This window comes from Castanea sativa, chromosome 5 (genome assembly GCF_040712315.1).
Source record: "Castanea sativa cultivar Marrone di Chiusa Pesio chromosome 5, ASM4071231v1".
NCBI lineage: Eukaryota > Viridiplantae > Streptophyta > Magnoliopsida > Fagales > Fagaceae > Castanea > Castanea sativa.
In genome coordinates this window covers 19,323,874-19,395,962 of record NC_134017.1, presented here as the reverse complement: position 1 = coordinate 19,395,962, position 72,089 = coordinate 19,323,874, and the positions used below count along the sequence as shown (strand labels likewise).

At 32.9% G+C, this 72,089-nt stretch overlaps 1 protein-coding gene, 1 long non-coding RNA gene and 1 pseudogene across 2 annotated transcripts; 2 read left to right on the top strand and 1 right to left on the bottom strand.

The window, feature by feature from the left end:
• Positions 1-7,869: 7,869 nt before the first annotated feature.
• On the top strand, positions 7,870-8,839 carry LOC142634865 (proline-rich receptor-like protein kinase PERK15). The gene is made up of 2 exons (XM_075809115.1): positions 7,870-7,941; positions 8,573-8,839. The coding sequence occupies exons 1-2, from the start codon at positions 7,870-7,872 to the stop codon at positions 8,837-8,839; spliced, it is 339 nt and encodes a 112-aa protein (XP_075665230.1).
• Positions 8,840-21,326: 12,487 nt separating this feature from the next.
• On the top strand, positions 21,327-25,708 carry LOC142633413 (beta-amyrin 16-alpha-hydroxylase CYP87D16-like; annotated as a pseudogene).
• Positions 25,709-28,108: 2,400 nt separating this feature from the next.
• On the bottom strand, positions 28,109-31,881 carry LOC142637334 (uncharacterized). Its single transcript, XR_012844607.1, has 3 exons — positions 31,696-31,881; positions 31,256-31,321; positions 28,109-28,455 (listed from the first exon to the last, which is right to left on the bottom strand). It is a non-coding gene; the product is annotated as an uncharacterized LOC142637334 (long non-coding RNA).
• Between the last annotated feature and the right edge of the window lie 40,208 nt (positions 31,882-72,089).

Sequence of the window (72,089 nt, the reverse complement as noted above, 5' to 3'; positions counted from 1 at the left end):
TGGAGTAATCTAAGCATCTCAGGATATGCATACCCTTTTTCTTTTTTTTGGATGTTGAAATACTATAGAAGAAAAATAATTTTGTTTGGACTTAGAATCTTTGATGGTGTATGTGCATACTAGGACTTATTATTTTGTGTAACTTAACAGTGTATATGGTTCTTGAAAACTCACTTAGTGTATAAAACACTTGTGAATGTTTAAACCCCCAAAAACAATATTTTCAAAACAAGCTTATATTTAAACAATGTATGTGCTGAATATGAAATATAAGCAATACCCAAATTATCAAATTACTTTAAGCCATTAATTAATCATAACCAGCAGAAATTAAAAGTTAAGAGTAAGGAAAAGAGAGATGCAAACATAAGATAACACTGACACGTGTTATTGAAGAGGAAACCTGGTAGGCCAAGAATGTATTGACCCTTTTGGTAAATTATTCAATTAATTATCTGAGTGAGTTAATTAGATTCAATTACATGAAATAAGCGTGGTAGCACAAACAAATCACCAACTAAGTTAAATGCAACGGAAAATAAATTTGACACAAGTGATTTGTTTCCGAATAGGGAAAACCATTGAGGCAAAACCCCACTGGGTGAATTTAAGGTCACCACTCCCAAGAATACACTATTAGGTTACAAGTAAAAGGAATCCTAGTACCTAATACCAACCTACAGTTGAACCCTTATCCTAATATCCAATTGGACTTGTGATGTAGTGACAATCTCTCCTTTCAATGCACAGCTTCTAGTACGTGACTAACACACCAACTTGAGGAATGTAAGGTTTAATTTATTCAATCATGTGTTGGTTTTATTCCATGCCAAATTTGCTTGTAATTCAGCATGTAAGAACCTTATATTTAGGTGGGAATAATGTAAGGGTTATATGTGAGAAAGTGTGAAGAAACTCAAGTTGTGTGTGCATTCAAGAGGAGTTTCGTGACTGGATCTCGCAACTGACTCATGACTGACAACTCGCCAAAGTGCCACATGTGTGAAGCATGTAGGAAGCTGAAGGGTCACGATTGCTGGAGCACTATAGGATAAAAAGTACAGTTTGGCTTGGCAGTTATCCGCGACTCAAAGTTGCAACTCATCCCACTTGCGAGACTGAGTCGCGAGAATGCACTGTTTATAGAAAACTGACTTTTCACATTCCTCATTTACACTATTATAAATACCCTTATACTCACAAAATGTAGAGAGCTTCTAGAGAAAATTTTGAGAGAGAAAACCTAGATTGACTCATCCATAATCTTAGACATTTGATTCTCCAAATTCCTCTACTCTCACCCTCTCCATTGACATATCCTTGAGAGGTACATTTGCCAAATCCTTATCTCACCATACCCATATCAGTGAGGAGGTATTTTGGTGCTTAGGAAGCAGTTCGGAGATGACCAATTCACTTGGTTGATGCAATGGGTCCATTGCGGGATCCTGAAAGCTAAAGAAGACACGGTTAGGCTTAACCTTGTTGGAGCAAGAAGCTTAGAGGGCTTAGGTGAATTGGGTATATTAGGCTTGGAGGGTCTATTACTATTCGTGTATCCCAAATTTATTCTTTAGTGGATAATTTGACCGCTTGGAGGGCGGTGGAGAGATTTTTCACCGAGTTTTTAGATTCCTCTTCGATAACACGTGCCGGTGTTATCTTTGTGTTTGCATCTCTCTAACTTTTACTCTCTACCTTTAATTGCTATTGTGTTATGATTAATTATGGTGTGGAGTTGTTTGATTGTTTGGGTTTTTGCTTGTATCTATTATTCTATACATCTATTGTTTGGGTATAAGCTTGTGTTGGTTTAAATTGAAATTGAGGGTCTAAACATTCATTAGTGTTTCACACACTAATTGAACTTTTAAGGAAGATGTTGGCCACAAAGTTTTTCAGTTCATCCAATGATGAAGATCAAGAAGCTCATTGGTTACAAAACCCTTGGCAAGAGACGCAGTAATTCTACAAGGAATATGATGAACTAGAGCAAATTCTGTCTCCGGTCATAATTTCCATGCACAGTCAATTTGCATTAAGTTGCATCACTTTGCATCATGTTGACGGCCCTTAAAATAATCCTTATATATGTCTATGGTTGTGAGAAAAGAAACCTTACACAAATACACATGGATTTGCGTGAAATCAGATTTGAAAATCTGAATTTCATAATTCTCAATAGATATAGCTACTGTCGAGCTACCATCGAGCATCAGCATTAAACCTCGATGGATATGAATCTATCGAGCTTTAATGAACATCACTTCTTCACTTGTTTCTTGGACAGATTTGCATGGCTTCAATACTAAACTTTAACTCTTATTCCTTGAAGTACTAAGCCCATCTTAGATTTACCCAAATACAAGTAAAGTGCATTTTGTCAAAAGATTAGCCAATTTACATAACATATGTCTCTAACAATATCCACATATTTCCTAACAATCTCCCCCTTTGGTAATTCGTGACAAAACCACAACAAACAAATGAAGTATGAGAGAAGTCTTAAATCACTAAACTCATAATCACTTGTTAGATATAATAAAATCTAATCCTAACACAAACTCTTGAAAAACTTTGCCAAAGAGAATTCATGGCATGATAGATTTTGACAACCTGTCTTTCTAAAACACTTTAAACAAAACTTATCAAGGCATCTTAGTGTGAAACAAAAATAAAGGATTGCATACATAAAGAAACATGTGTATAAAGATAGAAAAGAAACAACACATGTGAGATAAAGAGTGAAACACATACATCATCATCAAATATAGAAACAACACATGATGTATGTAAATGGTTACAAAACCAAAATATACACAACACAAAATATATATATCAATATCAAAGTGTATCAGACTAACTCTCCCCCTAAGTTAGTTACATCAAAAACTTTCTTCCCTTTAACTTGAAGTTCTCCCCCTAAATCTATTACTCCCCCTGAGGAATGACTTTTAATTGTTAAAATTCTCCCCCTTTTTGACACGATTGTCAAAGGGCATAAAGACCAAAAACTTGAAAGGAATGGAGATTAGAATGAGAGGAAAGTGTTTGGAGGGAGAGAAAAGACTTTCGATCGAGAGAGAGAAGTGAAAATGAAATCTGATTTTGCGCTAAACATATATATAAAAATTGTAGCTTGATGGATCGAGGAGTTGTTGAGAATTTGTCAACCGCAAAAGTTCCTCAATAGATCGAGATTCTGTCGAGAATTTATCAGCCAAAGAGAAAGTTTCTCAATGGATCGAGAAGCTATCGAGACAAAGTCCAGAAAGCTCAATGGATCGAATATCCGATAAGACCTGTCGAGAAAAGAAGTCCAAGGGGCTTGATAGATAGGAATCTGTCGAAGATCTCTCAAGAAGATGTCGAGCTTGATGAAAAAGAGTTTTTCAAAGAGAGAAAAACACAAAGAGATGAATGCAAACAAACAAGCTAATTAAACATAGATCCAATCAACATGTTAAGCTCTCAAAAACATCTCTCAACAAAAACAATGCACAGCGTTCATAGATCCAAAACATAGACACACACACACAACAAGTCTAACCAATTTTATATTTAAAAAACAAGTTAAGCTAGTTTAGTGAGTATACATTAATATATGTATCCCTTGTGATGGTCAAATTACATTGTACCTGCACATGTATCAAAAGTAGCAAAGACTTTGCATGATGTGTGTGAAAACATAGCAAGAGTACATAAGTGTCTCATATTATGACGATTTGAGATATGAGAAAATCAATTTAACTCACACACAAGCATAATTACTTGATCGGGACTATCACCTTCGAGGTACATCCTATAACTCCTACATCTCTTAGAAACACACTTGCAACCATATTTAAAAGTATTTTCATTCTTTTTGCTTTTATATTCTTTGCATATATTTTTTTTTTCTTTTTTAGCATATCATGCATGGGCATATAAGAGAGAGAGAGAAGAAATACCCAATTATGTTAAGCCACAAACATCACAATTTTGCTATGCCGAAGCACACAGATGTTATATATGATTGGTAGGCTTTAGTGGTGAGATGATTATTTATGCCTTTCTCTTAGGATCTTTTAGACATTCCAGTCAAAAAGAGTGATATGAGTGTAAAGTATAAGAGATTGCTTAATTGTACTCATCACAAACACAAGCCAAAAAATTCACTTGCTTAGTTGTGCATTGAGATACTTATCTAAGCTAGAAAAGATACAAAGTTTAGAAAACTTTGTTTCAATGGCCATCCAAAGTACACAAGTACCAACGAACACAAAACACACTGTTTTTGTATTTTTCTGATTTTTCAATTTTTTTTTAAAATTTTTTACGAAAAACAAAATAAAGCTAAAACTGAAAACAAACAAACAAAAACATGTTAAACAAAGTAAAGCATAAAACTAGATGTAAATGCATGAGGAAGGAGGAGAAGGAGGAGAGATCACTACATGGAGATTACACCAATGTTTTGGCGTAGGAATTCAAACCTTTTGCCATCAAGTGACTTAGTGAAAAAATCAACCTTCTAATCATCAGTGTGGATGAACTCAAGAGTGAGTGTGCCATCTTCGACAAGCTCCCGAATGAAGTGGTGTCGAATCTCTACATGTTTTTTTTTTTTGAGAATGTTGAACCTGATTTTTAGAGATATTAATGGTGCTGGTATTGTCACAATAGATGGTAAGATATTCTTAACGAATACCATAATTAAGGAGGAGTTTTTGCATCCACAGAAGTTGGGTGTAATAGTTACCAACAACGATGTATTCAGCCTCAGCAATGAATAATAAGATGGAATTTTGTTTCTTACTCATCCAGGAGACAAGATTATTACTCACAAAAAAACCCCCAAAGTACTTTTTCTATCATCAGCATTACCGGCCCAGTCTGCATTAGAATACCCAGCTAAGACATCATTGGTGTCCTGGCTATACTACACACCGAAATCGGCAATGGATTTGATATATTTTATGAGCCTTTTCAAAGTAATCATATGAGACTCTTTGGGATTAGCCTGATATCTAGCATACACCCCCACACTGTAATTAATGTCCGGTCTACTAGCAGTGAGGTAAATGAGACTACCTATCATGCTTCTATATAGAGAAGAATCAACACTTTTTCCTAACAAATCAACAGTGAGTTTAATATTTGGGCTAATTGGGGTTCTAACAGAACTAGCAAATTTCAAACCAAACTTTTTCACAAGACTTTTAGTATATTTAGATTAAGATATGAAAATATCTAACTCTTGCTGATGGATTTGCAATCCAAGGAAGTAATTCAACTCTCCAATCATGCTTATCTCAAACTCGGCTTGCATAAGCTTGGAAAAATTATGAGCAAATTCATCCTTTGTAGACCCGAAGATGATATCATCAACATAGACTTGAGTAATTATCAACTCACCATTTTCCCTTTTAATAAAGAGAGTTTGATCAGCTTGTCCTCTTGTGAAACCATGTGAGACCAAATATTGTGTAAGCCTGTCATACCAAGCTCTAGGTGCTTGCTTTAGTCCATAGAGTTCCTTCTTGAGGTACAACACATGATCTAGAAAGTGTGGATCAATGAATCCTTTAGGCTAAGCCACATAGACATCTTCTTTAAGGAACCCGTTCAAGAATGCAATCTCCACATCCATTTAGTAAAGCTTGAACTTCAAGTGACAAGCCAGGGCTAGGAGAACCCTTATGGATTCCATACAGGCTACATGAGCAAATGTCTCATCAAAATCTACTCTTTCCACTTGAGAGTATCCTTGAACCACAAGATGAGCCTTGTTGCGGATCGCATTTCCCTTCTCATCAGTTTTATTGCGGAATATCCATTTTGTGCCAATGATGTACTCTCCTTCCGGTCTAGGTATTAGGGTCTAGACATCATTTCTTTGAAACTGAAGCAGGTCACCACTCCCAAGAATCCACTACTATCAAAACAAGCAGTTACAAGTAAAAGGAAACCCAATAACTAATACCAACCTACAGTTGAACCTTACCCCAATACCCAATTGGACTTGTGATGTAGTGACAATCTTTCTTTTCAATGCACAGCTCCCAGTATGTGACTAAGCAATTGATGCACGAAATCCAAGTACGTGACTAACACATCAACTTGAGGAAGATGTTGGCTGCAAAGTTCTTCAATTCATCCAACGATAAAGATCAAGAAGCTCCTTGTTTACAAAACCCTTGGCACCAAGACGCAGCAACTTTTACAAGGAATATGATGAACTAAGGCAAATTCTATCTCTGGTCACAATTTTCTTGCACAATCAATTTGCACCGAGTTGCATTACTTTGCATCACATTGACAGCCCTTAAATTAATCCTTATATATATATATCTAGGGTTGTGAGAAAAGAAACCCTACACAAATACAAATGGATATGCATGAAATCAGATCTGAAAATCTGAATTTCGTAATTCTCAATAGATATAGCTTCTGTCGAGCTGTTGTCGAGCATATCAACATTAAACCTCGATGGATATAGATCTGCCGAGCTTTAATAAACAACACTTCTTTACTTGTTTTTTGGACAGATTTACATGACTTCAATATTAAACTTGAAATCTTGTTCCTTGAAGTACTAAACACATCCTAAATCTACCCAATTACAAGTAAAGTGCGTTTTTTCAAAGGATTAGCCAATTTACATAACATATATCTCTAACAATATCCACATATGTCCTAACAAAACCGAAGAACTCAGCGAAAAACCTCTATACCACCTTCCAAGCTGTAAATGATCCACTAGAAAATCAGTTGGGATACATGAATAGCAATAGACCCTCCAAGTCTAATCTACCCAATGCACTTAAGCCCTCCAAGCTTTTTACTCCAACAAGGTTACGCCGAACCATGTCTTCTCTAGCTTTTTGGATCCCACAATTAGCCCATTGTATCAACTAATATGAATTGATTCTCTCTTGAACTGCTTTCCAAACACCAAGAACCTTCTCACTACTCTAAATTTGTTGAGGTAAGGATTTGATTTATAATCCTCTCATGGGTATGACAATGGAGAGGGCGCGAGCAAAGGAATTTGGAGAATCAAATGTATAAGATTGTGGATGAATTAATCTTGTTTTTCTCTAGAGTTTCTCTCTCAAAATTCTCTCTGGAAGCTTTCTACATTTCATGGATATAAGGGTATTTATAGTAGGGTATGAGATGGAATGTGAAAAGTCATTTTTCAGCAAAACAAGGTGCACTGGTGAGTCACTTCGCGACTAGGATGAGTCGCGAGTTCTAGTTGCCAGTTACCAAACTAGGCCATATTGTACTTTTTGTCTTGTAGTGATCCAGCTACCCTGACTCTTCATCTTCCTGCATGCTTCACATGTGTGCTTCATTTTGGCAAGTCACCACTTATGAGTCAGTGGCGAGTTACCTTCTTATTGCACATTCTTGATCAAATCTTCACACTCTCACACACACAACATTTACATTATTCCCACCTAAATACAGGATTTCTAAATGTTAAATTACAAGCGAATTTGGTATAGAATAAAGTCAACATATAGTTAAATAAATTTAACTTTACAGTTCTTTAAAGAACCAATAGAGGAAAAGAAAATGGATACCTACTAAAAATAGTTGGATAATAATTGGTTGAGTTTGGTTGTCTCTTTATATAATAATTCTAAGTGTACGTAACATATCGCATGTAATTTTAAACTCTTATATAACTTCTATGTATTTCTCCTCTGGCAATATGAAGTATTATTAATATACAGCAAAGCTTGAGTAACATGGAAAGTTAACGTACATTTAATGTTTTGGAATTTTAGGGAAGGCCTTTACTCAGGCAAGCTTTGAAACATGGCAACTTTGACGAAATTGTTGATCCGAGGTTGCATAATAATTATCTCTCCTGAAATGGCTCGAATGGTTGCTTGTGCTGCTGCTTGCATCGGTCATTTGGCCCATTCTAGGCCAAGAATGAGCCAGGTAATTCTGTCAATTTTATTATTGAAATAATCGGTTCTCTTTGTCTAGTCTATCAAATCCAAAATTACAGATAAACCTCCTTTGCCCTTTCTGTGTTTGTGAATTGTAAAGCCTACTGTCATGTTTATTTCCTTTTTTTTAGTCTGCATGTGATTGTTTTGTAAAATATATGAAATCTAGGTTTGGTTTCAATGTAGTGCAAAGTTTTAGCAGGTTATTAGGCCTCTAAGTTTCAGAATCCCCAGTTTATTTATGAAATTTAAAATTTCCAATTTGACTATTCAAAAGCTAAAATCCAATGTCTTGCTCGTGGGCTGCATTGTAAACTGTTAGCTGTGTAAAACGGGGTGCAAACACAGTGGCCCACTTTCTATCTCAATATGCTAGGAATGTTCCTAATGAGATAATTTTGGATGGAGGATTCACCTCTACCAGCTTTGAAAGCTTTGTACTATGATTCTTTATCACTTCAATGAATGAAAGTTTATTCCGGTTTAAAAAAAAAAAAAAAAAAAAATAGCTAAAATGATTTTGAAGCTGTTAGAAATTAAGACTATTCTTTGTGATTGCATATACCCCGGCAATCATTTTTATGATAGTATATAACCCTACCACCATTCTTGGTATGCAGATAGTTCGAGCTTTGGAAGGTAATCTTTCTCTGGATGATCTAAATGAGGAGTTCTCACTTGATACAACTGAGCATTTGGTTCCACCGGGGAACATATATTACGGTAACCGCCAATATAAGGAGGATTTGAAGAAATTCAGAAAGATGTCACTAGAAAGCTACGAGCAAGGCTCTAGTAAATGTAGCGGATCTAGCAGCGAGTCAGCTGCTTTGCACCAATCTGTCTCAAGTAGTGAATGTTGTAGCATTTTCATATCAAATAATTAAAATGAATAAATATTAGTAACTTCTTTTTTTTTTTTTTTTTTGAGGGAATAAATATTATTAACTTAAAAGTAAAGATGTGAGAGTTAATATAATAAATAATGAGTTAGTCAAATGTGTAATTCTACATTAATAAGGAAATTAAGAGAGACTCATTTATTATTTATAAGTGTGGTGATTAATAGGTTGAAAAATATTGAAGTAAATATTAGGTCAGATATGTGTGTAGGAGAATGTGATTTATGATACATATACGAGTATGTCAATTTTTGGACTCACATAAAGTAATAAAAATCTATGATATGATACAAGAGCTGATTTATCGACATCATTTATGTCTTTTTTTTTTTTTTTTGCTAAGAAAACATTAGATTTTAAGAGAAGAAACGTTCAACTGAACCCAAACACTTACGAGGAGCCTCTTACCTTGTTATAACAGAGACTGAATTTTTTTTTTTTTTTTTTGAGATAAAAGATAGTATGGACTGAACTCAATCTTTCTTCTACTGATGTTTTACTAATTAGCCTTTCATTTAGGCTAATTTGTAAAACACACACACACACACACACACACACACACACATATATATATATATATATATATATATATATATCAATTAATCATTCTCTAGACAAAGTAGCATTCAAAGAGCTATTATCAGGAGCGGAAGTTATAAGTTGAAATTTTTTTTAAAAAAATCACAATTGTTCTCTAATGGTAACCCGCAAAACGGAGTTGAGATTTCTTTTTTCTTTGGGAACACTGAAGCATGAAAAGAACTTGTAACCTATCAAAAATATAAGAAATACACTAAACAATAGTAAGAGTGTAAGACCACCACAACAGAGAGCTCTCGCCGATGCTTGTATCTTAATGATAAAGTCCTACGACAAAAACATTCTTTATCATTTTTTCAAGTATTGGTTCTTAAATCATTCTTTATCTCATTCCCTCCAAAAGCACACAAAAACATGCCCATTCCAATAAGATATAGAGTCAGTAACAATAAGAATACCTTTTGACTTTTGTGTTCACGTATACTTTTTGGCCTACGTACGTGCAAGGGAGTGGGGCCACCTTTTAAAAATCAAGGAGGCAAATTACTCAAAATATTTCATACAATACAAAAAAGAAACAAATAAGACAACAAAAAAAAAATGAAAGACAATAAAACATGATGTTAAAAGCAAATAAAACTAAAAGGGATGAAATATAGTTTTTGCCTTGATTGGCGTACGCCAGAGTTTGTATGCATCCTTTCTTTCAATGTATGCATCTCGGCTTCAAACCAGATTCCCATAAAACAAATCAAAAGATAAGTCCTAGCTGTTCAAAAAGTGCGTACGCATGGTGTGGAAAATAATCCCCCCGTCGGGCCCATATAATTTTGTCCTCCCAATTTGGGAGGAAAACTAAAGAAAAAAGATGATGTGAGTAATAAATTACACAAATATTCTCACTTTTATTACATTCACCTACTCCTCCCACCTACTTTTTGTCTTTCTCTTTTTTTTTTTTTTTGCCTGGATAATTTTCTTCTAGTTTGCACAGTGTGTTCACGTGGGTTTTGTTTTGGTTTTTTATTATTATTATTTTTTTTGTGGATAAAATTTTGCACAATACAGGATGGTTCTTTTTGTTTGTTTTTATTTTTTTTTTTTTTTAATATCCTTTTAGCATTTACTTATTTTATAAATAAGTAAAAAAATTAAAGGGTCCATACAATTTTTTTTTAATAATAAATGTGTTACTTTTTGTTTATATATTTAGTAAGGACATAATGATAAATTTATATCAACTTTATTTTTCATCCTCTTATTTTTTATCTCAACCAAACAAATTAGTTTTCCATCCCTCCACTTTTTCACCCCTCCAACCAAACACAAATGAGGGAAACTAAATCTTTTCTATCCTCCCACTTTTCCATCTTCCCACAATTTCTATCCTCCCACTTTCCAATTTTCTCAACCAAACGGACCCTTAGTTTAGATATTCTGAGCAGATTTTGACAGATTTTCTGTAAGGAAAAATTTTCTGACCTTTTGGATGATAAAAGTGGGGGTATTTATAGAGGAAATGAAGGTCTAGGGTTAGGTTAGACGTTTGGCTAGTTAGTTGATTAGGCTAGTTGCCCTAGAATTTCACCAAAATAGAAATGGCTTGATTTGAGGCTTTCTGTCTAGAAGGTGCGTACGTCATAGATTGGGTGCATATGCATCATATTCTCAGCGTACACACCTTTTGTAAGCCTCGGCCATATTAGGTAAAAAAAAAAAAAAAAGAGCTTTTGGGCTTTGAACCTGGTTTCTGGTTTATAGTTAGGCTTGGGCATCAATTGTATTGGGTCACTTTTGGGGTTTATATCCTCGTTGGACTCCACACACAATGCTCATCATTTTGGTAGCGAAAGATTGTTCCATCATTAGGACCGAGGGGTTTGGGTATAGCTTGGAATGAAATGGGGTATCTACGCTATGATATTTGCTAAGAAAACTTTAGATTATACATTAAGAGAAGGCACGTTCAGCTGAACCCAATACTTACGAGGAGCCTCTTACCTTGGTACAACAAAGACTGAATTTTATTAATAATTCAATCTTTCTTCTCCTAATATTTTACTAATCATCCTTTCATTTAGGTAACTCTATCCTTATTATTAGCTTACAAGCACATGCAACTATGTAAAACAATGCACAGAATTGACTTTTCACTTGTATTTGAATAATATCTAGATGGACTACCTACAATGAAGCCAACCAGTCATAATGTTTATACTATAGAATAAGAAAAAAGACCCCCTAATGTGAGGGGGAGGATGCATGTTACGGAAACACTATGTATTTTCTATCTCCTAGTCAAGACGGCCTTACTACTATCTGTTAATAAAGTTGACTGATCTCTTTTGTGTAATATGGAATTGTCTCGGTTTTGGCAAAAATGGTGACAAGATGGCCTTACCACTATATGTTAATAAAGTTGACTGGTCTCTTTTGTGTAATATAGAATTATCCCGGTTTTGATACAAATTGTGACTTTTTTTGTGTTACTAATACTATTAGTTATGTTTAAGAGTTTTTCTATAGTTTTTTTTAGAGTCTGGTTAATGGGTATGTTTAGGGCATTTGTTAATAACTTTTTATACCAATTTTATAGAAATACAAAAAATTGTAAAAAAAAAAAAAATCATTTTCTTTTTTCATTTCCCATAAAAAGTTTCTAAAAGTATTTTCTAAATTTATCTCCCAAGGCATCCGTTACGAAAATCATTATTTTTATTATTGGATTCTTTTTTACTAGTAAAACAATTAGTTTTTAGTTTTTATTTTTTTTTTTTTTTTTTTTTTTTTTTTTTTTTTTTTTTGAGGGTTCTAATGGCACAAATTAATAATTAATAAATGTTCAATTATGAGATATAATTTTCAAAAAAGAACATATACTTGTTAACGATTAATTGGCCTATTGTTTATAAATTTATTGCGGTTATATGTACGTACTTTTTAAGATATATATGTACAATTTGAATTTATTTGAAAAATATATAGAAATATTATTTAATGTAGCATTGAATGAATGCAAATTCATTGTAGTTATGTCTATATTTTTTAGATAGATGAGTACGGTTTAACTTTATTCTAAAAAAAAAAAATATTATTTAACGCGACATTATATGAATTTTTTTTTTGAGAGAGTTTCAACCTATGGCATCCGCTCCTGATGATCGCTCTTTATCATCAAACCAAGACACCAATCAGTTTTTGGTGTAGGCGGGGATTGAACCTCAGATCTCTTATACAACCATCAGAGATTTTACTAGTTGAGCTAACTGGAACCCACTTATATGAACTTCAACTATTGTGTACTCTTTTGCAAAAGTCATTTTATATCCACTATTTGAGAGACACATGCAAGACATGTGTTGCCCTTGAGTGAGAAAATTAAGATAGTGCTTTTTTTTAGAAGAAATATAATGGTTAAGGAAGCCCAAAGTTTTCCTCAAGGTTCCCTTAATTAAGATAGAACTTCTATTTGAAGAAGTATGAAACCATGTACTTAAACTTGGAGTAACTATTTAATATATAGATATCTATTTGGCATGATAGCTTCTTAAAACCTATTTGCTAAAGGCAATATACACTCACCAAAAACTTATAACAATGATAATGAATATTATTGTTTTCCAACAATAAGCAATTGAGTTTTTCTAAAACATTGTGACAATATTTAAATTTTCAAAACGAATTATGACATATGCAGATATGCTAGAATTGAAGGTCTTCATAAAAAACCTACAATTATCCAAAATGAAGACTTTGTTGTTCAAGGGGGAATGAAACTACCCCAAACATAAAGGGGCCAAATTTTTATTCATTTATTTATTTGGTGCAAACCTATGTATTTTTTATTTCACTTTAAACCTTGCATAAAAGAAAAAAAAAAAAAAAACAAACAAAAGGCCAACCCAACAAAACTATGCACGAGACGAAATAGTGCATTTTGGGTCCCCGAATTTGAATAAACCAAAAAAGAAATCTAGTACATAACAAAATGTCACAACATTTTTACAATACCTTTATTTTCAACTATGGTGGATTGCATTTGATATTTTATTATTTTATTTTATTTTGACATATACGGAACTTACATCTTAGTAGTTGTGAAAATGTTAATTATTTAGAATCCTGGAATTCAAATTTTTTAACCTAATTTAAAGCCAAGTTATTACTTAGTTCAATTAAACAAATTTAGGTTAAACAAATATCAATCATATCACTTAAAGCGAAAAAGTAAAGAACACAAGCGATATGACCCAAGGAAACCAATGAAACTGCCTATTATAAGGTAAAAGGCTTGGGGAGAGTTTAACCTAAACAATCCACACGGAACAAATTCACTAAATAGAATGGAAGTGTTTACAACATATTTAACCCTTAATTTAATGCTACCTTTGTAGTACTCACTCACGTGATCATGCGTAGCTCCGAATCCACAGACCCTTCTATCCAGAATTTGTTACACACAAATGCTCTTGTTTATGACTTTGAGATCTCACTCAAAGGTTTAGATCATCAGCAGTAATTAATCTTGTTGCAGCAAATTATCTTCGCTGGTACTTTTGTTTGGATCTTCTTTTCCGGTAGATGCTTGTTAAGTTAGGAGGTTACAGAACCTCACAGATTTCACAGGAGTAACTCACAAGACTTGAAAAACATGTATTAGGGTTTTGCTTTTATACCTAGTAGTGTTGGACTCAAACCCTAAACGTTTCACGAGATTTTGGCCTTGATTTAAAATCTACAGAAATCGTAGTTTGATTGGTTGAACCTCTCTCTCGATCGGTCGAGCTTAGTAGTATCTAAATTCTTCTTTCTGCAGCTTGTATGTTCTTGAATCTTGACCTATATAAACTTGAGCAATGTCTAAAATTGTTCTAAGACATAAATATCTTATACTAAACATGTTATTGTACTCGGTTTGCCAACATACATAAAATTAGAACCTAAACATTTAATCTTAAATATTTAGAACCTAGCAGAAAATATTGTGATAACAACAAAACTTCACGACATCTTTCAGGATAAAATACATTAGTTTTTAGTTGTGGCTGATCCTAGTCTAATATTGTATTATTTTATTTTATTTTGATTTATAAGGAACCGTTTCTCAAAAAAAAAAAAAAAAAGATTTATAAGGAACTAACAACTATGTCAATACATTTTCACAATATCATTATTTTTAGTTGTGGTTAGTCCTGGCCTTATATTTTGTGATAGGCCAAGAATGTATTGACCCCTTGTGATGAATTAACCAATTAATTAGCCAAATTAGTTGTTTAATTCAATTAGCATGCAATACGTGTGGTAGCACAAAAAAATCACCAACTAAGTCAATATACAACAGAAAATAAAATTAACATGGTGATTTGTGTAAGAATGGAAGAAATCTCGACAAAAACCCCACCGGGTGATTTTAAGGTTACTACTCCCAAGAATCCACTATTATCACAATAAGCTGTTACAAGTAAATGAATTCCAATACCTTATACCAACCTATAGTTGAACCCTTACCCTAATACACAATTGGATTTGTTCTGTAATGGCAATCTCTTCTTTTTAATGCATGACTCCTGGTACGTGACTAACCAATCAATACATGGATCTAAGTACGTACTAACCACCAACTTGAGAAGGATGTTAGCTGCAAAGTTTTTCAGTTCATCAACATGATAAAGAATATAAAGCTTCTTGGTTACAAAACCCTACGACGTACAAACGCAGCAGCTTCTTCAAGAGAAAGATGAACTGAGCAAATTGTCTCCAATCACAATACGCTTGAACAAAACCTTTGCATCAAGTTTCATCCAGTGTAATAGCTCTTAAAATAATCCTTATATATGTTTAGGGCTGTGAGAAAAGAAAGCCTAAATAAGTATACACGAATATGTGTGAAATCAGATCTAAAAAACTGATTTTCGTAAATCTCGATAGATAGGTTATCTATCGAGCAGCTGTCGAGTATCGGGCTAAACATGCCTTTTAAACCTCGATAGATGATATCTATCGAGTTTTAAAATACAACACTTTTTCACTTGATTCTTGGATAGATTTACATGGTTTTAACACTTGGATTTGAACTCTTGTTCCTTGAAGTATTAAACACATTCTAGATCTACCCAATTACAAGTAAAGTGTGTTTTTTCAAAGGATTAGCCAATTCTAAATGACATATGTTCCTAACATGATTCACATATGTCCTAACATTTTTTTTTTTTGACATATGAAGAACTGACATCTCAAAAATTATGAAAATATAGTGATAATTTGTTGTGTTAATATAACGACTCTTAAACCATAATACGTATATAAATATTATATTAAAAAAAGAAACAAAAATAAAAACATGTAGCTCAAACCAAACTGGCGTACTAAAAAAAAAAAAATTCCTAGCTTACCAAATTGAAGAAGCAAGTGCTGCGTTTTTCAATTGACCAAAAAAAAGCCACCATAAAAAGTTTTAAAAACGATTCATTTTTAGTAGAAAGTGTCCAAAACATTACTAAACTAAAGCAAATTCCCTAGCCTCTTGGCTCTTTTTATAGATAGTTATATGGAAATAGAAATAGACATCACATGAACAGAAAAAAATTGACTTCTGAATTCTGATTTACATATGTTCTTTAATATCATAAAAAAATCGAATTTTTTATTCTCTTATGACCTTGTGGCAAGACTGTTGAAGGTTTATAATAATACGTTTCTTGGTCTAGAAGCCTGAGGGGATTACTTATCTTATCTCTAATTAATGTATCATAAAACATATACTATATCAATTAATCATTCTCAAGACAAAGGAGCATTGTATCAAAAAAAAAAAAAAAAAAAAGACAATGGAGCATTCAAAGAGTGTTACCTACCACTTCGGGGCTTTTCCAATCAACCACCAGGCACTAGTGTTCTCAAATGGCAACCCGCAAGACGGAGTCAAGATTTTTCTTTAATGATACATGAAAAATAAAATTAGTATTTATTCCTATTAACAAAATATAAACAAATATTTAATAAATTTTTACTCAATCATCTCCATTTGTAATATATCATAATGGAATTTGATTCTTTTTTAGTACTAAATATTGTAACAATTTCCTTTCAATGTACAAGATCAAAGAATTTGTTTTAAGTTCATCTTTGATTTTGTTGCAAAATGTTAGGACATATGTGATTGATGTTAGGAACATATGTTTATGTAATTGGTTAATCCTTTGACAAAACGCACTTTACTTATAATTGGGTAGATCTAGGATATGTTTAATATTTCAAGGAATAAGGTTTTAAGTTCAAGTGTTAAAACCATGCAAGTCTATCCAAGAATCAAGTAAGGAGGTGCTAGATTTTAAATCTCGATAGCTAGCTTGACAGCTAGTATCTATCGAGGTTTAAAAGCTGCTAAAGCCCGTGACTCAACAGCTATCTCGATAGATGGCTATCTATCAAGCTTTATGAAACTCAATTTTTCAGATCTGTTTTTCATCCAATCCGGGAGTATGCGTTTAGGCTTTCTTTTCTCACAACTCTAAACATATATAAGGATTATTTTAAGGGCCGTCACAGGTTGTACAATTGCAAAAGAGTACAATTCCACAACTGTGAAGAAAAATGTGACCGGAAACCTAGTTGTCCTAGTTCATCTTGAAGAAGCTGCTGTGTTTGTACACTGTAGGGTTTTGTAACCAAGCAACTTTGTGATCTTTATCTGTTCATGAACTGAAGAACTTTGTAGCCAACATCCTTCTCAAGTTGGTGATCAAGTCGCATACAAGGATTCGGGCATCTTTTGGTTAGTCACATACTGGGAGTCATGCAATACAAGAAGAGATTGTCACTACAAAACAAGTCCAATTGGGTATTGGTGTAAGGGTTCAACTGTAGGTTGATATAAGATACTGTGATTCTTTTACTTGTAACCGCTTGTTTTGATAATAGTGGATTCTTGAAAATGGTGACCTTAAAATCACCCGGTGGGGTTTTTGTTGTGTAGGTTTTCCCCATTCGTAAACAAATCACCGTCTCATTTAATTTCCACTGCATATTTAGTCATTTGGTGATTTGTTTGTGCTGTCACGTATTTTGTATGTTAATTTGATTAATAAATTAAACTTGACTAATTAATCAATTAATCTATTACAAGGGATCAATACGTTTTTGGCCTATCACAAAACCTAATTTCAACAATCTTCATAATTGAAAATTCTTTTTATGATTGCATTAAAAAGAAGAATAAATAGAAGCAATTAATATGGCATGAAACATGAGAGTAGAAAGTTATAATAATTATCATCATTGTATACCCAATATTCCTCTTACCAATAAACCAATTAGTGTTGTCATGTATTTAAAAAAAAAAAAACCCAAACACATAGGCAAAAAAGAAAAGAAAAAAGAAGCACTCATATACATTAAGTGATATATATATATTGAAAAGGCTAGTTTTTAATTATGACACACACATAAATAATATATATATAAATATAAATATATATATATATATATATATATATATATATGTTAAGATACAAATGAGAAATGTTATATTCAACACTTGCACAATAAATTTTAAATGACAAGTTATTATTGGCTATTACTGATGAGTAAAAAAGTAATTTCAATGTCAGGTTTAAATTAGAACCAATAATAACTTACTACTTATCATTTATTGTAAAAATATGTTCATCGTTAACATTTGAATTTATATAGAACAAACTCCCAAATAGATGAAGATAATTACAAACTTCCTATAATCTGTCAATAAAACTAATCCTAATCCAACATTTTCACAACTGATCATAGGTACGTTGTTAATTGTTGTTGGTTTTAATTTAAACCTATTACTGAAATTACTTTTTTGCTCCAATAATAACAACTAATAACAACCTGCCACTTAGGATTTGTTGTAAAAGTATTGTGAAAAATGTTATAGACATAGCATTTCTCTTAACATATTTATCCAATAATAACAAAATAAATTGGGCACATAATCTTCCTTTTCCACAAAGTGCTTCCCTTTGGTGGGTTAAATGTCATTAATTTGTTAAGAATTCATTCTTGAAACTTATTTTTTGGCAAAGACATACATACTAGTTGAATGATGTAGAGTTACAGAGGTTTGAGTTTTTTTTTTTTTTGTGGTAAAAATGCAAAATTGACCCTCTAACTTTCACATTTTTTTCATTTCAGTCCTCTAACTTTCAGTTTTGTCAATTCAGTCCTCTAACTTTCAATTTTTGTCAATGCAGGGCTCTGTTACATGGTTGTTAGTAGCTGCCGTTAGAACCACTGAAACAATGCTGTTTTGCACTTTTAAAAAAAAAAAATTTGGAATTAAAAGAAAATAAGAAAAATATGGAAAATAAAAGAAGAAGAAAACATTGAGAGGAACCAAGAAATGACTCCAGGGGAGCAAGGGTTGGCAGACGAAATTCTTCGAGCAATCGACGACGCAATCGAATCGACTACCAAGAAATGACGCTCTGACGACTTTGTGGAATCATCAAATCCCTAAAGAAGTAAAAGTTGGCGGTTGCCAAGATCCATAGTGGCTCTCTTCTTTTTTGCCCTTTTCTTAGAGGGCCAGTTTTACATTTTTGCCCTTTTCTTTTTTCATGTTCATACTCGTCGAACCTTCAAGACCTTTCTACTACTCTTTAGTTCCTCGGATTTCCTATACCTGCCAATATTTTGTGAGCCTACATTGTCATTGCAGCTATACTTTTCATGGTTAGCTTTGCATGTTCTCTTCTTCTCTATATGATGCATACATATTGAGCTTGTTAAATAACTCGATCATTTTCTCCATGATCTATTGCACCTGCTTCTAACGATAGAGGAGGGAATTAACTTTTTGTTCCAACTGCTTCATTGGCTGATCTATAACATGCTGTGATGCCAATTCTTAAGGATCCAATTTTGCTATTGGTTGCTTTGAGTGAACTACTTGCTGTTATACAAGACAAACTTCCAATTATATAAAGATATATACTAACTTCCTATATAATTTATTAATAAAACTAATCCTAATTCAAAGTCGTCTAACTAATTCTAACCCAATATCATTTATTTGAATAAATAAATTTGGACCGGAAATGATTCCTATATATTGATAGTGATAGCAGTGTATATATGGCATTTCCGTAACATGTATCCTCCCCTCACATGGGGGTCCAATTCAAAGTCGTCTAACTAATTCTAACCCAATATCATTTATTTGAATAAATAAATTTGGACCGAAAATGATTCCTATATATTGATAGTGATAGCAGTGTATATATGACGTTTCTGTAACATGCATCCTCCCCCTCACATGGGGGATGTGAGGGGGAGGATGCATGTTATGGAAACACAACGTATTTTCTGATCTATAACCTTCTGTGATGCCAATTCTTAAGGATCCAATCTTTGTTATTGGTTGCTTTGAGTGAACTTGCTGTTATACAAGACAAACTTCCAATTATATAAAGATAAATACTAACTTCCTATATAATTTATTAATAAAACTAATCCTAATTCAACGTCGTCTAACTATTCTAACCCAATATCATTTATTTGAATAAATAAATTTGGACCGGAAATGATTCCTATCTATTGATAGTGATAGCAGTGTATATATACCATAGTCATAGCGAGATAATATTAGTTAGTGTTAGGATTGGTCTTCAGCTTAAGTCCTAATTTCATAAAAGGAAAAAAAGAAAGGCTTAAGTCTTAATTGTATAAAATATTAGTATAATGGCATAAGAAAGTATTAGTATTTTTTACAATTAATTCTTGAAATCTTTTTTTTTTTATTTTGAGTAAAAATTCTTGAAATCTGACTATTAAGCTATTGATTTTTCTTAATAGTCCATACCAAATCCAAAGTTTTCAAAATGCAGCTGCCATTTTCTTTAATTATAGTACTTTAATTACATCATTTAAATTCAGAAACAAGGACTTGACTGTATTTTTTTTTTTATACAAGATATAATTTCTACTCTAGCCTAATCTAAGTGTATATGTGTGTGAAGCTCATTCCTAGAGACTTGAACCTCGGCTCTTGCCCCCCACACCCCACAAGCATTTATACTTGTGGAGTGACCATTGCACTAAGGGTGCGCGGTGGTGGACTTTGACTGTATTGAGAGTATAGTTTTTAATTGTTAGTTCAAACCATTTAACATTATTTTTATCCGATAGGAAAAAAAAAAAAGAGAAAAAAAAAAGAAGAAGAAACACTCTTGCCTATTTTTCAATCTATGATGTCATACACTTTGTTGCCAAAATAGGGTTTTGCCCCTTTCAGCCAAACTTTCCAGCAAAATACCCCCTATCTGAAACTATTTAGGGATATGCTTTTATTTTGAAACTTGAGTTTTAGAAAATCGAGTTTCAATAAAAAACTCGTTTTGGAGAAAATCGAGTTGTTTGAAAAAATCTGCATGGAACTCGAGGTTTTTATTTTTTATTTTTTTTAAGTTTGATTGCCTATAACTCGATTTCTACCAAATTGAGTTTTTCATTGAAACTTAATTTTTAGAAAATCGAGTTTAAAACAGAAGCATATCTCTAAATAGTTTCAAACAATGGACATTTTGTTGGAAAGTTTGGCTAAAAGGGGCATATCCCCATTTTGGCCTACACTTTGCCTGAATGGAACTTGAGTTCCATGCAGTTTTTTTTTTTTTTTTTTTTTAAGTTTCATTGCCTATAACTTGATTTTCACCAAATCGAGATTTTCATTGAAATTCGATTTTTAAAAAATCGAGTTTAAAACAGGAACATATCCCTAAATAGTTTTAGATAAGGGGTATTTTGCTAGAAAATTTAGCTAAAAGGGGTATATTCCCATTTTGGCCTACACTTTGCCTATATAAAGAGCCACTATTTCTCTCCATAAGAACCAATCCTAAGTTCCACCTATACTACTGGCATCTGCTACTCCTCCTTAGTACTATAGCAAAAGATGTGGTCAGTAGTTTGGCTTTCTGTCACTAGCTTACTTATTGTGATTGCCACACATTGGCTTTATAGGTGGAGGAACCCTAAATGTAGTGGAAAATTACCTCCTGGCTCTATGGGCTTTCCACTTATTGGGGAGACCCTTGGTCTTCTTGCGTCAAGCAAGTCGATAGACACACCACCTTTTATCAAGAATAGGATGAAGAAGTAAGCCCACAATAACCCATGCAGTGATTTTTTGCATCTCATCTAATTTGTTTTTCACATTTTTGTTGCAGACTTTCCATTTCCCCATCTCTTTTTAGATATGGGTCATTATATTACACAACCACATGCATTTTTGTTGGTTTTCATTTTGATAACTTATTTTCCTTATTTTTTTGGGTCATTTTAGATATGGTCCAATATTTCGAACAAGCTTAGTAGGACGACCAGTTGTGGTATCATCTGATCCTGAATTCAATTATTATGTTTTTCAACAAGAAGGAAAATTGGTTGAAAGATGGTATATGGACTCCTTTGCAAAAATTCTCCACCAAGAAGCAGCAATAATTAATGCTCATAAAAATGTTCATAAGTACCTTCGAAATGTAATCTTGGGTCATTTTGGTCCTGAGGCTCTCAAGGAAAAGATGCTGCCACGGTTAGAGGATGCAATAAATAAAAGGTTACATGGTTGGTCCAAACTACCCAATTTGGAAGTGAAAAGCAGCACATCAGCGGTAAGCTTATATAATTGATCCTAGTAATTATTTTAAATGGAACTTAAATTTTAAACTTCCAAGATATAACCTTTTCAAGAGGTACAAAATAAATGAGAAAAAGTAGATAAAATTGTATATAGGGACCTATGGTCTATATATAAATAATCTTAAAATTTTAGTTATTTTCATGAAACAATGGTAAATATTAAAACATTTGAGAATACATTATTATGATCATTATGGGTTCCGTACTCTCCAAAAACTTGATGCCACATACAAACACACACACATTATAATGGTGTCCCACCCATTTTTAGTTGCTAATGAAGCCTGAAAAAATTGTTTTAAGGATCATTATATGTTCCTTCTTAGAATTTTGAGTACTTGAAGTTGAAGTAATTACTACAAAATACATATTTTTCTTTCTTTAACAACTTATTTGTTGATCATTTGAAGATGATCTTTGATTTTACAGCAAAGCAATTATTCAGTTTTCAGGCAGACAAATCAAAGGAAGATATTTGTGGATCTTTTACTAACTTCTTGCAGGGACTTATGTCATTCCCTATTAATATCCCCGGTACTGCTTATCATAGGTGTCTACAGGCAATTTCCTCAAACTTGATCCTTATAAATTTCAAACTCTAAAACGTCCTTCTCATATTATATCTGAATATAATCTAATATATTTATTCAACTGTCATACAGAACCAGAAGAAAGCAATAAGCATAATAACTAGCGAACTAGAAGAGAGAAAGAGTAATCCAGAAATTCGCAAAGGAGATTTTCTTGATCAGATTCTGGCTGACATGAAAACAGAGACGTTCTTGACAGATAAATTCGTCATCTACATGATTTTTGGGCTTCTCCTTGCCAGCTTTGAGACCATATCGTCAACTCTTACTTTAGCCATTATGTAAATTAATGACAACCCAAAAGTGATACAAGAATTAACGGTTAGTGACACAAAGAAGTTCCAAAATTTTACATATCATAGATTTAGAAGAAGCTTTTTTGGTGTTTAAATGTTAATATTACTTAATATATATATATATATATATATATATATATATATATATATTATTCTTAGGATGAGCATGAATCAATTCTTAGAGCATCCACAGCAGTGGAGCTAAAAAATTAGCTTTTTAGCTTCACCAAAGGTTACTTTATCTATTTTACCTATACATATCTACACATATACTGCAGCAGTGGATCTATTTTAGCTTTCAACACAATAAAATAATATAAACATCACAATAAAATAATATATCCCACAACTCAAAAAAAATTCATACAACCAACCACAACCACCTTTACCATCAGCCACAGTCACAACCACCACCACCACCACCACCAGTAGTCCACAGCAGCAAAAAAAAAAAAAAAAAAAAAAAAACCAACCGAAATCTCCAATCTTTTTCCTCAACCCAGACCAAACAAAATCACCAATTATAAACAAAATAAAAATCATCAATCATAGAGCTAGGCTTCGGTGAGGAGGACAATGTTGGCGTGGGTCTGATTGGCGGAAGAGAAGTGGATTGAGGCGGAGGTCTGATTGGCGGATTGGCGGTGAATTGGCGTTGGGTGAACATTGAGAGTGAAGCTGATCGGCGTGGGTCTGATCGGCGGTGAGCTTGCGTGGAGCTGAATCGGCATGGGTCTGATCGGCGGTGAGCTTGCGTGGAGCTGAATCGGCGTGGGTCTGATCGGCGGTGAGCTTGCGTGGAGCTGAATTGGCGTGGGTCTGATCGACAGTGAGCTTGCGTGGAGCTGAATCGGCGTGGGTCTGATCGGCGGTGAGCTTGCGTGGAGCTGAATCGGCATGGGTCTGATTGGCGGTGAGCTTGCGTGGAGCTGAATCGGCGTGGGTCTGATCGGCGGTGAGCTTGCGTGGGTCTCAGCTGATCGGCGTCGGCGTGGGTCTCAGCTGACGTTGAAGGCGGCGTCGGCGGCGGTGAGCTTCAGAGAGTGATTGTGAAGAGAAAGAGAGAGGAGCGAGTGAAATGGAGAGGAGAGAGTGAAATGGAGCTTCAGAGAGTGGGTCTCAGCCGAATAATTTTTTTTTTTTTTTTTTTTATAACTTTCAGCTACAGTGCTCATGTATTGATACATGAGCACTGTAGCGCAAAACTAAAATTTTTTAGCTTTGCCTCCACTACTGCAGGTGGGTTTTTGGGGTTTGAGTGGAGCTAAAATAGTAATATAGCTATTTAGCTCCATTGCTGTGGATGCTCTTAAGAACAAAGAAGATGTCAATTCTGGACTTACATGGAAGGAATACAAATCCATGACTTTTACTCATAATGTGAGTAGATAGATACTCTCCCTTTATTTTCAGGCGCACAATCTTTCTTTTTAATTTTTAACAAAAGAACTTCAAGCTATTGGCAACAATTCTTACAATCCAATGAATTGGAACATATAGGTTATCAATGAATCGCTTAGACTTGCTAGTGTTGCTCCCGGGATTTTGAGAAGAACCCTCCAAGACATTCAAGCAAATGGTAAGTTCAAAATCAAATTGGTTGACTTGTCAACATATTTTGTCCTTTTTCTTTCCTCTTTTTTTGGGGTGTTGGGATAGCCAAACCAATAAAAAGCGAAACATTTAATACAAAAACTATTTGTTTCCATGACTTTTTATGTTATATTATTTTGTTATTGGACCTGTTAATAGATGTTTTTAGAACTTTTATTGAAAAATGATTTTAGAAAAGTTTTAATACTAATTTTATGAGAAATATAAAAAAATGTAAAAAGAATTCATTATATTTTTTTCCCATAAAAAGCTTCTAAAAATGTTTTTTAAACTAATATTTTTAAAACATCTGTTAGCTTTTTCCCCGTATTAAATAACTAGTTTTTATTGTTGCAAAGTAATAAGTTTGTTGCACTTCGAAAGTGCTTAATAATTACTCTCAGAATGGGAGCTAGTATCATTGTAATTAGTTGTCTTAATTGTAATGCAAGTCAGAGAATATAAGACATGCACGTTCACTATGAAATAAGTTGAGAATAATAGGAGGCACGTTGACTGTAGGATATACAATTCCAAAAGGTTGGGCACTTATGGTAGTTCCATCCGCCCTTCAACTAAACCCAAGCACTTATGAGGATCCTCTTACCTTCAATCCATGGAGATGGCAGGTGGGTTCGTTTTTGTTTTGTTTTTTTCCAAGTCAAAATCTTGATTTACTCATCATGGACTAATTAGTTTTGGTGGGAATCCTTAATCTTTATTCCTATATTTGACTAATCTTTCATTTCATTATGGGATTAAAGAACATCTCAGAAAATGTGTCAGCAAAGAATTTCATACCATTTGGGGCAGGCATGACATCGTGTGCAGGAGCCGAGTTCAGCAAAGTTCTAATGGGTGTTTTCTTTCATATCTTGGTCAACAAATACAGGTTCTTTATTTCTTATTCTTACATGCATTTATACAGCAGTTAGACAAATTGAACAAAAACTGATTTTTATTTTGTTAATTTATTGTATTTGAATTATGGCTGATTAAGGATGACTACAATCAAAGAAGGAGAGGTGATTCGATCCCCTGCTTTGGGATTTGGAGATGGTTTTCATATTCAGTTTTCAGCAAAGCATGGATGATTTATTGAGCTTAATACCGGATCTCGACATTTACTATAGAATAATAAAAAGATCCCTAGTAAAAAAAAATCATCGTTTCCATGTATTATTAAATGTTAATAAAGTTGACGATGTTGGTCATACTTTGTCTTTCACTTACACTAAATAAAAGAATTTCTTTTAGTATTTTAAATTAAGCTCTCGGTCTCTGTATGTTTACAAGAATGAATGTGTGCCTGACCGTATATTTCATTAAATGATTTTTTTTTTTTTTTTTCTCTACTAAATCCTCTTACAACGTGAAGGAGGTAGTCTTTGGTCAGAAAAATACAATTTATGCAGTTATAAATAAGAAAATACTGCAGTCATACGTGTGATGCACAAGCAGTGCTATAACATTAATAAAAATAAATAAATAAAGAAGCAATGTTATACCCTTCCCAGACCAACAAAATGAATGTTCCGTGGAATGCTGGATATATATGATCAATTTTTGTTTTATTCGATAATTACAAATGATGAAGAGAAGATTAAAACATTGGACGTAAACATAAAAAATGTGACTTTGGCCAAGGTTTTGATAGGATCATTACTTGTACGCTTGTTGTGACTTTCCATCCAAATAAAATCGTACTTTCTTTCTATGAGTAGTAGCAAAACTTCAGCTCAAACTTTGGCCAAGGCTTCGTAAAATGGGGGAAAATTTAGTGAATAAGTGATTTTGATTGCTCTTTAAAAAAAAAAAAAAAAAATGTTACGAGTCATTAAGCTTTCCCATATTTGACATAAGACTACAATCTATGGAAGCCTTTGGGAATTAGGGATACAAGATGTTGTAGCACGCAAGAGAAGAAATTTAAGATAGTTAATTACTGTATTAATGCAAGGCACGTGGTCGTTATTCAAACATTTGGACTTAGCTCTAGAATTTGAGACTTACAGGCGGCTAGGTCAATGACATGCCTAAGTTACAAATAAAATATGGAAGACCTCTTCCTTTCCTTTCTTCCACTAAAAAATAAAAATAAATTAGAATTAGGAAAACAAAAATGTCTCTAATGTATCTGTTCCAGAACTATTCTTATCACAACTTCTATCATACATTTGTTTTACAACTATTTTACATAATAGACTACGAACTTTGTCACATTAGAGCTATGAAAAAGTTGTCACAAAATGTTATGGTCTTAGATTTTTGTCCAAAAAAAATATATTATATCCCACTCTTTTTTTTTTTTTTTTTTTTAAGACTTCATCTATTTTATAAGTAAAAAAGGTGAAAAAAATATGTAGCAGTTGAAATTTTGTAATTGGTGTAATATGAAAGGTAACGCATAAAATTTGTATTCATGGATTGAGATTGTACGGTGCAATATCTTTAAGAGAAGTGTTACGTCCACAACATTTTTATAACAAATCATAAGTAATTAGTTGTTATTAGTACAAATTTGAACCTAACACTAAGATTACTTTTTTGCCCCAACAATAACAACCACTAACAACCACTAACAACCTGTCACTTAGGATTTGTTGTGAAAATATTGTGGACATAATATTTTCTTGAAATTACCTTTTTTCCCACCAATAACAAATAGTAACAACTTGTTATTGGATATTTTTTAAAAAAATATCATTTTTATTTTAATACTCATTTATGTGAATTGAGGAAATCAATTAAGTGTACAACTATTTCTAAATTATTATATGTTATAATAAGCTACTATATATATACTAGCATTTACTATTTGGTTAAATAGAAAGTCAAAACAGTTGGCAATATTTGAAATAGAGCAAGACTTAAGTACAGTACTTAAGTGTTGTTCCTTATATTCTTTTCTTAAAATTCTGTCATGTGGCTTTTTTTCCCATAGGATGAAAGTGTAATTTTTAGTTAAGTAGTCACTTGGTAGAATTTTAAGAAAAGAATCTAAGAAACAGCACCTATGGTACTGTACATAAATTTTGTCCTTTCAAATATATATTTTGAAACTTTCTAAACAGATTTGTAAAGTTCAGCCACGTTATGGGCTATTGACTATCTATTGATTCCAATAGCTTTATGACCATTTAAATGATAGAGAAATGTTTTATTCACAGTATTTTCACAACAAATGCCTAAGTGATAAGTTCTTATTGGTTGTTATTATTGAGACAAAAAATAATCTCAATGGTAGATTCAAATTTGAATCAATAACAAATAAACCACCTATGATTTATTGTAAAAATGTTGTGGATGTAATACTTCTCTAAATGATATTAAACATTTTTTTTCTTTGGCTAGGGACTAGTTACATGTCTGGCTATTATATATACTAGCTTTTAACCTTCACTATGTGCGGGAACCTTTTTATGTATATTTATTAGAATTTTTTTTAATAATATTTAAATACATTTTTACTACGTACTAAACACAACACATATCTCCATTTACAAATCTAACTAAAACCACCATAGGCAGATACCAAAAACTAATTTAACCCAAATCTAATAGAAAATACTCAAAACGAAATTTATTTTAAACCCAATACCACAATTAAAACCAAATCTAACTCAAATATCTAAATCTAAAGCAATCCAACCAAGTGCATTTGAGGATGCTGATTCAGCATCAACTAACTTTTTTTTCTTTTGAATTCCAATGTGCCTCTACATTGCTTTTTGTGTGGTTATGTGCTCAATGCTCATTTCATATCTCAGTTGTTCTTTTTGTTCTTGCTCCTTTCCAATCGACCAAATATCGTTTCCCCTTCTTATTTTCCTTCTATCATGTCCCTTTTGTGAGGAATAAATATAGACCTATGTAGACTCCGTTCAACCCCAACATTTATATACTGCACAAAGTAAATGTATTTTAGAAGCTTGATAAGAAACTATAAAATTTAAATTAAAAAAAAAATCATAAATGCATATAAACCACAAAGTTTGATCATAATCTACAGTAAATAGTACACCAATTGTTTTTTTTTTTTTTCATACATAGATTCATTGCGTTATTGAAAGTGTATGGGGAGTTGTAACAGCAGGGCAGAATATGAAATTTCAAAAAAGTGTACCCATATCTCCTTGCAATCAAAATCTATTGCAAGTTGGACTACAAATTTGGTTATACAGAACAAAGTAAGTTTTCTTATACATTCACAAACTTATATGCTTCTAATCCAAGTAATTAAAAAACAATTAAAAAAATATAACAATAAAGAAATGTTAGATCCAGACTGAAGTTTCCATACAAAAAAAAAAAAGAAAAAAAAAACCCTTTAAGTAATACATGAATATTAACAGAAGTTCAAAACCCTATAAAAACTCAAATCTCTTAAAACAGTACATCAATATAAGAAATTTTAGTGGTTTATTCTATCGAGACACAAAGTTAAAAGTAACCTCCAACTTTTTATAGCTTATCCAGACCTTCAAATGCTTTCATATGTCTATAAGTCTCTCATCAAGCTCTCTGATCCGTTCAACCAAAAAAATGGTCATTGCATCTAAAAAATTTTGATATATCAAGTGAAAAAATAAATTAAACAATAAGACAGCCCCTATATAGGGCACATAAATAAATGAAAGAAGGAATACATTCTGTGCATTTTGAGTACTTATTTTTTTATATATAGTGAAATTTGTAAGAGAGTTGAGAGTAAGATAAAAGAATATGTGTTGATGAGAAAAGGAGGATCAGAAAACCAAAATATCAAACTGTGGCCTGTAATCCATCATAGAACAAATATTGGAGTATAAAATCTAATCTTATTAGATGATAAGTTTATTCACTTATGCAAACCTGTATGCAAAAACCAAGTCCAAGTTCAATACCACTACCACCACCAAATTAGTAAAAATCTCCAATGTAACCTTAATTGTACGGCAAAATTTCTGCTTTTATATATAGTATTAGATATTAGATTAGATATGATATATGATATATATATATATATATATATATATATATATATATATATATATATATATATATATATATATATATATCACTGTCTAAATCTACAATAACTTCCTTTTGATAAATAAAAAAAAGCACAAAATAATCAAATGCAGACATGTGCTATATTTATAAAAGAATACCAACGTAAAAAGAAAAAGTAGCACCCGCTTAAACCTTTCCTTAGTCCAATCAAATGCAGACATGTGCTATACTATTATTATTTTTATTTTTTAAGGAATTCCTACCAAACTACATGACACAGTGTAAGAATTAAAGGGAATAAACTTGATGGCATCAGAAAAAGGAAATGAACATGGAATCAGAACAAAAGTTGTTATAGATTACAAATACTTGATGCTGTAGCGAAACTGAATTGGATTTGATCATAGCTAATCAATTCTCAAGCAGCACCGAATTCCATAACGGAAAAATGAAATATCACCTTGCCAGCATGGATATGACAATTTTATAGAACCCAGGGATAATGCCATCCATCACCATGTAACTAAAGCCTAGTTCACTCACACCACATGGATCCTCGGCTAAAATGTTGATGTTATTCTTAAAATTTTTCTCCCACAATAATAGCTTACTGGCATCAGGGGCATCTATGTAGTCCGAGAATAATACAAACCCTAAAAGAAAAGCATGGTAATTGCAAACTACATTAGGTCGAAATCCAAGTTCAAAGTTGAACATATAACTTGCAGCATGGTTAGAACTTAAAAGTAGAGTGGAGAAACATACCATCACCACCACACACACATACACACACACCCCCACCAAAAAAAAAAGTAAAAAGTAAAAGAAAAACAGAGCCAACAACTTACAATTAGATCTAAAAAACTTTTCCTAAAGATAGGGAAAAAAAAATCAACATACTTATCAGTTTAACAATGCACAATATATACACATCTATGATACATATCCTAATTCCGGCAAGACTCAATTTATTCACATATAACAAAGGAGTGATTTCTGTAATCAGTCATCTAAAATGAGTTGCCATCTTCTTCCATACTAAATTGTACAGAGTCACTGATATTAAATCTTAGAATTATTAATTACAGATGCACTGAATTAAGAAGCCTAGCATTGAAAAGGAAAAGAATAAAACCATAAACATTTACATTTGCTAAAGAAATAGAAAGGTCAAACAGAATTGAATATTGCAGAGAGAAAAAAACAGAGAAATCCACAAATACCGAAAACTGGAATGAAAGACAACACAAACCAAAATTTAAAAAACAGGTACAGGGAAACACACAATCAGTAAAAATAGAAATGCTATAAACCACAAACCATTTCGATTTTCCTTTTTTTCTATGTCTTTAGTACCAACTTTCATGACTCTTCTCAATTTTTTTGGATTGTGTTATTCAATTCCTTTTGCTTTAAAAAACACAACTGTTGGGTCTCAACAACATACCAATGGACCACAAATATTCATTTAGGAATTTGAAAGTAACTCAAAAACATCAAACAAACGTATAGTAAAAGACAAATAGTAACAATGAATGCAAATATTAATTTCATTACAATTCAAAATTTATTTTTTCTTATTTAAACATGATAAGTCACAATTCGAATTGAGTCATGTGAGTTCATATGTAAAGAGAACACTTCAATATTTGCATTCAGTAAGGATCTTAATTCTAGCAAGAACCAAAGAAATTAAAATCTAACTGTACCTTTTAATTCTCTTATTACAGAAGTCCCAATGTCTTTATCTGGCACAGGGAAACGGTATTCTGCAACTGGAGGGAGAAATAGAAGAAAAAGAAAAAAACAATTTAGAAATTAATTTCAGTGGCAAATGAAGAAAAGAAAAAAAATGCCAAACAGGAACAAAATTCTAACCAAAAAAACAATAATCAACAAAACAAAACCCAAGAAATTGAAAAAAATAAATGGGAACGAAGAACTCTCTCCTTCTCTCTTATTTCTCTGTTTTTGCCCTCTCCAAACCTAAATCATATATAACCCCAAATTTCAAAAAATCAAATCAAAACCTAAAGTTACCCAAATACCTAAATAAAAATCAATCCAACCAAATTTCTCAAAACTAATTCATATTTCATACCCATACCCAGATCTAAGAAAGAATGGAAAAAAAAAAAAAAAAACTTACCGGTGGTAGTTCTCTCAATGTATGTCGCCTTCTCATCTCTATATCGCAAGGTTTATTTTTGTTCTCATTCTCTATCTCTGGATCACAAGCATCGGTGTTAAGAAAATTGCAAAGGAAGCGAAAAGAACTCTCTTTCTCGGCCTCTCTCTATTTCATCGCCCTTCTCTCTATTTCTCTTTCTTTACTCTGGATCTCTCTCTCTCCTTTCTCCGTGCAGCCATCTTTGTTTTTTGTTTTTTTTTTTTTTGGGAAAAGAGAGTGCTACAGAGAGCTTATATCCTTAAAGTAGTGTAAGCGCAAGAATAATCAACAAGGTAGCTGGACTATTGTATCATAGGACAACGTGCAGAAATTATTTGTCAAATTACAGCAAATAAACAGTAAACAACGCAATTTATCTCAAGATAGTGACTTAGTGCATGTCTCATCTCTGTCACCTGTTTTGGTATATCATTTTTGTGTAAATTTCAAGGAAAAGCCAAAGAATATCTCTCCTTTATTTCTAGCACTTGTCATTTAAGATTTGTTATAAAAGTGTTGTAGATAAAAAATTTCTCTAACTTTAATGTTTGTCATTAAATAACCACTGCCCCGGCTTGCCGGTTATTGTCTGGTCGTAAAATCCTTAAATCTACGATTGTACCAACCTACCAACAGCAGTTGTTTATAAATAAATAAAAACAGCAATTTTTGGTCTTTACCAAAGTCAGATTGTGCCTAGACTATGAGGTTTATGGGTTTCAACTTTGGAGACAACCTTTGACAAAGTTGGTGAAAAAATAACATGAGGGATTGTTCATGTGAAGCACAACACGATGCTTTGTTGGAATTCCCGGAATTCCGCACCATTTGCAAGATGGGCATGACAGAAAATGATTATGAAGTGATAATTAAGATAATTTTATGGATTTATTGTGTATACTTTAACAGGTTGATGGGGCTCATGCATTAGATTGTTTTCGTACTTGGGATGTCATATAAGTCTTATTTTGTAAATGAGAAGAGGATATATTTGCTAGGATTTTAATATTTATTGAAGAAATTAATCCTTGAATCTTTGACCAAGTAAAATTGAATCATATATATTGAATAAATGAAAGAATAGTGAAAAGAATTGAATTTAACTATGTAAAGTTGTAATTTACAACTATTATGTGTTGGCTTTAATTCCATGCCAAATTTGATTGAAATTTTGTTCAATCTTTTGTACCCTGTATTTTATGTAGGATTTATTTGTAAGGGTTATATGTGTGAGAGAGAGAGTATGAAAACTTAAGGCATCTATTAAAGACAAAAGGAGTTTTCACTAGTAGCTCGCGATTAGCCATCTCGCAAAGTGATGCATGTGCCCCACACATGACTGGAATGCGAAGAGTTAGGACAGGATGGAAACAGTTGGTTTTTGCGAGTGTTTTGCGAGTTAGGCCTCCCCATGAGATACCCGTGAAACAGTTTGTTTTGCTATTTTGTTATATCTGCTCCACTACATCCTCATACACACTATGTATACCACCATTACCCACATATTGAGTAGAGAGCTTTTCAAAGAAGAAAACCCTAACCATAAACCCTTGAGAGTGTGAGATTGTCATACCCACAATTCTCTACAGCATCCATTGTGGTTTTCCTCTACTCCTACCTCTCCATTTCCAAATCCTTGAGACGTTGATAGCCCAAACACTTACCACACTCATACTAAGTGTCTAGTGAGGTTTTGGTGCTACTAGAAAGCATTGGAAGAAACCAAGTTTTGGCGGATGCAATCGAGCGCATTGCGGGATCCGGAATGTTAGGACATATGTGGTTCACTTGTTAAGAACATATGTCATTTTTTTTTTATGTAATTGGCTAATCCTTTGACAAAACGCACTGTATTTGTATTTGGGTAGATCTAGAATGTTTTAATACGTCAAAAAACAAAGTTTCAAGATCAAGTGTTAAAACCATGCAAGTCTGTCCAAAAAACAAGTTGAAGAAGTGTTTGTCATTAAAGCTCAAGAGCTACATCTATCGAGCTTTAAGAAGCTATTTCAGCCCCGAGGCTCGATAGCTGCTCGACAGCATCTCGACACCTCTAGCTGTTGAGGTTTAAGAAAAACAGTTTTTCAGATCTGTTTTAATTCCAATCCGTGGATATGTCTTTGGACCTTCTTTTCTTATAACCCTAAATATATAAAAGGATGATTTTAAGGGCCGTCAAAGTAGACACAAGTTGCACAAGTATTGAGCAAAGTCTGTTCAAGCAATTGTGACCGGAGACAAAGTTTGCCCTAGTTCATCTCTTTGTGAAGAAGCTGCTGTGTCTTTTCACCATAGGGTTTTGTAACCAAGCATTTTCTTTTTCTTCATTGTGAGGATGAACTGAAGAACTTTGCAGCCAATATCTTTCTCAAGTTGGTGATTGAAGTAGCGTACTGAGATCCGCGCAATTGGTTAGTCACGTACTTGGAGCCGTGCATTGAAAATGAGAGATTATCACTACAGAACAAGTCCAATTAGGTATTGGGGTAAGGGTTTAACTATAGGTTGGTGTAAGGTATCGGGATTCCTTTACTTGTAATCGCTTGTTGTGATAATAGTGGATTCTTGGGAGTGGTGACTTTGAAATCACTTGGTGGGGTTTTTGCCTTGGAGGTTTTTCCCATTCTTAAACAAATCACCGTGTTAAATTTATTTTCCGCTGCACTTTAGTTATTTGGTGATTTGTTTGTACTACCACACGTTTGTATGTTAAACTGGTTAATTAATTAAACTTGGCTAATTAATTAATTAATCAATCACATGGGGTCAATACGTTTTTGGCCTATCAAGTGGTTTTAGAGCGGGCACACTCTGATTAGGATTTAACCTTTACTGTGAGATCCATTGACCCCTATTGTCATAGAAACTCTTGATTTTTTTGATTTGCATGATCTTGTGTTGAAAGATGATGATGATATTCAAGATGCCTATTGCAAGCTTTATAATTTTTGTATGAAATCTCTTGAATGTTCTACAAAATTAAAAGCTAAATTTAAAAGGATTAAGCTTGAAAAAGATGATTTGATTGCAAAATTGGATGAAGTAAATAATTTGAATGGGAATTTTAAAAATCAAATTTCATCTCAAGTGGCCAAATTAAAGGTTTGGAAGAGCAACTAGTTGAAGTTAAAACTAAAGTTGAAAAATTAACTAGTGCCAAACTTGTTGTTGAGCCTAACTCAAAAGAGAAAGATTTTTTTATTCCTCCATTTAAAAGGAATAAAGAAGAGTTGAAGGCTAATATTGCTAGGATAGACAAAGGTAAACAATCTGATGTTAACGCTGAAATTCTAAACTTATGTCTAAAACTTCTCCTAGGTTTAATAAAAATTCTGAATTTGTCCCCACTTATCATCATTGTCATATTGTTGATATTAGGCCAAATTGTCCCAAGTTGAAGTCTCTATCAACCTCTAAGGTTAGATTTACTTCTAGGAAGTATAGTAGTTCTAAAACTGTTCATGTTTGTCACCATTATGGTGTTTCCGGACACACTTGTCCAAATTGTTTCAAGTTGTTTCCTCATAAGCAAGTGTCAAATAGGTCTCATCCTTTCTCTAAAGGCTCTGTACCTATTCTTGGTGAGTTATAAAAAGCTTTGAGCCTTTTAACTCAATTTCAAGAGAATCTTAATTCTTCTATGTCCTTAAGTAGACATACTAGGACACGTGCATTTCATCTTCATGGCCAAAGTCTCATGCTGTGTGGGTGAGAAAGGAGTCTAAAACTTAAATTTTTTTTTTTTTTGTTTTTGTTTGTCCTCTACTTTAATTCTTTCTATCTAAAGTAGGACTCTCTTTGCTTGATTTCTTATCTGCTTTTGGAATCATACTTTCATGCATTTGCATTTTTCTTTCATGCTTTCATGCATTTGCATCTACTTTTATGCATTGCTTTGTTTAACATGTTTTTGTTTGTTTGTTTTCAGTTTTGCTTTGTTTTGTTTAAAAAAAAATTGAAAATTTTGAAAAATACAAAAATAGTGTGTGTATATGTACATTGGTTCTTGTGAACCTTAAAATGGCCATTGAAATAGAGTTTTCTAAACTTTGTATCGTTTGTAGCTTAGATGAGCATCTTTATGCACAACTAAGCAAGTAAGCTTTGTGGCTCTTTGTTTGTGATAAGTAAGGTTAAGTAATTCACTTGTACTTAACATTCGTATCACTCTTTTTTACGAGAAGGACTAGAAAATCCTAAGAGAAAGGCATATAAATAACCATCTCACCACTGTTACCCGCCAATCATGATATAACATCTGTATGCTTTGGCATAGCAAAAGTGCAATGTCAATGACATTTGTGTGCTGCGGCATAGCAAAAGTACAATGTCAAAAAGTTTAACATAATTGGGTATTTCTTTTCTCTCTTTTATATACCCATGCATGATTTGCTTAATAAAAAGAAAAATATGCAAAGAAAATAAAAGCAAAAAGAACAAAATGCTTTAAAACATGATTGCAAGCGTGTTTTCTAGGAGATGTGGGAGTTATAGGATGTACGTCAAAGGTGATAGTCCCCATCAAACAGTTATAATTGTGTGTGAGTTAAAGTGATTTTCTCATATCTCAAATCGTCATAACATTGAGACACTTATGTAATCTCGCAATGTTTTTCATTCACACACAACATGCAATATTCTTTGCTACTCTTGTTACATGTGCAGGTACAGTGTGATTTGGCCATCACAAGGTTTACATGTGTTGATGTATGCTCACTACACTGTCTTAACTTGTTTTTGAAATATAAAATTAGTTAGACTTGTTTAGTGTGTGTGTGTGAGCTTTTGGGAGCTAATTTCTTAACTCTTTGTTAAGAGAGATGATTTTGAGGGGTTAAAATGTTGGTTGGATCATTGGCTAAGTTGCATGTTTGATTGCATTCATATCTATGTTTTTCTCCTTTTTTGAAAAACTATTTTTAAGCCTTCTCTATACCTTCTCGACACCTCTCGATACCTGGCTTATCTGTCGAGCTTGTCTGTTGTATCTTATCGCAATCTCGACACCTCTCGATGGTTGGTGGATTGATCGAGAAACCTCCTGACCTCTCGATAGCTTCTTGACAGCTTGTGGACCAATAGAGAAACCTTCTGACCTCTAGATAGCTTATCGACTCCTTGTGGATCGATCGAGCTTCTTTTGTGTGTCTTATATTTTGTTCCTCAACACCTCCTCGATAGTTGCATCTGTAGACGCTTGTGTTCTCAACACCTGTCTAGATACCTCTCGACACCTTGATCTGTTGAGATTTACTGAGGTTCTATATATAGGTTCTCACGCGATCTGGACTTCATTTTCTTGTTCTCTCTCGATCTGCCTGCGCCTATTCAACTGGCAAACACTCTCTTCCCTTTCAAAACCTTCAACCCACGTGATTTTCGGCCTCTCTTGCTTCAAATCACTTGGTATGATCTCTCTTTCTCTCCTTCCTCATAATCCTTTCATGCATTCATACCTAGGTTTTGAGTTTCTAAAAAATTTTGGGGTTTTTCAAAATTATTGAGTTTTGTAAAATTTTTGGGATGGGTTTTTACCTAAATGAGTTTTCAATCTCATGCATTGCATTCCATGAGCATTATAACTGTATTATCATGCATTTAGATGTGTGCAATTTGATTGTGTGCTGGTAGGATTGGATTGGGCTAAGCCCATGAGGTCTTTTATATTGCATGTTCCATTGTAATGCATTCTTCATGCATACGTTCTTTCCTTACAATATACTTGCTATATTTGAACTGTGTTGGAACTTTTTTGAGTGTTTCTTTCTTCCCCCTCTCTCTCTCTCTCTAGTTCACATTAGTGCATCAATGGCACCAAAACGTAAGTTTGCTTTGTCCCAGAACCCTTTTTGTTCTAGGGCCTCATCGTCTTCTAATCCTACTCCTTCTTCTGTTAGGTTCTGTGATGAGAAAGCCTAAAAGAACTTCTTGAAGAACTTCTCTAAATGAGGTGTTCATTCAGAACGCCAAGTTGTTTTGTCGGATTTCGTCGACACTGACCTTCCCGATGTCATTCATAAATGGGAATGGGAGTCACTATGTGACGTCCCAGTCACATGTCTTTCTGTGCTAATTTAGGAGTTCTACTCCAACATGGATGGAACTGATACTTCAATAGCTCTCTTTCATACTCGCGTTTGAGGTACGCATATTGTAGTCACATCGGAGTTGGTATCCGATGTGCTTCGTGTTCCAAGGGTTGCGCATCTTGACTACCTTAGTTGTGAGCTTCTATGGACTATGTCCAAAGACAAGATGATCTCTGCAATCTGTGAGCTCCCAGCTAATTGGGGTGAGCATCAGTTTACATCATGTAGACCTTTTGCTAAAGGTCCTAGATTCTTGAACATGATGATGGCTTTTGTGTTGTATCCTCTCTTTCACTACAACTCCATTACAGAGTCTCATTCTCATTTTCTGTTGTCCCTTCTTCAGGATCTTTCTATAGATTTTGCTTCACACTTCATCATTTCTATCATCGATGTGTATAGGGATACGGCAACCCGTGATGTGCTCATCTTTCCTTCTACTATCACGCGGATCTTACGCCATTTTTCTGTTCCTTTTCCCTCTTTTGACCATTTCTCCGTCATGTGTGTCATTGACTACGCTACCATTAAACGGAGTGAGGCGGAGTTTCGTTCGTGGCGGTTTGGTTCAGCAACTCCTCCCACTCTTTCGGCTCCTTCTACCTCTGCTCCCTCTTCTTCAGCGGGAGGTGTGACTTTTGATGCGATCATGGTGCAGCTTCAGCGCATGGATGCTCGCCTTGATACACTTTCTACGAAGTTGTATTAGGTGAACACCCGTGTTGGTCGTATTGCTAGATGGCAGGCTCGCCTTAGTGGTTTTGTGGAGTCTCCCTCTCCTTCTCATAAGGCATTCGAGACACCTGATGATGGGTCCGGCGATGATGATGATGAGGATGGAGATGTTAGCTCTTCCAGTTCTCATGAGATGTCTACTTGACACTCTTACCCTTTGTCACTCGTGACAAAAAAGGGGAGTAGTTTTGGATATGAGAGTAGTCTTGGATATGAGAGTAGTCATTCTTAGGGGGAGAGTTAGGACATAGGAGTTTTTGTTAAGAGGAGAGTTAGTTTGTTTTTGAGGGATGTAGTAAGGATTACATGTATCTTTTCTTTTCTTTCTTGTTGGAGATACATTGTTCTTGTACCTAGGTCTTGTGACCATTTTTACATACATGATGCTTATCAACTGATATATATGATGATGATGTATGCTTACCAAGTGGTATATATGCTTATCAAGTGGTCTTTTCTCTCTTTATACACATGATTCTTATATTTGTATGCAATCTATTATTTCTGCTTCACACAAAGATGCCTTGATATGTTTTGTTTAAAGTGTTTCAGAAATACAAGTTGTCAAAGTCTACTTGTCCTGAACTCTCTTCTTGCAAAGTTTTTCAAGAGTTTATGTTATGATAGATTTTATTGTATTCAACAAGTGAGCATGAGTTGAGTGTTTTATAACTTCTCTCATATGTTCATTTACTTGTTGTGGTTTTGTCACGGATTGCCAAAGAGGGAGATTGTTGGGACATATGTGGTTCACTTGTTAAGAACATTTGTCATTTTTTTATGTAATTGGCTAATCTTTTGACAAAACGCACTTTACTTGTATTTGGGTAGATCTAGGATGTTTTAATACGTCAAGAAACAAAGTTTCAAGATCAAGTGTTAAAGCCATGCAAGTCTGTCTAATAAACAAGTTGAAGAAGTGCCTGTCATTAAAACTCGACAGCTACATCTATCAAGCTTTAAGAAGCTGTTTCAGCCCCGAGACTCAACAGCTGCTCAATAGTATCTCGACACCTCTAGCCGTCGAGGTTTTAGAAAAATAGTTTTTCAGATTTGTTTTGATTCCAATCTGTGGATATGTCTTTAGACATTCTTTTCTCATAACCCTAGACATATAAAAGGACTATTTTAAGGGCTATAAAAGTAGACATAAGTTGCATAAGTATTGAACAAAGTTTGTTCAAGCAATTTGTGACCGGAGACAAAGTTTACCCTAGTTCATCACTTTGTGAAGAAGTTGTTGTGTCTTTGCACTATAGGGTTTTGTAAACAAGCATTTTCTTGTTCTTCACTGTGAGGATGAACTAAAGAACTTTGCAGCCAACATCTTTCTCAAGTTGGTGATTGAAGTTGTGTATTGGGATCCACGCAATTGGTTAGTCACGTACTTGGAGCCGTGCATTGAAAAGGAGAGATTGTCACTACAGAATAAGTCTAATTAGGTATTGGGGTAAGAGTTCAACTGTAGGTTGGTATAAGGTACTAAAATTCCTTTATTTGTAACCGCTTGTTGTGATCATAGTGGATTTTCAGGAATGGTGACCTTAAAATCACCCGGTGGAGTTTTTGCCTTAGAGGTTTTCCCCATTCATAAACAAATCACTGTGTCAAATTTATTTTTCGCTGCACTTTAGTTATTTGGTGATTTGTTTGTGCTATCACGCGTTTGCATGTTAAACTGGTTAATTAATTAAACTTGGCTAATTAATTAATTAATCCATCATAAGGGGTCAATACATTTTTGGCCTATCACGGAAAGCTAGACAAGACATAGTTCCGAGAAGCCTTGTTGGAGTAGGAACTTGAAGGGCTCAGGTGCACTAGGTAAATTAGGCTTGGAGGGTCTCTTGCTATTTGTGTATCCCAAATTATTATGTAGTGGATCGCTTTACCGCTTGGAGGTAGTCGAAGAGGTTTTTCGCCAAGTTCTTTGGTTTCCTTTTTGATAACACATCGGCATGTTATCTTGTGTTTGCATCTCTCTTCTCTAATCTTTTAGTTTTCATTTTACTGCTATGTTTTGTTGAATATGGGTTAGAGTAGTTTTTTTGTTTGTTCGCTCGCATTTACTCTATTCCACACTTACTTTAAGTTAAAGTAAAATCAACCGAGCCGTAATTTTTTAATTTGGGGTCTAAACAGCTCTTGTGTTTTTAACACAAATCTGAGCTTTCAATTGGTATTAGAGTGGGTGCACTTGCTGTGGTTTCATTACCTAAGTGCGATCGAAGACCCTTTTGTGATGGATCGGTCACAATCTGTCAATGCTCCACCATACTTTAATGGGAGCAACTATGCTTTTTGGAAGGTTTGTATGAGGGCATTCCTTTGTGCTATAGATGAGTTCGTATGGGATTCCGTTGAGAATTGGTATGTTAGACCCATGACAACCAAGTCCAAATGGGACAAGACAACACTTGCTTTGGAAAATGCCAATAGCAAAGCAATTAATGCTATCTTTTGTGGTGTGTCTACTGATGAATTTCACAAGATATCGCATGTGAAGACCGCCAAAGAAACTTGGACGATTCTTGAGACTACCTATGAAGGTACCAAGAAAGTTAAGGACACATTGGATCTCTTCAAACATATGAGCTGGGACTGCCTTCTCTCAAGCCAAGCAAATCACTTGCTCTCAAAACCATTAATGAGAGAATGAATGTCTCTTCCAAAGAAGATAATATGGAGAAAGAAGTAACATTCCTTGCAAAAAACTTCCAGAAATTTTTGAAGATGAAGAACAGTGGGAAGTCTTTCAACAAAGGAAAGTTTTCAACATCCAAAGGTGGTAGGAAGGAGTTCAAGAAGAAAAATGGGAAGGACTCCCAACCCCCCAAAGAGTTATGTGCTACAAATGCAATGGCCATGAACATTTCAAGAAAGAATGTCCAAACTACTTGAGAGGGAAGGGTAAGGTATTTTCCACTACTCTTAGCGACTCCAAAAGCTCAAATTCAGACACAGAAGAAGAGTGTGAAAGTGACGGGAACTATAGGGCCTTCATGGCAATTACCTTCGTTGAATCTAAGGATGATTTGAGTAATTTGGTGAATGAACTTGGTGAGCATTCCGAGGGTGAGGAAGTTGAAGAATCGGAAGATGAAGATGTATGCCAAAATGAAGGTGAGAGCAACCTTCAAGAAACATATGATTCTTTGCTAGAAGATTGTGGAAAATATGCCAAGGTTGCAAACCATACTGTGAGAAAGATGAAGAAGATTGAAGAAGAGCATAAGTGTACTCTTGTGCAATTTAAAGAGACAAAATGTGAAGTAGAAGGACTCAAGGGAGAGCTGGTTCAAGCTTACTCTAAGATCAAGTTTCTTGAGCTTGAAATAATCCAAGCTAATGTCAAGGTTGAGCATATCTCCACCAAGAAACTTGATAGCATGTTGTCCTCATAAAAATCCTCACATGACAAGAATGGTTTGGGTTATACTGGAGAAGGAAACTCCAACAGCGAACCTAAGAAGGAAGTGAGGTTCATATCAGCCAAGAGTATTAAGAAACTTAAAGAAGTGAAGTCTAAGGCTATGACCACTGCTGCTGAGAAGAGAACCACTAGAGCAAAACCAAAAGATAAAGGGAAGTCATTACCCAAAAATCAAAAGGGGCCTTATGTGAAGCATGTGTGTCATCATTATGGCATTTAAGGGCACACAAGACCCAATTGTTTCAAGTTTCATGCACTCAAGAAGGCCAACTCCATGCATGGCCAAAAAAGTTCAAAGAAAAGGCCAAAGGGAACACAACCTAAGGAAGAAAATGAAGGACATCTCATTGGATACATCATGGAAATGCTGAAGAACATCTCTATATGCCTTGCTAGCTTCATTTCGAGGTTGGAAAGCTATGTTGGTTGTACCCCTCCATCCAAGGTTCTCACCCAAAACACTCACAAAGTGTGGGTGAAAAAGGGTACTCATGCATGATTATTCCCTATGCCCATGCATTAATTCTTTCGATGTTTGGGGTTATAGGTTCATGCATCGTGTCATGCAAAATCTTCTTGTGTCATTGCTTTAGGTTCATAGCATGTTTCTTTTTCAAGCTGTGTTTTGTTCGTGTTTTTTTTTAATTTATTTTTTCTCTTACTTTTCTTGTTATGTTTTTTAGTGTGTTGAAAAATTCAAAGGCTCATAAAATTTGAAAAATCTCCGAAAGTTTGATCACTTGTTTTGTGTATATCACATGTGAGTTTGGCCTAGTACCTTCGTACTAATGGGGAAGTGCATTTACGAGCATAGCTTGTTTTGTATGCACATCTATCTTTGTGGAAAAAATCTTGAAATCTATGTATGATTGTTGTAAATTGATCTTCAAGCTTGTCATAAATGATTAGTCAATAGTCTTGTTGATCTTGATACATGCATAGACTTGTGCCTATATCTTTTCCCACGCTTTTATGTTTTTGCTATGTAGCTTATCAAATGTCAAATCTTGAAAAGAGATATTGAGCTGCAAAAGCTGTCGCACATACTAGTATTTGACTAGGAAAAAGGAAAAGCGACTTGTATTGAAATGTATGGTGCCTCAAAAAGCCAAAGGCTCACTTACAAAGTTGAAATATCAAAAAGTTTAGGCATCAATCTCAAAATGAGATGTTTTGTTCAAAATTGATTAATGTTATGATTTGTAAAGAAGCCAAATGAAAAACTTCAAAGTTATGTAATCATTTTTCTTGTGGAAGATCATATATGTTCATTTCTATAATTGAGATAATCCACTTGACTTAGTACTAGTTGTGTATGACTTGATTGAATTGATCATTAAAACTTCACTCTAAACTAAGGACTATTCCAAATTTGATACTCACACACAACACACAAGACTTTGTTCAATGAATGCTTATATCATTTGTGTGATTGTACATGATCAAATGTGATGTGTATACTCAATTGCTTGTCGATGAAACCCAAACAGATTTTTGAGTATTTTATATGTTTTTCAAAGTATTTTTATACTTTCATACTTTAAGTTTTTGTTCAAAATGCATTTGTGTGTTGTTCTTAAAAAAACTTGTTCAGAGGCATTTTCGAGAGAAGCTCGCGACTAAGCACTTCCTATGAAAAGAGGTAAAGGCAAAAACTGAAAAACACAAATTTCAGACAGAAACTTTCGCGATTGTCTCGCAACTATTTTGCGACTAAAAGCTTCCCACAAAAGTTTTTGTGCTACAGAAGTGTTTTTCGCAAGTAATTTTGTGACTATCTAACCTGCGAAAAACGTATGTTTTCAGTTTTATAAGGCTGATGTGACTAATTTTTAAAACACTTAAGTTCACTCCTTGTGCCTCACTCAAACCTCACTCAACCCAAAACTATTTTTTTCACTCAAAACCCTCCAATTTCAAGTCCAAATCTCTGTAAAATCTCTTCAAAGGTATGTTTCTTAACATTCTTTTCAGATTTTCATTTCTAAATTATGCAGAATTTGATTTAGGGTTTTTGAATTGGGGATTTTCGAAAAAGAGGTTGGGAACTATGTTTTTGGGCAAAAAAATTTCAAAGTTTTGATTGGGCTTTGCCCCATTTGTTTTGTTTGTATCTGTGTTGGCCCCATGTGGCATTTTGATCTTGTATTTAGGCACATTTTCATTTGTTCATGCATTGCTCATTTGTGTAGTGTAGTGGTGCATTCCATGTGTTTGATAAAATGCCCAAGTGGCATTTTTGAGTTGTTTTGGACTCCAATGAGTCCCCATTTTTGGGTTTACCCTTGATTGAACTTGTTTAACATGTTTTGATCTTTGGGTGTATGTTTTACACATTTTGACCCACGTGTGCTTCACCTTGCCTTGCCATGCATCACTTAGGCACACACCATGCACACTTCTTGCACACTTGATGCACACACATGCACAGTGGACTTCTTTTTTTTTTTACATTTTAGTGATATTCTCATGTTTTAACACTTAAAGCATGTTCATTTGACATTGTTGTGCTCTGTTCTAAGTCTTTGTGCTTATTTTTTATGAACTAACTTGACGCTAATCAAGTTTGTGTTCTTGTTTTTGTATTTTTGCTTTTGTTTTTGTGTTTTGTGTTTGTTTGTGCAGATGTCTCCTACAAAGCACTATGCCTCCAAGAAACCCTCAAAGCGTGCTCGCACTGACTCAGCAAATTTCCGCTCCATTGAGGCAGACATGGTGTAACACCCCAACCCAACTTTATAGTTAACCTATGTGTTCAAGTTGTTAATTATTATTTGAGTCAATTACTTTCTAAAATTAATATAAGAGTATTTAATAAACATATTATTTGATAATGCCATTGAATAAGAATTGTAAAGACTATAAATAATTAATGGTCATTTGTATTATCAATATATACTAAGTATGTACAGAACTATATTAAGTGGTTAAGTTATTAGATATATAGTTTTTGGTATTTAATTAAGTGTTTAAAGGTAAGAGTTTATATGCAAAGTTATATTATTATTTGGGCCTTTCTAGAATATAGAACTATGGGGTGAAAAGTGCAAATACCAAAAGTTGAAAAGGTGAATCAACCTTTTCTTTCCTTATCTTTCTTGTGAAGAAGTTGCTGTGTTTTTGCACCATAGGGTTTTGTAACCAAACATCTTCTTGATCTTCATTGTGTGGATGAATTGAAGAACTTTGCAACCAACAAATCTTCTCTAGTTGGTGATTGAAGTTGCGTACTGGGATCCGCGCAATTGGTTAGCCACGTACTTGGGAGCCGTACATCAAAAGGAGAAATTGTCACTACTGAACAAGTCCAATTGGGTATTGGGGTAAGGGTTCAACTGTAGGTTGGTAAGGTACTTGGGATTCCTTTACTTGTAATCGCTTGTTGTGATAATAGTGAAATTTCGGGAGTAGTGACTTTAAAATCACCCGGTGGGGTTTTTGCTGTATAGATTTTCTCCATTCGTAAACAAATCACCGTGTCATTTATTTTTCGCTGCATACTTTAGTTTATTGGTGATTTTTTTGTGCTACCACGTATTTGCATGTTAATTTGATTAATTAATAAACTTGGCTAATTAATCAATTAATTCATCACAAGGGGTCAATACGTTTTTGGCCTATCAAGTAGAGAGCTTTTCAGAGAAGAAAACCCTAGCCACAAACCCTTGAAAGTGTGAGATTGTCATACCTACAATTCTCTACACCATCCATTGTGGTTTTCCTCTACTCCTACCTCTCCATTTTCAAATCCTTGAGAAGTTGATAGCCCAAACACTTGCCACACCCATACTGAATGTCCAGTGAGGTTTTGGTGCTGCTAGGAATCATTGGAAGAAGCCAAGCTTAGGTAGATGCAATTGGGCACATTGTTGATCCAGAAAGCTAGACAAGACACAGTTTCGAGAAGCCTTGTTGGAGTAGGAGCTTGGAGGACTTAGGTGCACTGGGTAGGTTATGCTTGGAGGTTCTCTTGTGTGTATCCCAACTTATTGTCTAGTAGATTGATTTACCACTTGGAGGGCAACGGAGAGGTTTTCGTCGAGTTCTTCAATTTCCTCTTTAATAACACATTGACGTGTTATCTTGTGTTTGCATCTCTCTTCCATACTCTTTTAGCTTTCATTTTACTGCCGTATTTTGTTGAATGTGGCTTAGAGTAGTTGTATTATTTGTTCGCTCGCATTTACTTTATTTCGCACTTAGTTTAAGTTAGAGTAAAATTAACCGAGTCATAATTTTTTAATTTGGGATCTAAACAACTCTTGTGTTTTTAACACAAATTTGAGCTTTCAAACTAAAAACAAGCTAGTATATTTAGGCCAATTATAATTTGTTCAATCCAAACCTACTACCATTAATTTTAGGCCAATTATAGTTGCATAAAATTAAGTGCGTAAATCATCAGTTCATGGTTTCCTTCCAACCCCTGTATATTTTGCATAAAATTTAACAAGTAGAAAAATATTAGAACCACCAACAGCAGCCATGATAAGGAAGCAATTGCGGCCTCTGTTGATGCTAAAACCTCCATTTGCTTGTTGAGGAGTTCAAGCCACAGCTATGGACACTTTTTGGTGTCCCACAACTACGTGGTCTTTGAAAAAATTTTGATAGGATAATTGTGTTTTCAAAAGTGACACTTGCAAGCCTAATATTAGGTGCAATTTTTGCTTAATTAATGGTCCCCTTGATATTAACAGAAAATCTACAATTTTTTTTTTTTTATAAATAGAAAATCTACAAAGTTACAAACACTCCAGTGGCCCTTAGTTAGCTCCTTCCCATGTCTTTTTGTAGCTTAAACCACAATTGCATATAACAGAGGAATTTGGTAGCACCCTTGTGGTAGCAAGAGAGGGGCCCCATTTTTCTTTAGGGATGAGTTTTACCAAATAAACACTATGGTAAATAATTTGGCAGTATCAACTTTATCATGAATGGTGTTAATAATGATTGATTTATCATTTCGTAAAATATCAGAGTAATATTGCAGGTTCTTAAAACCATATTCAGGGATCTAATGAAACTTTGGGGGAAAGTAGCTTTTTGCAATCTAAAAGGGATCTCTGATTGCTGATTTATTTGGTTAAATAAAAAACAGGTTTTGGAAATATTGTTTTTTAATGTATTAGGAAGCATTGGGATCTCTGGGGTAAATAGTTTTCACAGGTTGGTTAACAAAGGTTAAAGCATAAGGATCATAAGTTGAGGCTAGGACAGATGAATAGTTGGGCTTAGGAACCTAAGGGGGTAAAATGGTTAACAATTTCAACTAGAGAAATAGGTTCTTTTTTCACAATTTGTTTGGCTGTTTCAATAGGATGTTTGTCCTTGGATCTCCTATTTGCCATTGTGGCATTGTAGAAATTCACAAGGAAATCAGGAACAGTGTTTTGAGATCCTTTAATATATTCAATAGTAAAGTCAAAAACACTTAAAATGGCTTGCCATCGGGCCAAAATATGTTTTGAAGCAATATTCTCAACATCTTTTTCAATAACCTATTTAGAACTTTTACAATGAATTCCTAATAAAAACTTTTGGTTTAACAAATCACTATGAAACTTTGAAATACATAGTACTATAGCTAAAATCTCTTTCTTTATAGTACTATAATTTAGTTGTGCAGAATTCTAGACTCCAAAATAGAAGCGAACAATTTGTTCAAATGAATCTGGTAGAATCCTTTGTTTAAGAATACCTCCATAACCAATGTCAGAAGCATTAGTTTCAATAATTTTGAAAGCATTAACAATAGGAATACCAAGACAAGGCAGAGTTTTAACATGGGATTTGATTTGTTTAACAAGGGAAGTATAGATGTCAAACCAAGGTGGAGGATTGCTTTGTAACCGATCAAAAAGTGGTTTACATTGCTTCCTTAAATCCTTGTAAAAATCAGCAACATAATTTAATGAACCAAGGAACCTTTGTAGTTGGGTTTTCTCAATAATTTCATTAGGAAATTTATCAGCAAATTGAATAGCTCTATCAATGGGGCGAATTTGTCCTTCAGCAATATCATAACCAAGGAAACTTACCTTAGTTTGGAACAGTTTAATTTTCTTAGCAGAGACAAAAAGTCCATTTCTTTTGATGGTTTCTAGAAACGAGTACAAATGTTTCCAGTGTTCATCAATAGAATTGGAGAAAATCAGGACATCATCAATATAAACAATAGTGAAATGGCTGAAAGAGTTGAATATGTCATTCATGATGTTTTGGAATTCCCCGGGGGAATTTTTGAGACCAAAAGGCATAACATTCCATTCAGTGTCCAAAAAGAGTGGTGAAAGCAGTTTTGTACCTATCCTTTTCACTAGTATGGACTTGCCAAAATCCAGACTTCATATCAAACTTGGAAAAAATTACAGCATCACTCAATCTATGAACTAAGTCATTTTTATTAGGGATAGGATACCTAATCCATTCTAAGACTTTGTTCAAAGGCTTGTAATTAATCACAAGGCGAGGGGTTCCCCTCTCAAGGTCAGCATTTTTTTGAACATAATAAGTAGCACAAGACCAAGGGGATTTGCTATTCCTAATATGCTTTTTCTCGAGCAAATCTTTAATTTCAGTTTTCCAAAATTCAATAGTTTCAGCGTTCATTTGAATAGGGCGAGCCTTAGTAGGAATATTCTTTTCATTGAAATCTTTAACATAAGGCAAGCCAACAATATGTTTTTTCTTATACCAAAAAGCATTTGGAATATCAGAACAAATATCATTCATCAAGATTTTCTGAAAATTATCAATCTTGGATTGCAATAATTTATCAGACAATTGTTTAGCAATTCTTTTGTATCTAACCTCTTATCTGAAAATTAATTAGACTCAGAGCATCATTATTATCAATTCCAAATTTTGAAGTAAATTTAAATTTTACTTGCTGTCCAAAAGGATCAGTAGTAATTCCATCATGTTCAACAAAGAAAGGATACAAAGTAGCAATGAAAGGAAGTCCAAGAATAACTTTATCAGTCATATTCTTAACAAGCGCAGAAGGTATCTTGAAACAAACATTATTATGGCAAACATGAGCATTACTCAATTCATATTTGATCTACATTTGAGTACCATTAGCCAAAACCAATCTTTCAGTTGACTTTTGAAAATATTTGGAAGGAATCAGACCTTCCTAAATACAGTTTACATTAGCACCAGAATCAATCATAGCAATGGTGTTGACAGCATAATCATGAGAAACAACAATTCTGACTTTAGTAAACCATTTTGGAGGCATGATATGTTTAACAAGAGCAAGTTGATTATCAATCAAAACATTACCAGAAGCATCATTAGAAGGAGGAGATTGTTGAGTGGATTCATCTCGATCTTCTTGCTCATCATGATCATTATCAGACTAATGTTTATCCAAATTTTTATCAATCTTGAGTAACAACAATTCTTGTTTAAGATTAGTATTATCATCTTTAATAGTTTTAACATCATTTTTTAGTTGGATTATTTCTTGTTTAACCGCAACAATTTCATGCTGAAGATCATTAACAGTTGATTCTTTGGTTTTCTTTTTATTAAATCTTTCCAAAGTTTCTTCAAAACTTACCTTTGATTTAAGTTTTTTAACAGTTTTATCTCTTGTTAAGTTTTGTTTGAACTTATTAAGAAATTCCTTTTGTAGTACTGGATTATCAATTTACTTATTAAAGTTAATAACAAATTACCTTGTTCTTCTTCTTTAGTTAACACATTAACAGATTTGATAACGTTACAACATGAATCTCTGCATCCAAGTTTAACATTAGGAGAACTAGAAGTATCATTGCAAGAGTGATAAGCAGAATCAGATGAGGAGGAGAAATCCTCTTCAAAAGAATCAGTCAAAGCAGTAGATTCAAGAATCTGAAACAGTTCATTTTGATCATTATCATTAATGTATAACAAGTTCAATTTATTTTTCAATTTACTAGGTTTCTGGTTACATTCTTTACTGAAATGGCCAAATTTGTCATAGTCAAAGCACTTACCTTTACCTGATCTCTGTTTATCATATTTAAAAGCAAATTTCTTCTTAGCATAAAAATCATTAGGTTTAACAAAGTTGGTTCTATATCTTTTATTTTTTTTTATGGCTATAATTTTTGTAAACTTTATCATGTTTACTTTTCCCTTTTTTCCTAGAAGAAGCAATAGGGAGTAAACCATATTGTTCACAGAAATTACCCATTTCATATTTAGCTTTCTTTTTATTTTTTAATTGTTGTTTTAACAATTTTTCATCATTACACATGTTGATTCCAAGTTTTTTAATAGTACTGAAAATATCACCATAGGTTAAATTATCATAGTCAATAGAATCATTTTTACCAATTAATTCTTGTTTTACCTTATGAGCAAAGATAGGAGGCAGACCATCAATAAACCTCTCTTTCCAATAAGGCTTCGTGGAGTCTTTTCGGAGCATGTCTTTGGAAATGAAAACATCTTGGTACCATCTGTAATCAGACATAGTAGGACATCTCAAATTATTCAAATAATCAAAAATTCGAGATGAAACATTAGATGGAGTACTAACAAAATGTTTGAGAATAGTCTAGATAAAGGTATTGACACCATCAGGAATACCTCACCCAATACTTTCACAAAAATAGGCATACCTTCGTTATCTTTTTTAACAGAATGTTTAATAGAATCCCTGGATTCTTTTGTGAGATGTGAATCCCACCATCCTCAAAGAGTGCCAGAAAAACTAGAAACAAGTAGGTCAACAATATCAGGGTGATCAAGATCAACATGATTATTCATGTATGCAGTAGCAACCATGGACATATGGGCCATTTTGTTAACAATTTCTTGTTTAGACAAGCCATCGATATTCCATTGATAAAGCTTTTCAGTAGAAATAGAGAATTGAGTTTGAAAAAATCTTTCTTCAAACTGCATATCAGGAGGAGTAGGTTTTGAATACCAGTTCTTTGTAAAAGACATGGATTTGGATTTTCCAAAAAATCTTTTAACTTCTGGTATACCATCATCAAAAACATTTTTGTAAGAAACAGAAGATAATGAGTCAGAATACGTGTTTTCATCAGAAACAATTTCTTTCTCATTTCTTGAAATAGCACAAGCAACACTTCTGGAAGTAGAAGTACTTTTAGTCTTAACTTTTAAATCAACAATCATTTTTTCAACATTTTCAAGAGTTTTACTCTGAGAAGTTTTGAAATTCATTTTTTCTCTTTGACTAGGTAAATCAATCAAAGGTTTCTCAGGTTTTGAAATAGCAGTTTTTTCAACAATCTTTTCTTCAATACGATTAAGTTGTTGAATAATAACATGCAAGGATTCATTAGCAAAATTGTTTTGTTCAACAATGGCAGAAACAAGAGTTTTATCATCAGCAATTTTGAAAGGGGAGGCCTTTACCTCAGCATTTTGATGAGTTATCAAAAAAGTTTCAAGGGGAGGATGACTAGACCGAACAATGGTTTTGTCTTCCTTAACAAAATTTTATTTTCTTATTATGTTCAAATGATTAGTATGAACTTCATTTTTTGAAACATACTAATTTTCAAGGTAATCAAAAAACAAAATGTGTTTTCCTAATTGACTAATTTTTTCTTTCCATTTCCATTTAACTCAATCTTTCTCTAATTGAGTAAAAGTACTTTAGTAATACTTCCTTTTACTTCTGTTTTTGCATAAATAAATTCATTATACAAAGCAACCATATCAATTTCAAATTTTAGATTTACGAGATTTAAAACTCTTGATTGACTTTGGTAAATAGGGGTTTCAATAGGTGGAAAATCAGATCCAAAAGGAGCATTAGATTTTGCATCATCTTCTTCTTCATTAGCATTTCTGCTTATATTAAAGGAAGGATCATTTTTAGTTGAATAAAAAGCAGTGCTAACTTGGGAGTTATTGTTTGCAACTCCTTTTAGCTTCAAATCAATTGGTTTTCCAAAATTCTTTTTCAAAAACTCATCAGTATCATGATCTCTTTTGACAAAACTTTTAGATCCAGCAAAGGAATGTCTTCCTTCGTTGATCCTTAAGGGTTTGTTATCACCAAAACATATTTTAACAGTACCATCAAGGTATTCTTGAATATGAGTAAGATCAAGTTCATCAAAAATAGGTTTAACAAGTGGTGATTCTCATTCCAAAATCCATTCTTTGGGAAGAGTAACATCTTACCATTGAATCATTTTGGGGACTTGAATCTTAGCATCAAGGGTTGAACATTGGATTAACATAGTTTTACCAGCAGGATCTCTTCCTTTAGCATAAGGACTCAACTGAGAATCAAGCAATCGGTAATAAAGGGGTAAATAAGAGCAAAAGGCTTACTACCTTCATCCATATCATAACCAGATGTCAATATGTTCAATGTCAAAGCTTTAACAATATTAGGATCATTCAAGGCAAGAGCAAGATCAGGATAACAATCAAATTAAACAAGACCATCATACAAAGAAGCAGTAATCATACCAAGAACGCTATCATTAAATCTTTTAAATCAAGCATCTCTTAGGCACATCAGAATAGAAGCATTAATACCTTTTCTAGTCAATGGTTTAACAACAATGATGAGCAAGAAGATGGAGATGAATCCGCTCAACAAGCTCGTCCTTCTGATTATGCTTCTGGTAATGTTTTGATTCATTTGATTGATAATCAACTTGCTCTTGTTAAACATGTGATGCCTCCAAAATGGTTTACAAAAGTTAAAATAGTTGTTTCTCATGATTATGCTTTAAATACTATTGCTATGATTGATTATGGTGCTAATGTGAATTGTATTCAGGATGGACTGATCCTTTCCAAATATTTTAAATAATCAATTGAAAGATTGGTTTTTGCTAATGGTACTCAAATGAAGATCAAATATGAATTGATCCCTTCCAATTAGACAAGCCATCGATAATCCCTTCCAAATATGTTTGTTTCAAGATACCTTCTGTACTTGTTAAAAATATGACTGATAAAGTGATTCTTGGTCTACCTTTCATAGCCACTTTGTATCCTTTCTTTGTTAAAGATGATGAAATTAGTGCTAATCCTTTTGGACAAAAAGTAAAGTTCAAATTTGTTTCAAAATTTGAAATTGATAATGGTGATGCTTTGAGTTTGATTCATGCTAAAGTAAAACATCTCAACTTCCTTAAACAAGAAGTTAGATACAAAAGAACTGCTGAACAGTTGTCTGATAAATTATTTCAATCCAAGATTGATAATTTTCATAAAATCTTGATGAATGATGTTTGCTCTGATGTTCCTAATGCTTTTTGGCATAGGAAAAAACATATTGTTGACCTGCCTTATGTTAAAAATTTTAATGAAAAGAATATTCCTACTAAAGCTCGCCTTATTCAGATGAATGCTCAAACTATTGAATTTTGTAAAACTGAAATCAATGATTTACTCAAGAAAAAACTGATTAGAAATTACAAATCTCCTTGGTCTTGTGTTGCTTTTTATGTCCAAAAAAATGCTGAACTTGAGAAAGGAACCTCTCGCCTTGTGATAAACTACAAGCCTTTGAACAAAGTCTTAGAATGGATTAGGTATCCTATTCCCAACAAGAATGACTTAGTTCATAGATTGAGTGATGCTGTAGTTTCTTCCAAGTTTGATATGAAGTCTGGATTTTGGCAAGTCCAGATTAATGAAAAGGATAGGTACAAAACTGCTTTCACCACTCCTTTTGGTCACTATGAGTGGAATGTCATGTCTTTCGGTCTCAAAAATGCTCCTAGTGAATTCCAAAATATTATGAACGACATCTTCAACTCCTTCAGTCATTTCACCATTGTTTATATTGATGATGTCCAGATTTTTTCCAATTCCATTGATGAACATTGGAAACATTTGTATTCGTTTCTAGAAACCATTAAAAGAAATGGCCTTGTTGTCTCTACTAAGAAAATTAAATTATTCCTCCGCCTTGGTCTGATGTCCATACTTCCCTTGTTAAACAAATCAAATCCCATGTTAAAACACTGCCTTGTCTTGGTATTCCTACTGTTAGTGCTTTTAAAATTGTTGAAACTAATGCCTCTGACATTGGTTATGGAGATATTCTGAAACAAAGGATTCTACCAGAATCATCTAAACAAATTGTTCGCTTTTATTCTGGAATCTGGAATTCTGCACAACTGAATTATAGTACTACAAAGAAAGAGATTTTAGCTATAGTACTATGTATTTCAAAATTTCAAAGTGACTTGTTAAATCAAAAGTTTTTAATGAGAATTTATTGCAAAAGTGCTAAATATGTTATTGAAAAAGATGTTGAGAATATTGCTCCAAAACATATTTTTGCCTGATGGCAAGCTATTTTAAGTGTTTTTGATTTTTCTATTGAATATATTAAAGGATCTCAAAACATTGTTCCTAATTTCCTTACTCGTGAATTTCTGCAGTGCCACAATGGCAAGTAGAAGATCCAAGGACAAACATCTTGCTGAAACACCCAACCAAATTGTGAAAAAAGAACTTGTTTCTCCTATTGAAATTGTTAACCGTTTTACCCCCTTAGGAACAATTCCTAAGCCTAACTATTCATCTGTCCTGGCCTTAACCTATGATCCTTATGCCTTGACCTTTGTTTCCCAACCTGTGAAAACTATTTACCCATGATAAAGTTGACACTTCCAAAATCATTTACCATAGTGTTTATTTGGTAAGACTCACCCTGAAGAAAAATGGGGCCCTTCTCCTGCTTCCACGAGGGTGCTACCAAATTCCTCTATTACATATTCTTATTATGATTACATTACTGCCTGGTTCATGCTTATGCTTAACCAAAACAAGACAATGACTCATTCTTGGTTTGTTAATTTTGAAAAAACCTTCAATATTGACGATAAGCTGCTTCTTTGGTTCATCCGATGGTGGAATCAATTTAGCCCTGTTGCTGACATTTTTCCCGGACCATTACTGGGCTCCTACAAAATTTTTGCTAGTGCCCTTAAAACTAATCCCAATAATGCCAAATTCCCTGACTTGCTTCACTTTGTCAAGCCTTTTAAAGTTCCTTGGATTTTGAAATGGCAATATGGCAGAGAAGGAGCTATTCTCACCCGCTATTGGTATGCTAAATGGTGGGACAAATTTGGGTATGTCCAAAAAATTATTGATAATGTTACTAGGGAAATTACAAGGGAAATTACTCCCAAACCTTTACCCAAGCAACATTCCCTAGCACAAATAGCCCCTGAGGCTAGTGCTCTTGCTACTTCATCACGAAGACTTCTCACCTTGATAATCTGAGCAAAGATGATTTATATGCCCTCTTGAAACAAAAAATCAAGGAAGAAGAACTTGCTGCTAACAAAGATTCAAATGAAGAAGGTTCTGTTGCAGAAAGCCCTTGCTACCCTTATCCTCAACCTTACCCTCAAGATTGGTTTAAACATGATGAGGAAGACACTCCTGACTTAGGAGCCATCTGATTATTGGTACTCTACTGATTGATGACAAACTATTTGTCTAGCCTGCACAAAGGCCATTGCTGATGCTCACCTGATTGTCTGGCCTGCACAACAGCCAATACTCCTACAATATTCACCCAAGTTAAAGTTGATACTATTGCTTTACCTCCTGCTACTGCTCCCACTAATGTTGCTTTCGGCATAACATACCAAAACTACTTTTGGCACAAAGGCCAACCTGATAAACCCAGGCGCTTTTGATAAAGTTTTCGGATTTTGAGCTATTGCTGTCCCTCACGAACCCTGATATAAATAGTGAAAAAAGTCACTATTCACTGATACTATTCACTACTTTATTTACTTATATAAGGGGGGTTGTCCCTTATTGCAAATCAAAACTTCTTTTAAAACTTCCTTTAGGATTTTCTTCTAACAAAGAATTCTCATATTGTAAACCTTGTAACTATCTCTAGTTCCCAAGCTCTGTTGCTTATCCTGTTGATCTTTGTAATCCCGTAACTACTACTGTAACTATTGTAAGTGTTTTGAATTATTTTCAATACACAGCTGTTTTCAATATCTTTTGATTTATTTTGATATAACTGCTTAACTGGTTCTACCGCCTTATTTTTAATTACATTTACTTTAAATTATTATTATACTGTTGTGTTTCCACCTTCTGCATTGTCGTCCTTCCCCCTCTATGGTATATATATATTCCAAGTCATCTCAAGTAAACTTTTAAAGAATACAAAACTGTCAAGCCAAAGAGTTTCAGTTTTTCTTGCCAACAATCTAAAAGGGTGACATTTTGTTGTGTCAGTAGAACGACAAAGTAAACCTGATCAATACGCCCCAACTCAAAAAGAAAGATGGCTCTTTGACTATTTGATGCCCAATTAAACTTGAGAGGGCCACACAATTTTTCTTCCAAAAAGTCTAGAGACACCCTTGAGACTCATAGATTAGCTTTCACATTAAGAGAGAATATAATATGATCCCCAATTAAATTTGTGGGCGGCGCCACACAATTTTTCTTCAACCTTAAGTTCGAATATAGATTTTATGTCACTCTTTTAACTCCAACTCAACTACATTCTTTCTTTCATACTCATAGATCAGTTTTCATATTCATAGAGAATAATCTGATCCACAATTAAACTCGAGGGCACCACACAAATTTTCTTCACCTTTGACAAAAGTCCAAATATAGATAATATATCACCCTAATTCCAACTCCAACTCTACTCATTCTTTCTTTCAAACATATAAGTTAGCTTTCACATTTAGAGAGAATAATCTAATACCCATTTAAACTCGAGCTTGCCACACAATTTATTTTCTTCACCCTTGACGATAGACAAAACATATTGGTTATATGTAACTCCAAGTCTACGTAATTAATTCTTTCATGCTCGTAGGTTCGCTTTCACACTCAGAGAGAGAAAGATTCTACACTCAATTACCCGTGGCAGATATGGTAACGCAGTTTCACCACACCACAACTCATATATAGTATAGTTGTATAGAAATAGTTTGGATTAATATATACAAAAGAACAAATTAGTATCAACATGTTTATAAAAAAAGTTATATATATATATATATTATTTAAGTATTTATTAAATGAAATCAAATATTACACATTTAAGCTAGGATGACAAACAAAACTTGTCCTCGCCCTGTCATTTTTTGTTACGTAACTTTAATGAATATTACACCACTCAATATTTTTTAATTAAATGTGAATTTTGACAAATCTACCATTAAATTACATTATCTTTATATATTCTCCATGCTTGCAAAATTTGAAAGTGATCAAATATTAATAGCCATGTCATCAATCAATTATTTAAATTCAAATTTTCGTAATTTAAAATAATGTATAAAATATAAGTTTATGAATTGAATGGTAAATAAAATCCAATTGATATGAAAATTGGCATGAAAGTTAAGAACATATAGAACATATAATTCAACGGTGAGAATTTCAAACTATGAATTCTATAACAAGCTATTGGGTAGTGTAATATTATTTAAAGCTACACCAGGTGTAACTTGAACCTACACACACACACACATATATATATATATATATATTGAATAATATTTTACATATTCTATACAAAATTCTAATACCAAGTCTGGCTTGGCAAATCTTGCAGGTATAATAGAACATTCCTTGGGTCCTCAGTTCTTTAGAACTCAGTGTTGTAGATCTGGTGCCCATTCATGACGCCAACCTGGTGTACATGTGTTGTAGAAGCTATAAAAGTCCATATTTTTACGTTGGAAATCATGAACAAAATGTAACATTTGGAACTTAATTTGTCTAGTTGTTTAGTTTAGAAATATTCAATTAAACAAGACAAATGAAGTTCAGCATAGATGAAGACTCAAAGAAATCAGAAAAGGATGTGCAGATAAGTTTTACTTATCTCAATCGATCAAGATGCACATCTCGACTGATTGAGATTCAGGCCAGATTTCAGATCTTGCTTTTATCTCAACCATTGGATATAGGGTTTCAATGGATCTTAAGTAGATATAAATACAAACCCTAGAGCATATTTCTACCAATTAAAAAAGGGGGCAGTTTTCTATACATAAATCTGGAGATTTTCCATACCCTTTTGGAGCTACAACTGGAAACCTTGTGCAAACAATAGATCCAGTCATAAAGCAAAACTGCAGCATTTAGTCAACCACAACTGCTGATCTAAACCTTTGAGTGGAGATCTTAAAGTCACAAACTTGTGAGTTTGTGTTGATGATCTAAACCTTTGAGTGGAGTTTTAAAGTCACAAACTGGAGTGTTTGTGTGCAATAATTTCACAATAGAAGAGCCCGTGAATTCGAAGTTACGTGTGGTCACACCAGTAAGTATGACATGAGGTAGCAGTAGATTTAGGGTTAAGTCTATTGTAAAAATTTTGATTTTATTAGTAAAATGTTGACTTAAGGATTGTTTAGGTTAAATGCTCTCTAGGTTTTTTACTTTAAAACCACAGTTTCAAAAGTTTTTTTGGGTCATCATTCTTGGTGTTCATGTGATCTATGCTTGTTTGATGTCTAATAGATTCAAATCTATTGCAAAATTAATCTAATTAATTATTTGGCTAAGATTTGATAAACTTTAAGACAACTGGGGTCTAAAACCCTAACAATTGATATTAGAGTAGGTACACTTTGATAGGACTATTTGTTTGGAGTGTGATCCTTGACCCCTGCTATCATGAAAATTGCTAATTGTCTTGATGTGCATGAACTTATAGATTCAAGTAATTTTGATGACCTTGAAGAAGCATATAATAAGTTTTTTAAAGAGATTATAAAATATGCCAAAAAATCTATAAGATTATACGCTAAACTTGAGGAATCTAACAAGTTAGTTGAAAAATATAAGGAAATTGTTGAAAAGTCCTTAAATAAACTGAATGAAATTGAGAGCATGTTAAAGAGGACTTAGAAGTAAATCTCATAGAGACTAAAAAGTTGGTAGATGAGGTTAAAATTGATAAATGATAATCAATCCCTCAAGGTTAAGGTCAAAGGCTTAGAAGAAGATCTAGTTGAGTCTAAAACTAAACTAGAAAATGTGTCTTATCTTAAGCTTCTTGTTGAAATCAAATCTGAATTTGCTTCCATTAAGCCTAATGATGTTAAAGTGTATGTTCCTCTTTTTAAGAGGAATCATACTAAAGAAAATGCTAATTTTTCTAAAATGGGACCACTTCCCGAGCCCTCAAATCATATTGGCTCTTCTTGGGTATTGAATAGGTTCCTCAGTTTGTTCTTATATTAATAACAGTAAATTTTTTTATGTTGTATTTCAAATTTTTTTTTTTTTTTCTGGCGAAACAAACACACAAACACAAGAGAGAGGAAATTTGTATATAATATTTTGTGAAATTGTAATATTCCTAATATATCTCTATATCCAATAGGTTTCAACCGTGAATCATTTTAAAATTTCTTTTTTACAAATCATAAATTTCTTGTTAATATTATTATTTATTAATGCATTATTAGATTGTACTTTAGACATCATTGTAGGTATCATTGTATTTCTTTGCAATTAATTATTTAAAAAAAATTAATGTTAGAAATTTTACGAATAATTTTGATGGTTGTTGCATATTCTTAAAACCTAAAGGTACATAAATTATTCCTTAAGAAAAATATACCTATAAATAAATATTAATTAATTAATTATAGTGTCTTCCCTATGTTCAGTCTAGGGAGGTTAATATTGTACTATTACCAACTGCAACGGAGAAACATACCATACTCACCATATTAAACCAATATCGATATTCCTCTCAAATGTATTAGAAAAAAATTCTAGGTTGTATTAGCCTATACCGGCAATATTGGGCATATTTTGGGCGGTGTTACAGCTGGTGCAAGAAAATTTTAAAAATTATTAAATTTTGAATTTTGAAAATTTTATTAACAAATTCTATTTAGCTAATATATTGGTTAATATACTTAGGCTAGTATTAAACTTATAGGATTTTAAATTTTATGTTAAGCTTATAAATTCATACTTACATAAATAAATACACACATACACAAAAATATATAAATTGCGGTACGGTAGTCCTGAAACGGTATACTAATATCAATCAATACTTAAATATTTTATTCCCTTGGTCAAACCGAAATGACCTCAAGAATAAAAATTGACTCCCTTGGTTTTGTCTTAATTTATAAAAATTCCCTTGTCGTCATACTCATAACCCATGTTATGCTGTGTTTGTGCATCTTATTAATTAGGTTAGATTCACTTACATTTTCTTGTGTTGGTTTTGAACTTTACAATGGTTCCCATTTAAAAAAAAAAAAAAAAAAAACTTACAATGGTTTTAAATAATTAGAATATGAAAAAAGATTATGTATGTTAATTTAAGTAGACAGTTATCATTATACCTTACAATATTTTTTATTGGAATAATGGAAAGAACCATGTTTCGCACAAAACTAAGTTTCACAATTTATTAAGGTGATAAACTGTGATTTACATAATATCACTACAACCATGGAACCAGAGTTCACTTTTATTATACACTAATCTCCTTGATAGAAGTAATTAAAAAAAAAGAAAAAAAGAAGATGTTTGCCGATTGAGGAGACAGCTTATTATTACTCATTTTTTAGCTACTTTTTATTATAAGGTTTCATGAAATAGAAGGAATGACAAAAGAGAAATCCTGTACATTGTAAATTGCATAACATGTGGCAATTGCATTGGTAAGTTGTTTGTGAATATTGTAAACTATAAGCATATTTAGAAGTCTATATATATACACACACTAACCTCATCACGTGCTTTTCACGTGTGCAATGAGGCTTTTTTTAAAACAAATTTATAGTGTCATAATTTTTCATTCATTCTAATTTGAGGTTTACATGTTTTCTCATTAATATATTATGCATTTAGAACTACTAATACAATCAGAAGTGTCATGAGACTAGTTTCAAAAAATGAACAATTATTACACATTTATTTTCTAGTAAAAAAAAAAACCTTTGTTTTTATTTTATATATATAATTTTTATTTTGAAAATTTAATTTATAATTAGATAAAGCAATTTGAAAATCAACAGGAGAGTGGCCCTATTTTTTAAGCAATGGTTTAGTGGAAGTTAGAGTTGTATTTTTACTGAATTGTCATTTAGTTTTGTTTTTACTCAAACATAAGGGTGTAGGGGCATTTTTGAAAAAACTAAATGAGGATCCCAAATAGGGGAAGCCTCTTAAATAATAGTGTGTGTGTGTGTATATATATTTATAAAATTGAGAAAAAGCTAAGTTTTCGAAGAATTGAATGTTAAAAATCTAATGCAGTATCAAATATAATTTGTCCATTTATTTTCTCAAGAGTTATATATGAAACAAGACTGCAAGATTCCAAAAGATTATATGCATGTTTTTTAGAAACAAAAGAATAGTGCTTAAATGTGAAGTTTTGGCACAGAGGAGTAGAAGAGAGAATAGAAGAGAGAAGATGGGGATAATTAATTATATTTGTTTTTCTTATTTAAATTTAGTGAGGGGGAGGGGTTTGAGAATTAGAAAGGATTTGAAAGGGCAAGATGTCCCTCCAAGTTGCAACAATGGAGTCAGGAGATTTGAATCACTAAGTTACAAATTTTTTGGCTGAACTTCTCCTTTAAAAAGAAAAAAAAAATGTAATTCCCCCAGATTCTAGAAATTTGAAAGGGAAGGGGAGGAGAGAGGTTCACACACACACACACACACACACACACATATATTAGGGGTGTCAATGTTCAACCCAACCCAAGAACCCGACACGGTTATTTGTGGGTTAGGGTTGGGTTTTAGCGGGTTTGGGTCATAAACGGTCCAATCTGGTAACGACATGATAAAAACGCATCATAAATAGGTCAACCCACTATAAACACGTTTGACACACCAGTTTATTTGTGTCAACCCCGAAATAACCTATTTAACACAACCTGTTTAACTCGTATAACAAATAAATATTCATTTTTATTTTAAAATTTTAAAATACCTTTTTTATGCAACCTATATTTTAAATTTAAAAAGAAAAGTGAACAATTACAAAACCTTACAAGGGATATAAATAGAAAATGAAACTTTACAAACCCTAGATCTCTAAACCCTACAAACCCTAAATTTCTAAACATTCTTATTGGTTGGCACAAGAGATTGGTTGTATGGAGAGAAAGGTAATCTTATTTGTTTCATTAGTTATTATTACTTTTACATTAATATTATTTAGTTCTTGTAAAACTGTTAAGGCCTGATCATATTTTGTAACTACTAATACTTATATATATTTTTGGCATAGAACTTGCACAAATGAAATTGGATGAGCTTGTGGGAGATGTTATGAATTTGGATATCAACAAAGAATCTATGGATGATAATCGTAGTCATAGTTAGGATTAGTCTATTGTTTGCTCCAACTCTTTTAATATTGATAATTCATTTGGCGAGTTTTGAGGATATTATATTTTTGTTGAACTATGTTATTTTATTTTTATTGAACTATGTTATTTTGATTTTGGGTTGAGGTGTATGCACTTCTTTAAGAGTGTAAAGACCTTATTTATGATGGATGTTATATTTTTGTTGAACTATATTATTTTGAATGTGAGTTGGAGACTTGAAATGTATGCACTACTTTTGAGGTGTAAAAAAAATTATTTCTCGATAGATGTTATATTTAATATTATGCAGGTTGAAATGAGTTGTGTTATATTCGTGTCAAACCAGCATGACCTGTTTATTAAGCGTGCCAAGTGTGTTGGATTAGGTCAACCTGCTTTGTTAACAAGTCGGGTTAGGGTTAAAGGATCATGACATGATTATGAAATGGGTCGGGTTTGGATTGAGTTATTTAGTCGAATACATCTACTTTGACATGACACAAACCCAACACGCTAACCCAAATTATCACTCCTAATTAATATATATATATATATATATATATATATTTAAAAAGATCAAATTTTCACTTAAAATCAATTTATAACTTTAAAAAAAAATTTGAACAAAAGATGGGTATGATCGTCAAATTTTATGATATTTTATCATTTAATCTCCTTCCAATTTTAATTTTCAAAATATCCAAATAAATGGTAGCCATTTCCTTAGTTAATTTTTAATACATTCAAAAAAGGGAATGGGTAAAAATAGTGAAATTGGGTGATTCAACGTCACAAGATGTAATGATGTATCAGTGGCTTAAAATTTCAAGTAACATTGAGATAAAGCTTTACCATACTGAGAGTTTATGGTAATTGGCAAGTTGTACCACAGTTTATTGTATCTATTCTATTTGAATTGGGAGTCTAACTCCTTTTGTACTTTGAAACTACCCTACAATATTTTATTGGAGAAAATTGGCATTGCAGGAAAGGATAGACCAACTATGAACTGGCCAACTAGACTTAAAATAGCTATAGGCTCTGCAAAAGGATTGGCATATCTGAATGAAGACTGAGTTTTCTTTATTTACTACATGAGCAATGTTAAGGATACACAAAATTTCATAACTTTTACCACGACTCGTCATGTGGCGAGTTACGAGTGGTGGAGGTGTGGATCCACCATTTGACCTCCACCATTCACAGCTTGCTATGTGATAAGTTGTAGTAATAGTTGTAAAATTTTTTGTGTCTCTAGTATTTCCCTTACCACATCGCAAACCTTAAAGAATATTTTCTTTTCTTAAACTCTCCTTTTTATGCTAAATTTATCTTCAGGTCAGCTCAAGATCATACACCATGACGTCAAGGCAGCTAATATTCTTCTTAATGATAACTTTGAAGCAAAGGTTGGATTTTCATATGATTCTTGGTTTGAGTTTCAAAGATATCTATGTTTGATTGAGATAGTGAAATTTTAAAATCAATTTGTTGTGTATGTAGTTAATAATAATGAGGCTTTAAAAAAATAAAAGAAATAGAAAAATAAAATAAAAGAAACAATCGAATAGGAATTCAAAGATTTATGTGGTTTGGTTTATATGCTTACATTCAAGAGTGGTGTCAAATAGAATGTTTTATTTATAAGAAGATAAAGAGAATAAAAAATGGTTCACTCTGGCAAAACTTAAACTCCAAATACACTAAAAGAAACTCCAAATACACTAAAGGAACTTCTCTTACCGTAACTAACACAACACAAGAAATCATAATTTTTAATACAAATTATGCAAAAGACCAAAGTTTCCTTTTGACAAAGGGAGACTTGGACCTTGGGGGCACTCCCCTCCCCACTAATTGATATATATATATTTATAGCACCATGCATTTTGCCCCACTTAAGAATATTATTGATTGTTTTAAGAGTAATGCTATAGTCATAAACTTTTCTACAACATTTTTAAAAATTGCTATGGTAGTAAATTTTTTTAGTATGCATTTGGATCTACCATTTACATTATTTTTTTACTTACCAATAATTAACTACTCACCGCATCAACAATTTGTAAAAAAAAGTTGGTAACTTTAGTATTTTCCTCCTTTTAAAAGCCATAAAAAATTATAGATCTAAAATTTAAAACAAAATATACAAGCCCCAAAAAATTAGACTAGAAAAAAAAATTCCAATATTAAAGCTAAAAAAAATTAAGTTCATTTAACCAATTTTACCTATAACAAACAATATGACCCTTCAAAATTTTTTAAATATAAAAATTTGTCAATACCCAACAGCAGCACACACATAAAAAATAAAAAATAAAAAACACACAAAAATAAATAATAATAAAAACCCTTTAGCGGTTAAGCAGCGGAGTTGGAGGCTATGTTTCTGATGTCGACCATAAAATATCTTTTATATGTTTTGGAATACTAGTTCACAAAATCCCAAGATGAGCCAAGTCATCTTGGGTTGAAATAGAAAATTACTGTTTAGTTTTTCAGAAACTCAATAGATCAAGAGGTGTGGAGTTGGGTATTAAGATTCATTTACTCTTGATAGATCGACATATATTGAAACCTATAGTGTTAACTTTTTAGGAGTGGTTTCTTGAGCAATTTTGTGTGGCCATAGACCATGCCTCTATTTTAGAGCACACAACTGTTAATTGCAACGTCACCTTACACTTGATGGCATAACTAGAATCTCAGATAGTGAAAGGACATGACTTACTAGATATTTTCTCTGATCCAAATTACTAGCATTTAATGATATGGAATTTTAGGGAAGGCCTTTGCTCAGGCAGGCTTTGAAACATGGCAACGTCGACGAAATTGTTGATCCGAGGTTGCGAAATAATTATATCTGTACTGAAATGGCTCGAATGGTTGCTTGTGCTGCTGCTTGCATCGGTCATTTGGTCCATTCTAGACCAAGAATGAGCCAGGTATTTCTGTCAATTTTATTATTGAAATAACTGGTTCTCTTTGTCTAATCTATCAAATCCAAAATTACAGATAAACCTCCTTTGCCCTTTCTGTGTTCGTGAATTGTAAAGCCTACTGTCTTGTTTGTTACAAAAAATTTTTATGTCTGTGATTGTTAGGTAAAATATATGGAATCTAGGTTTGGTTGTAATATAGTACAAAGCTTTAATAGGTTATTAACCTTTTAAGATTCAAAATCCGCAATTTATTTATGGAATTTAAATTTTCCATTTTGATTATTCAAAAGCTAAAAACTAAGAGCAAGAGATATAAATTTTTTTACAAAAAATTTTACAAATTGTTGATGTAGTGAACGGTTATTAGTAAATAAACAAATTATGTTAATAATAAGCCTAGATGAAAACCAATAAAAAGTTAGATACATCAACAATTTGTAAAAATATTGTAAACTAATTTGTAATTGTAGCATTATTCAGAATCCAATGTCTTGCTCACGAGCTGCTTTGTAAACTGTTAGCTGTGTAAAATGGGGTGCAACCGTGCAAACACCGTGGCTCACACTCTATCTCAATATGCTAGAAATATTCTTGGTGAGAGTTTTTGGATGAAAGATTCACCTCTGCCAACTTTGAAAGCTTTGTACTATGATACTTTATCATTTCAATGAATGATAGTATATTCCGGTTTAAAAAAAAATAAATAAATAGCTAAAATGATTTTGAAACTGTTAGAAATTAAGACTATTCTTTGTGATTGCATATACCCCTCCAATCATTTTTATGCTAGTATATAACCCTACTACCATTCTTGGTAAGCAGATAGCTCAAGCTTTGGAAGGTAATCTTTCTCTGGATGATCCAAATGAGGAAGTCTCACTTGATACAACTGAGCATTTGGCTCCACCGGGGAACATAGATTACAGTAACCGCCAATATAAGGAGGTTTTGAAGAAATTCAGAAAGATGGCACTAGAAAGCTCCGAGCAAGGCTCTAGTGAATGCAGCGGATCTAGCAGCGAGTCAGCTGCTTTGCACCAATCTGTCTCAAGAAGTGAATATTGTAGCATTTTCAAGTCAAATAATTAAAATGAATAAATATTAGTAACTTAAAAGTATAGACGTGGGTTTCTCAACAAAAAAAAAAAAAAAAAAGTATAGACGTGGGAGTTAAATTAACTCAGTTAATATATAAAATAATGAGTTAGTCAAATGTGTAATTCCACATTAATGAAGAGAGAGAGAGACTCAATTACTATTATTTATAAGTGTGGTGATTAATAGGTTGAAATATGAAATAGATATTCGGTCAAATACATATACAAGTGAGGATAATTTATGTCAATTTTTGTACTCACATAAAGCAATAAAAATCTATGATATGATACAAGAGCTTATTTTTTGACATCATTTATGTCTTTTTTTTTTTTTTTTTGCTAAGAAAACATGAGACTATACATTAAGAGATGAAATGTTCAGCTGAATCCAAACACTTACGAGTAGCCTCTTACCTTGGTATAAAATGGACTGAATATTATTAATAACTCAATCTTTCTTCTACTAATATTTTACAAATCAGCCTTTCATTTAGGTAATAACTCATTAATTATTAGCTTACAAGCACTGAATTTTCACTTGTATTTGAATAATTTCCTGCGTACAATGAAGCAAAGCAGTCAAAATTTTCACACTATGAAATAAGAAAAACGCTCCCCTAGTCAAGACGGCCCTACAACTTAATGTTAATATAGTTGACTGATCTTTTTTTGTTTAATATAGTAGTGTCTTGGTTTTAAAGCTGTGGCTTTTGCTGTAGTACTAGTAGTATTAATTAGTTTTTAGAGTTTTTTTTGTAGTTTCTTTATAAGGTTTAGTTAACGGGCGCGTTTAAAGTATCTACTAATAAATCTTTTAATGATTTTTTTAAACTACTTTTATGAAATACAAAAAATTGTCAAAAAAAATTAGTTGTTTTTTATTCATTTCCAACAAAATTTTTCAAAAGTGTTTCCTAAGAGCATCCACATTCATTTATTCTAATTCTATCCTATTTTACCATTCAAAAAGTTACTTTATCAATTATACAATATAATTTTACAATTTCTCAACATTCAATCTTCTATTTTACCATACTACACATTAAAATAATATAAATATAATAATATAAAAATTTTTCCCAACTCTCTCAATTCTCTCTCTGATCTTCCCAATTCTCTCAATTCTCTCTCTGATCTCTGTATCTCTTCCCACCGTCCACCTTCTCTCAGTCACACCACCACACCGTCCACCTTCTCTCAGTCACACCACCACCGTCCACCATCCAACTTCTCTCAGTTACACAAAAATCATTCACAAACCAGAGAGAGAAAATCATTCACAAACTAGTTAAATTCACAAACCAAAAATCATCCAGAAATCACAAACCAAAAAACCCAAATCACAAACACAAACCAGAAATCACAAATCACAAATCCACACAACTCGCCGATCTCCACCGGTAAAAACCCAAATCACTCACCGATCTCCAATCTCCGATCTCCGATCCAAATCAAAACAAGAAACCCATGCCGCCGCTGCACCACCTGACCCATGCCCACATCAGTCACCGATCTCCGATGTCCGATCCAAATCAAAACAAGAAACCCATCACTCACCGATATGTTGATTTTGTCGGTTTGAAGAGAGAGGGTCATCCACACATGCAAGAATGTCGGTTTGAAGAGGGTCATCGGAGCACCGATACCTCGTCGGTTGAGTGAATCGGTAAAGGGATCGGAGCACCGATGCCTCGTCGGAATCACTATCAGAGAGAGAGGGTCATCGGCGAGAGAGAGGGTCATCGGCGAGAGAGGATCATCGGCGAGAGAGAGGGTCATCGGCGAGAGAGAGGGTATCGGAGAGAGTTTGGGTCTGGAGAGAGTAGAGAGCAAATGAGAAAGAGAGAAGGAAGAGAGAGAAAAAAAAAGAGAAAGAATGAGAGAGGAGAGAGAAATTGCCGGGTAAATAAACGAGAAGGAGCATTAAAAAATTATTTATTTTTATCCCATTTAGCTACAGTACCATCTTACATTTACGATGGTACTGTAGCTATATGGCAAAAAAAAATTGGCTTTTCCAATTTGCCATTTTCATTGCTGAGCAGTATTTAAGTCTAAATGCCAAATACACCTTACATTTGCCATATACCACACTCACTGCTGATGCTCTAAAGGAATGTCCCACAGCATACATGAACAAAATCCTTCTTTTTATTATTGGTTTTTCTTTGTAATGTATAGCAATTCATTTTCTATTTAATTGACAGGCCCCAGGAGCACAAATAAAGAATTAATAAATGTTCATCTATGAGTTGGTGATACAAAATTTTTTATAAAGGAACATCTTCTTGTTAATGATTAATTAGCTTATTGTTTATAAATTTATTGCAGTTATATGTGTTATTTTAGATAGGATTTTACTAATTAGGGCATACGTTAAGAAACTATTTAAGGAAACTTTTTTTGAAAAAATGAAAAGTGATTAACTTTTTTTTACAGTTTTTTCAAATCCTCGTAAACAGTTTTCAAAAATGGATAGTTAATGTATGTCTTAGATATTGGGTAATTATTAAGTACTCTCGAAGTACCATAAATGCATATTTTTTTTCTTTTACATAACTGTAAGTTCTACTAATTAAATTTATGGTAAAATTCACAATTCATGTGAGAAGGAAGAGTACAAATTTATGGTACTCCCGAAATATTAAAAAATTTCCTTAGATATTTGAGTAAAATTTGACTTTATTTTTAAAAATGTAAAAAATATTTTTTTAATACCGTATTAAATGCAGGTAAATTCATTGCAGTTATATGTTTATATTTATATAGATGTGACAATTTAACTTTATTTAAAAAAAAAAAATGAAAAATGCTAATGAATGCCGTAGGTGACCTTCAACCATTGTGCATTATATTCTTTGACAAAAGCCATTTTCTACCCATGTCACAGGAACAGAACAAAAAATGACTTCTGATTTACATATTTTCTTTATCTCATAAAAAAATAGAAAATTTTATTCTCTTTTTACGTTGTGGCAATTGCCTACCACAAAACTTTTCTTGGTCTAAATTCTAGAAGCCTACCACTTCAGGGATCTTCCAATCAACCACTAGTACGTGGTACGTGTTCTCAAATGGCAACCCGCAAGACGGAGTTAAGATTCTTTTTTTACTCGTGAACACCGAAGCATGAAAAGAACTTGTTGTAACCATTCAAAAATATAATAAATACACTTAAAAATAGTAAGCGTGTAAGACCACCACAACACTACAGAGGGCTCTTGCCGAAGCTTTTATCTGAATGTATGAATAAAAATATTTTCTTAAAGTGGGACCCTCTGGATGAAAATTTTCCATTCCATTTTAACGGTGAAGCAGTCCTACGACAACAACCAAGACGAGAGGAAGGATCTCAGGTATTTTTTGTCAATAATGGTAGACGGCGTCACGGCAGTGTTGGTGAAGTTACCAATAATGTGTGATATTCAGATTAGGGATCGGATGAATTTAAAATTTTCATTTGACTATTGACTATTGACTGAGATACTCATAATGTTAAAGAATATCTATGTCATTAAGCAAAGTGGAAAAAGAATAAGAATGAATCATTTTTAGCACAATGTTAAAGAATATATCTTTGTCAATTCCACCAGGAATATGAGGATTAGCCCACCTTTTTAAGTGTTGGTTCTTAAATCATTCTTTATCTCATTCCCTCCAAAAGCACACAAAAAAATGCCCATTCCAATAAGATAAAGGGTAAGTAACAATAAGAATACCTTCTGAGTTTTGTGTTCACATATACTTTTTGGCCTACGTGCAAGTGGGTGGGGCCACCTGTTAAAAATCAAGGAGTCAAATTACTCAAAATATTACATATGATACAAAAAAGAAAAATAAGGCAACATGTACACAGTCAAGGCAATAAAATAAAATAAAAGAAATAAGAATACCTTCTGAGTTTTGTGTTCACACTTCACATATACTTTTTGGCCTACATGCAAGTGGGTGGGGCCACCTGTTAAAAATCAAGAGTCAAATTACTCAAAATATTACATATGATAAATAAGAAAAATAAGGCAACATGTACACAGTCAAAGCAATAAAATAAAATAAAATAAATGCTAAAATGCAAAATTAATCTTCTAATTTTTTTTAAATTTCATTTCAGTTCTTTAACTTTTATTTTCGTTCATTTTAATTCTCTTAATTTTAGATTTATTCAATTAAGGTCCTTCCATTAACTTTTGTTAAAAAAATTTGAAAAACAAAATCAGGAAAATATTTTTCAATTATTAATTGAATTTTTTTAATTTAAAAATTTTGAAAAAAAAAATTATAAAATTGAAAAATTAACCACAACATATAACAAAAGTGGTTGGAAAAACCTTAATTGAATAAATTTGAAAATTAGAGGATTGAAATGAACAAAAGCAAAATTAGAGGATTAAAATGAAATTTGAAAAAATTTAGAGGATCAGTTTTGCATTTTACCCAGTAAAAAATGAATGACAATAAAACATGATATTAAAAGCAAATAAATCAAAAAGGGATGAAATATATAGTTTCTGCCTAGATTCTTACGCCATAACAAGAGTTCATACGCACTCTTCTATCTTGGTGTACGCATCTGGGTTCAAACCAGATTCTCAAATAAGACAACATGTACGCAGCCATAATGTTCACACTATAGAATAAGAAAAACGATCCCCTAGTCAAGACGGCCTTACTAATATATGTTAGTAAAGTTGACTGATCTCTTTTGTGTAATATGGAATTAAGAGTCTCGGTTTTGGCAAAAATTGTGACTTTTGTTGTTGTATTAACATTATTAGTTGGTTTTAAGAGTTTTTCTGTAGTTTTTTTTTTTTTTTTTTTTTGGAGCCCTATTAACAGGTATGTTTAGGGCATTTATTAATAAATGTTTTGTATATTTTCTGTACCAATTTTATAGAAATACAAAAAAGCTGTAAAAAAAATCATTTGTTTTTTCATTTCTCATAAAAAATTTCTAAAAGTATTTTCTAAAGGAGAAAGTTTAACAACAAAATTGATTGTAACCTAAGGCTTAAAAATTATTCAATAAAATAAATATTACTGCATATTTTGAAAATATAACCGTTAAATTACATGTTCTTTATGCTTTTAATACACATATCAAATTTTGTGTCGATTAGATATTATTTACTACATAATCTATAAGCTTATATTTTATGCATAATTTTAAACTACAAAAACTTACAATTTAAACAATTCATGACATACCTATTGATCTTTAATTTTCTATCAATTTTGCAAGCATGAATGATATAAGAAGAAGATGTAATTTAATGGTAGATTTTTTTAAATTCACTTATAGTAAAAAAATTATTAATTAAGGTTGTAGCCTAAGGCTACAACTAATTTTGTAACTAAATTTTGTCATTTTCAAAATGTATTTCCCAAGGCATCTGTTAAGAAAATCATTATTTTAATATATCATTGGTTTCTTTTTTTTTTCTTGTATAACAATTAGTTTTATGAGGGTTCTAACGGCACAAATTAAGAATTTATAAATTTTCAATTATGAAGTATAATACACATTTTTCAAAAAAGAACATACACTTGTTAACGATTAATTGGTCTATTGTTTATAAATTTATTGTGGTTATATGTGTTTTTTTTTTTTTTTTGATGAACAGTTATATGTGCTTTTTCAGATATATATGTACAATTTGAATTTATTTGAAAAATAGATAGAAATATTATATAATGTAGCATTAAATGCATGCAAATTCATTGTAGTTATGTCTATTTTTTTTTAGATAGAT

Bases quoted from the DNA above. Each gene is read 5' to 3' on its own strand.
- LOC142634865 (XM_075809115.1), top strand. From the start codon at position 7,870: ATGGCTCGAATGGTTGCTTGTGCTGCTGCTTGCATCGGTCATTTGGCC. The intron at 7,942-8,572 runs GTAATTCTGTCA...CTTGGTATGCAG, and splicing joins CTAGGCCAAGAATGAGCCAG to ATAGTTCGAGCTTTGGAAGG.